The 72,089-nt window shown below is 42.2% G+C and overlaps 2 protein-coding genes across 5 annotated transcripts in view; one reads left to right on the top strand and one right to left on the bottom strand.

The window, feature by feature from the left end:
• Window positions 1-6,781, top strand: part of LOC122210734 (cytochrome P450 7A1) — an 8,208-nt gene extending 1,427 nt beyond the window's left edge. The window contains exons 2-6 of the mRNA XM_042923613.1: window positions 757-997; window positions 1,887-2,464; window positions 3,956-4,086; window positions 5,441-5,616; window positions 6,208-6,781. Of these exons, the coding sequence (XP_042779547.1) occupies window positions 757-997; window positions 1,887-2,464; window positions 3,956-4,086; window positions 5,441-5,616; window positions 6,208-6,507 (1,426 nt within the window). The 3' untranslated portion in view covers window positions 6,508-6,781. The remainder of the gene's footprint in view (window positions 1-756; window positions 998-1,886; window positions 2,465-3,955; window positions 4,087-5,440; window positions 5,617-6,207) is intronic.
• Window positions 6,782-36,103: 29,322 nt separating this feature from the next.
• On the bottom strand, window positions 36,104-64,426 carry UBXN2B (UBX domain protein 2B). 4 transcript variants are annotated; one of them, XM_042923318.1, is made up of 9 exons: window positions 64,324-64,426; window positions 59,796-59,899; window positions 53,984-54,134; window positions 51,125-51,208; window positions 50,222-50,331; window positions 46,747-46,884; window positions 41,443-41,604; window positions 39,436-39,612; window positions 37,077-37,162 (listed from the first exon to the last, which is right to left on the bottom strand). In XM_042923318.1, the coding sequence occupies exons 1-8, from the start codon at window positions 64,402-64,404 to the stop codon at window positions 39,477-39,479; spliced, it is 966 nt and encodes a 321-aa protein (XP_042779252.1). In that variant the 5' UTR covers window positions 64,405-64,426; the 3' UTR covers window positions 37,077-37,162; window positions 39,436-39,476. The 4 variants fall into 4 exon arrangements, with proteins under 4 accessions (XP_042779248.1, XP_042779252.1, XP_042779251.1 ...); XM_042923314.1 differs by lacking the exon at window positions 39,436-39,612 and having other exon boundaries at window positions 36,104-37,162; XM_042923317.1 differs by lacking the exon at window positions 37,077-37,162 and having other exon boundaries at window positions 38,399-39,612.
• Between the last annotated feature and the right edge of the window lie 7,663 nt (window positions 64,427-72,089).

Below are 72,089 nucleotides of genomic sequence, written 5' to 3'. Positions count from 1 at the left end.
TCTCTGTCCCTCCCCCGTTCATGCTCTGTCTCTCTCTGTCCCAAAAAATAAAAAAATAAACGTTGAAAAAAAAATTAAAAAAAAAAAATTTCATATATTAAAAAATAAAAGACTGTGTGTCAACTATACTTGAAAAAAGATGCAAAAAAAGAGCATGAGTGTTGAATCACTATTGATGATCCTGTCAACACTTACATAATTTCATCTTATAATAACCTAATTTTTTAAATGAGATTCTTATAGTCAAATATCACTATAGAATGATATCTTTAAGTTATGAAGATTCTGAACACTTCAATTTTGCCATCTTCTCTGCAATTCAGTATTCTATATCTTTAAGGGTAACAATAAAAGAAAACATTCTGAGATACGCAGGCCAATGATGCTTAGAAAAAATATAAACACTAGAATGTAGGTGGTTTCATCTGTACTGAGAGCAAGAATCTTGTTGGCCTTGTTGATTCTTTTATCCTCATCACTGGGAAAAATGACTATCATTTAGTAGACAACAAGTTTTGTGGAATGCATGCACGGATGGATGGATGGATGGATGGATGGATATAGCAATCATTTTCATGTTACTAAGTTAATACAACCCATTATTTTAGTAAAAGATGAGGGCCCCAGGGACAAAAAAACTATCTAGAACTGTAGAGAGCTTGGAAGCTGAAAGTCAGTAGTAAAAGTTTAAAAACCAGGTGTAAATAAAAAACAATGTGTAATGTCTCATATCTATTATGTATTTGTGTCTTACAGACAGATGGGTGAACCACCTCTGGAGAATGGGTTGATTCCGTACCTGGGATGTGCTTTGCAATTTGGGGCGAATCCTCTTGAGTTCCTGAGAGCAAGTCAAAAGAAACATGGTCCTGTTTTCACCTGCAGATTGATGGGAAACTATGTCCACTTTCTCACGAATCCCTTGTCATACCAGAAAGTGTTGTGCCATGGAAAATACTTGGATTGGAAAAAGTTCCACTTCACTACTTCTGCAAAGGTAACCCGTTTCCCGTGTGTATAGCATTCTGCTTGTGTGTCTTCTACTTCTGAACTTGTCAGTTTACTTAGCATTTTGATGTACTTAGACTTAAAAAATAGAGATGGTGAAGAGGGTTACCCTTACACGGAGATTCTTAGAAATATAATAGATCCAATTAGATATAACCTCTTGGTACTAATCATTTCAAAAGTCAAAATAGGTATAGATTTGTCATTTCTTAACTACCTAGACTGAGAGAAAAATGAAATATTTTGCTGAGCCACATGGCACTGTACCAGTTAGACAGCTACAAACTCACTCTTGTCAACTATGTCTGCATGACTCCCAGAGCACATGGGGTGGGAACTTACCCCTGAACAACTGTTTTGCCACACTCTATGCCACACCAGTTGTTCAATTTTGTTAAGCAACTGATCAGATATTTTGGTATCGCTTAGCTATAATCTAAGAGGCTCCTTAAGAGAGAAAGGAGTTAGCCAATATTTAGTGAGTCTCTGCAAGGAAGTATTAGACACAGTCTCTGCTCTAAGCAGATTAAAGTCTGGTAAAGTACATCTACAAAAAAATATAGAAGAGAACTGATGACTAAGACAAATATAGATTAGCACCAAATTAACCTTCCATTAGATGCAATAGCATAAGAAAAGTAAGAAATAGGCAACTTGGGTGGGTTGAGGGATATTCCACCAAAGAACTGGAATTTCAACTTGGCTTTTCAGGAAGCCATGTATTTGAAAAGTTCTCTGTATGTGGAAAGGCCAATTTCCCTCCTTCCCTTTTTTTTTAACAAGTAGAAGATTATGAAAGCATCTCATCTGTTTTTCAGCCACTTTCTAGCACTGCATGAGGTTTAATCTCTTTTCTCACACATTTCATCTATTGTCAGGTATTTGGGCACAGAAGCATTGACCCAAGTGATGGAAATACCACTGAAAACATAAACAAAACTTTCATCAAAACCCTGCAGGGCGATGCCTTGAATTCCCTCACAGAAACCATGATGGAGAACCTCCAACTTGTCATGAGACGTCCACTGGTAGCTAAATCAAACACGCCTGCCTGGGTGACAGAAGGGATGTATTCCTTCTGCTACCGAGTGATGTTTGAAGCTGGGTATTTAACCCTCTTTGGCAAAGATCTTACAGGGCAAGATGCACAAAAAGCACTTATTCTAAATAACCTTGACCACTTCAAGCAGTTTGACAAAATCTTTCCGGCTCTGGTAGCAGGCCTCCCCATTCATGTGTTCAAGACCGCGCACCATGCTCGGGAAAAACTGGCAGAGGGCTTGCGACACGAGAACCTCGGAAAGAGAGACCACATCTCAGAACTGGTCAGGTTTCTGAACGATATGCTTTACACCTTAGATGACATGGAGAAGGCCAAGACACACCTCGCTGTCCTCTGGGCGTCACAAGCAAACACCATTCCGGCGACTTTCTGGAGCTTATTTCAAATGATTAGGTAACGAGCCACGTACCCGTTGGTTTCTTTATTTGAATAGAGCCAAGAAAATCTACTATTTTCACTTAAAAAAAAAAAAAGAGTCATCGTACTTTGTCATGCTGTCAATCAAGAGTGTGACATTTACGTTGTAAGTGCTTAACAGGTATCAGCTCATCCAATCCGCATAAAAACATAAGCAAATGTGACTGGTAAAATGCATCTTGTAGAAGCGGAGACCTTCCTAGGGGAAAAGAACACAATATGTAGGGTCAGTTCAGGCCACCTGGGCCCAGAGCCCTGGCTTTCAACCTCAAGCTGTTCCTCATGATGCCTCCTTAAGTTGATGAATTCTGTCTTCATAATCACAAAAATATATTTAAGCGCTTCTGACTTCTGGACAGTAAGAGGGCAGTACCTACGCCTTATTCATTTGTGCATCAATAGTTTGTTTTTTTCGCTCCCTTATGACTTCTTAGAGTTTATCTCACCAACTATGATAGCTGTGGATCAGTCATATTATTATTAATCCTTACTGATGGGATTTAGCTAGATTTTGCCTTTTAAGTGTATGTAACGAAAACACCGTATGTGATATACACTTTACATAACATGATTTTCTTCCCAAGTGTTTTTAGAAATTTGCCATTCAAATCATTTACTGAATTATCCCAGTTAAGTTGAGTGTTTCGTGTCACACGTATACAAAACTACGATTCTGTACCATTGGGAAAGCCAAATTTCCACTGATGGTTGACTATGCTATGCCTTTAATATAAAAAATATCTAGAAACAATTTCAGATATAAAACCCCATTACAAATCTGCCTCAGATGTTAAACGGCTTCCAAAGTTTTTACTTGAGAAAGCTCTATCCAGAATAAATTTATATATTTACCGTAAGGTTACAACATCAACGTAACATCATCAGGGTAATAGTAGCCATTTTATGATAGCCACGCATATACTTATGAGACTCAATTTACTGCAATCGTGTTCTATAGATCCCTTCCCATGACATCTACTAAATGTCCATGCACTGAAATGAAGTGCCATTCATTTTACAAGTCAACACGCTAGAACAATAACTTATAACATGCATGGAAGAGCTATTGTTCTACCTGAAATCGCGGTATGGATTTTAAGAGTAAATTCAGATTTCCATTTGCACTCTATAATTGTTATCTTAGAGGCAATTTTCCTCCTCCATTGCTATGTGTGTGACTGATTTGGCCAGGTACTCCTTATTAGAATCATTTATTTATAGAAGTATGCCCCAAGTTTTACTTCTATGTCGCAAGGCCTCGTAAGGCAACGATTCTTGCGAATATCCAAGGACTTAAACACAAGTGCAAAACGGAGTAACAAGTAACTGCGAATGCCCCTTCCCCACCTTCTCTGGTGTCTTGGCCGCCTCCTTAAAAGAAGGGGAAAACTCCTATTTGTTGGCAGCTCCTTTGGTATAGACACGATTTATTTTCTGCACATCTTTTCTTTTCTCAACGTTTGATAGGAGCCCTGAAGCACTGAAAGCAGCCACTGAAGAAGTGAAAAAGACCCTAGAGAGTGCTGGCCAAAAAATCAGCTTTGAAGGCAGTCTTATTTGTCTGAATCAAAGGCAACTGAATGAGACACCAGTGCTAGGTACGTTTACTATGTTACATTTCATTGACTGTGTGCCACAAACGGTAATCGTCAACGTGCATTACGTACTTACTTTGTAAGCATGAAGCTAAGTATTTCATGTGTGTTGTCCTGTTTGAGCCTCACAGCAATCCTATGACTGGGGACTAGTTTCTATATAACCAGAGAGGAAATTGATATTTAAAGGTTAAGTTCTGAGCTGGGATAGAACGGTGGACCCAGAGACAGTGTTTACGTGGGACTCCTGACCCTACATTTCTCAACTGTGTCTCTGCCCTGCCCGACTCTTACCACTCATGTTACGATTACTGGGAGCATATTACTCATTTTCATGGAACAGAGAGGAAAAAGTACCATCAAGAAACCACAATTAGCTGCATGGGGGGACTGATGGGATTGAAGGTTGTTTTACTTTTCTTATCTTTGCTTCTCCGTGTTTTACAGAAATACAAAAGTATTCTATGTGTGTAGTGATAAAGAGTTTTCTTCTTGTTTTTGTTCCTTTTCTCTTGAGGAAAGAAACCAGTGTATGCAATTAGGGGCAGCAGGCCTTAGTGGAGGTGACCATGAGGCAAGAAGCATAGATCCTATGTTGGGCTGTGCCCACCATGGATGACCCCCAGACATGTCGCTTCATTTTGGGGGGCCTTGCTTTTCTCATTTGTAAAATAAAGCTGCTAACACGCTATGATTTTATATACAATCATGTGATGAGCACCTAAAACACGAGAGTTAAGAGGACAGAGGCTAGAGGATCAGGCTGGACCTTCGCATGAGATCTTCATATTTTAGCTACTTTCAGGGTGGTTCTTTCTGCCCCTTTACATCATACAACATCAGAGTGTAGTGATGAAAATGGGTTCTTGGAAACACTCAACGGAAGCTGCGTTAAACATCTGGGAAAATGTTTCCATATAAAAAGGTTAGCAGTATATTCAATCTCAAAAGTAATTAACTTTGATTCACGTGAAAGTGATTCACTGATTTTTCAGTTGTATTGGATGTCTAGTGTCAGATAGAAATAAGATGATTTTAGCTATAAAATTATGGAAGTCTAGTTCCCATTGGTGTCCAAGAAGATTATATCTTGATCAAATGATTATTTCAAACTCAGATTATCAGATTAAAAAGCACATTCAGACACAAGTGAATCACTGGTTATAGCACAGGGGCAACAGAATAAAGTTTGGGAAGGTTTTATCTGGCCGGCTGTCCCGAGTTTGTTCAACTTTGTGTAATAGGTTGCTATCAGTATTTCAGACTCCATATTATGAGGCCTTTGAATACATGACTTGTTCTCCCATTCATCCTTCTTTCCCTCCTTCTCCTTCTTGCTTCCTTTAACAATATTTAGATAGTATCATCAAGGAGTCTCTGAGGCTTTCCAGTGCCTCCCTGAACATCCGGACGGCTAAAGAGGATTTCACTTTGCACCTCCTGGACGGTTCCTATAACATCCGCAAAGATGACATCATAGCTCTTTATCCGCAGTTGATGCATTTAGATCCAGAAATCTACCCAGACCCTCTGGTAAGTGACTGTTAATCCCAGTTCGATACCCAGGGGAGGCCTACCCAGATGGAAATAAAGAGGAAATTTATCACTGCAGAATTGATTTAACCATTGAAACCATAGATGGGCATTGCCTCCTGAATTATGTCCAGTATTCATATATGTTGGAAAACCTGGAGGCTGGCCTGAATTTTAAAATTCCTGGTATTTGTCATCACATCATCTTTGCCTGACTTTGTTTGCCGTCATGATAAGAGAGTTGCTGGCTTCCTTTTTCCTTAACAAGTACTGCTCCCGAATCCAGGAAATTAGACGCTAATATATATATTGGCTCTTCTAGTTTCTAATCTGAACTTGTCCTTCTTGTCCTGCCTAATAGAGGAACTAGTCACCCAGGCAGGATGGAAGGTATTATAAAGCTTTTTCTGTTCCCATCGGTTCCTGTTAAACTGTTCCCTATTACTTTCTGAGTCAAGGTGGGGAATTGGCGAAATTACCCACAGATTGGATTAAAAACGAAAATGACTCGTTGGAGCCTCCAGGTCAAGCAAGAGACAGATTCCTTTAAAACTAGCCGATAGATTTATTTTCTTTGTATTTTTATTGCAGACTTTTAAATACGATCGATATCTTGATGAAAATGGGAAGACGAAGACCACCTTCTACAGCAACGGAATCAAGCTGAAGTATTACTACATGCCCTTTGGGTCAGGAGCGACCATATGTCCGGGAAGACTATTTGCTGTGCAGGAAATCAAACAGTTTTTGATTCTGATGCTTTCCTATTTTGAACTAGAGCTTGTGGACAGTCACGTTAAATGTCCCCCTCTGGACCAGTCCCGCGCAGGCTTGGGCGTTTTGCCGCCACTAAATGATATCGAGTTTAAGTATAAATTCAAACATTTGTGAACACACGGTTGGCAAAAGAGGACGAGAGATCACGTGACTGGCCTGCATCACACCATCACGTATCAGTCCCTCTGGACAGTCACATTTGGCCGTGGTGGCACTGATTCACAGGTCAACGTGCTTGTAAATCTTAACATTTTGGTGACAGTTCCCAGATGCTATCGCAGACTGTGCTAGCGAAAAAAACTAGCTTCTAGAAGCACAATACTTTGTTTTCATTTGAGTAAGTCAGTGAATGTTCATAGAGCCAGGGACTGAAGTTCATTATTTTCAAAAAAAAAAAAAAAAAGTCTTTCCTCTCCCCCACCCCCAGAATGAAGATATTCCGATTGGCAAATGGTTTTATTTTTTTTTTTCCTAAGGAAATGATTTCATTTTTATAAAAACCACCCAACAATCATGTAGAAGGTACAGATTCACGTTTTAGTGAAACAACATGATGTTTTGAGTAGATATGGGATATCTGGTTGTTTTGTTTTTTGTTTTTTGTTTTTTGTTTTTAGAGTATAACCCTTTCATTGTCCAGCATCTGTGACAGATTCATGTCATTCTAAAGGATACAGGAAGTTTAGAGCATGATTAGCCCTTTTAAAGGAAAAGGAGGGGGTAGGCACACCCAGAAGTTAGCAAATATCTTAACACATGGTAAATGTGCTGCTCGTACAACCAAGCCCACACCTGACATGCTCCCACCATAGTCAAATGTAGATGCATATTATAAAGATATTTCAAATGGTTTTATCATGCTTCTTAATCAAAATAAAATGTTTTTTTTTTTTCAGTGTTCCCTATAGTATTCAGGGCTTTTAAAATGATGACCTTGAGATCCTAAACACATTAGAGATGGTTTTAATATTCTCTATGGTTCAATGTACTTTTGCTGGAAACTAATGTCTACATCAGGTTTCAACTATTTTATCTATGTCTTCATCAGATTTCATGTGAATGAGAAGACTGTTTTCAGAGAAGGCAGTTTTTTCTGGTATTACTAAACATCCATCAATGAAGAGAATGTAGCTCTCATGTGATATCTTTTAAAATAAAAACTGGATGAAAATGACTGCTTAAAACAACTTTGGATATAAAACATGCAAAGAGTTCATTAACTATAGCTCGACATTGGGTTTTATTTAAATATGTTTTATCTTTAAGTGGCTTGTAGCTGAAGGAAAAGTAATTGTGGGCTATATGGTAGTCTTTAACTCCTGTATACAACAGTGCCTTGGTAAAATATTTGAAACATTGGAGTTTTCAGCTGTACTATTTTTATTGATATTTCTGTATGTATATATATGTAAATATAATTTACTTTTTTCTTGTACTACAAATTCTAAGAAAATCTGTTACATTTGAAAATTTTGAAATGATTGACCTTTCAGAAATAAACGTGTGAACGTGTGCGTATGTTAAATTCTTTTTTTTTTTTTAATTTTTTTTTTAACGTTTATGTATTTTTGAGACAGAGAGAGACAGAGCATGAATGGGGGAGGGTCAGAGAGAGAGAGGGAGACACAGAATCCGAAACAAGCTCCGGGCTCTGAGCTGTCAGCACAGGGGCCCGACACGGGGCTCGAACTCACGGACCGCGAGATCGTGACCTGAGCCGAAGTCGGCGCTCAACTGACTGAGCCACCCAGGCACCCCTAAGTTCTTAATATTGCGAATGCTTCAAACATTCACCTAGTGACAGGCTGTGATAATTTTGCTTATTATTCATCTCTTAGAAAAAACAAAATATTCCTTCACTCAAAAATCTCCTCCATACTTCATACAAGTCGTTGAAGATTTTTAATCTTGCTATTTAATATTACTATGGAATTATCTCTTGTGCGGGTTATTTTACATATTAAGAAAATTAAACTCATTTCTATATGGTTCAAGATGGACAAAATTCTGTTTTTATAGCAAATTGTTTTATCTATTTACTTATTGTTTACTTATAATGTTTACTTATTTTGAGAGAGAGAGAGAGAGAGACAGAGAGTGAGGAGGGGAGGGGCAGAGAGAGAGGGAGACACAGAATCCCAAGCAGGCTCCAGGCTCTGAGCTGTCGGCACAGGGCCCGATGCAGGGCTTGAACCCACGAACCCTGATATCGGGACTTGAGCTGAAATCAAGGGCCAGACACTTAACCGACTAAGCCACCCAGGCGCCCCTATGGCAAACTGTTTTACGCTAAATTTCTAATTGTGGCTCCCTGATATATTTTACAGCTTGGAGAACGTGTCTATACATCTTTCCACGTCTTGACTCTCGTAGAGTAAGGGCTGGCCGCGGATACAACTGTGGGCCAAAGGTACCTCTCCACCTGTTTTTGCATAGGTTGAAAGCTAAGAATGATGCGTACAGCTTTCAACGGGTGCAAGAAAGTCGAAAGGCTATTTCGTGACGTCTGAAAATTACACGAACTTCAGATCTCCGCATCCATAAGTGAGGTCTTACTCAGGGACACAAGCAAATCCACTTGTGTTCGTGTCTCGGCTGCTCTTGTAATGCCGCTGCGGGGCTGAGTAGTTGGCACAGAGAACATGCGGTTATAAAGCTTCACAGATTTATTAGGTTGTAAAGCCTAAAAGCCTACTAACGGGTCCATGTATTCAGGGTGAGGCAGTCCGGGTCCAAGCCTGAACACTCACTTCACTTGCTTCACTTATGTCATTTGATCCTCCTAAGAGTCCTTGGAGGTGCTCGTTACTCTTACCCCTGTGTGAGAGAGGAGAGACAGAGGGAACTCCAGAAAGGTCAAGTCACGGACTCGAGGTTACAGCGCTGGCCAGGGGCAGCGTATTGGAATCCGGGCTGTTCCCTCTCGAGAGCCAACTTTTTCCACCTCGTGGCAAGTCAGAGTGACAGGCTGTGTCTCTGAACTCAGGTCGTCGAAGGTAGGCCACAGTTAACAGAATCCGTAGTGTCATTTCTCTCCTAAAATCTCGACCGTGGGGGAGCATCGTCTGGCCACGCTCAGCTGGTCCAGGGTTGCCAGGGTGCTGGCGGTGGGACTCCAACCACGCGTGTGCGAGGAGCTGCTGTGTAATCACATACAAAGTCGCTACGTTCAACTGTGGTCCCTTTCGCGGGGAAGGCAGTCCTCTGCCTCACCGATAGCTCGGACTTGTTTGTGGAGTCTCCGTCTGTCCCTCTCAGGATCAGTGTTAGACATTTTTGGGGCGGCTGGGTTTCAGGCTCCAGCCTCCATCTCATTGATAGATAACCGAATGCCAATGTCATACTCACCAGCCCCTTCTCTACATCGCCTCGACCGATCCCAATTCAGAGGCTTGGACACCCGAGGCACCCGAGGCATTCAAGTTTCGCAGAGCATCACAGATTATTCAGATTCTTCTAGTCTAAGCTCTCCTTTTAGTTAGAAACTGGTATCTGATGAGAGAGAAGCGATTTTGCTAAAAAGGTTGCACAGCAAGGTCCAGGACAGGCCCGAATCTAGAAATCTCCAGCAGACAACGGTAGTCGCTGAACGAGTCGGTATATATTTAACATTAAGGACCTTGCTCTCCAAACCAGAGGCATTAGCTGTTTTTTTTTTTTCATAGACTCCACCAAGTTCATTTCTTTATCTATAAAGATATACATGAAAAAAATAGAAAAATTACAAGTATTCATAAACTTTAATACTACGATATTTTTTTTTAATTTTTTTTAACGTTTTATTTATTTTTGAGACAGAGAGAGACAGAGCATGAACGGGGGAGGGGCAGAGAGAGAGGGAGACACAGAATCGGAAGCAGGCTCCAGGCTCCGAGCCATCAGCCCAGAGCCCGACGCGGGGCTCGAACTCACGGACCGCGAGATCGTGACCTGAGCCGAAGTCGGACGCCCAACCGACTGAGCCACCCAGGCGCCCCAATACTACGATATTTTTATAGAATTCCAGCCTTTATTTGAAAAAAAGCAATACACAACAATGTCTGGTATCCTTAACCCCATTTGCTAAAAACCACTTCCCAGTCAGCGAAAGTTACCCCAAATCTGCTGTTAAGTTAATCAGAATGTAGATGGACCCGTTGGGAGTTCTAGAGCCAATTTATCACGGAGTAAATGAATGATAATTTTGAGAATGTTCAGAGTTTGTGTGAGACAGGTTTTGACACAAGGGAGAGCTTACAGGAGAAAGAACGATCTCCCTGACGTGCTATTTTGCAAAACTTCAAACTCTGAGAAGAGGTTAGAGAACACAGTGAAAACGCCCCCCACTCCCATCCAGATCGGCCACGTTCACACTTCGCCACGTCTGCTTTTACCAAGAAAGATGGCTTGACGAGTGATTTTCGCTAGGGTTTTCATTTGTAATTATCTTCCTTTTAAGTTTCCAATTTGGCGTTTTTGTCTCTGGTTCCTCTGAACCTTCTGGGAGGAAAAAGGGATGAGGGAACCAGGTGGTAAGTGAGGTATGGATTCTCTTCCCCACTGTCACCGGTGCTCCATCAATACATAATCTTGTTTTACTTTTCTGGCAGGAAAAAAAGAGAGATTCACTTCAACTCCCTGGGAAACAGAAATTGTTTTTCTTTTTGTTTAATTTTTTTTAACGCTTATTTATTATATTATTGAGAGAGAGAGAGAGAGACAGACAGAGCATGAGTGGGGGAGGGGCAGAGAGAGAGGGAGACACAGAATCCGAAACAGGCTCCAGGCTCTGAAATGTCAGCACAGAACCCCACTCGGGGCTTGAACCCATGACCCCTGAGATCATGACCTGAGCCGAAGTCGGACGCTTCACCGACTGAGCCACCAGGCGTCCCTGTTTTTGTTTTTGTCTTTTTTTTAAACAAACAGAGAGACCCCTGGGTGGCTCAGGTGGTGAAGCATCCGACTCTTGATTTCAGCTCAGGTCATGATCTCAGGGTTCATGAGATCGAGCCCTGCATCGGGCTCTGTGCTGATGGTGTGGAGCCTTCTTGGGACTCTCTCTCTCTATTCTCTCTCTCTGCCCCTCCTCCACGCTTGAGCTTTGTTTCTCTCCAAATAAATAAATAAACTTAAAAAAAACCATGTGTATATATATATATATATATATATATATATATACACATACATGTAGGGAAATACATCCAGGAAACTATTTTTGTTCAGAATTTTTCTTTGAGTGTGTTGGTGAGTATACGGCCAGGGAGAAGGTAGGTCCAGGGATTTAGGGAAGCCTTCGGTGCTCCAAGTAACGTGTGTCGGTCAAGGGCTGCCCTTGAGAAGCGAGGGCAGGTGTCCCGGGGGTGTTTTGGCGTGAACACAGGACAATTAGGCAGACTCAGCAGTTAGTTTCTCAGAAATATGGACCTTAGTTCCTTTACTTCATCACTTCTTTGGAGTGATTCCAGGGCAAGCCGGTTCCACAGGAGGCTAACTGTATTTTATTCCCCTCCACTGCTCGCCAGTGCTCCGGACTGGGGTTCTACCTACAGCAGGAGTTCCGATGTCTGAACACAGCTCCAAAGGAAATGAATGATGCGTGTGGAGGCGCTCCGTGCTCTGGGGTGGGGGTGTGGGGGTCCCCTGTTTTGCCTTAGTCCAGGCTCCACAAGTTGCAAATGCTTTATTTGGCTGCTTTGTTGGCAGACCTTTTTCCTTCTATTGATTTCTCACTCTATTAAACTATTGGGAAAGAGTTACACACAGAATTGAGAACACAGCTCAGCACCCGATTGCGTGATGAGGTGGGTTCACTATTTGCGAAGAGAAAGCCGAAGTGGACAGCGTCTCAGCCCCTCGCCCGGCTGAGCAGTCGGCCCACGGGTCCCCGAGGCAGACAGGTGGCCTGGTCAGCGGTGACAGAGGCAGAACATGCAGCAGAGACCGGGCAAGAGAGCCAACAGAACCCTTCAGGGTGCATTCATTTACGGAAAACCTCATGTTTATACCGTACTTTGTCATTAACTGAAGTTGCGGAAATGGTCATAATCAGGCCTTCGCTTGTGGCACAGTGAGGTAACTCGTTCGCTGTGTAGTTTCCTATGGAGCTGTAAGGCCAGCCACCTTTTGGATTTCCACTCATGTTAGAATTGGCTCAGGCTGCTCGTCTCATAATAACGAAGGCTTATCGCCAAAGAAATAGCGTCTAGATATGTGACTTCTTTCAATTCAACCGTGTTTATTAGACAGTCCCAACTCCTATGTAGTAATTTCCGAAGATGCACTTGTGAATAGAATATCGGGGACTCAGAACATATTGTATGGACGAAACTACATTATAAATGGGGTTTGAATTCTCAGAGAAACCAACAAAAGCTGATTTAATCCCTAACGTCACGCGGGTCATTCTGTTTTGAGTAATTTTGCAATGCAAAAGAAAAGGGGGGGGGGGAACGCTGTTGAAATATGAATATTTTAAGTCAGTTAAGGAACAGGTTGATTTACCTCGAAAATATGTCTTAGAGGAGGATGGGAGATGGAATATGAAGCCCGAAGAGTCATCTGGGTACTTCGAAGGAGGTAATTTTACAGGAGGCGGTTTAGAATCATAGTCTCTAAGGGAAGGATACTCCCTGATTTTATAGCTGAGGATAACAAGAGGCAGAAAGCTATTTCTAATTTTACCTCAAAGCATATCCGTTCGATTTACTTCTCATTCAGCCGTGTCAGCAGTGGTGTGGGGGTGTTAGGGAGAAGGCTAAGAGCACGTAAAGGAGAATTGGGGGAAATGGGACAGGTCAGTGCATTCGTTTCCTAGAGCCGCCATCACAAAATACCACGGACTGGGTGGCTTCCAAGTTCTGGAGGCCAGAAACTCAAGATCCAGGTGTTGGTAGGTTTGGTTTCTCCGCAGGCCTCTTTCCCTGGCTTGTAGGTGACCATCTTCTTACTATGTCCTCACACAGGCTTTCTTCTTTGCATGCACATCCCTGGTGTCTTGGCATAGCTTTCCAAGGAACCGGCCGTATGGGATTAGGGCCCACCCATGTGACCTCATTTAACCTTAATTATCTCCGTAAACTCACTGTCTTCAGACAGTCACATTCTGAAGCATTGTGGGGTAGAGCTTCAACATGCAAATTGGGGCGGGGGGGGACACAATTCAGTCCATACCAGTAGGGAAGGTGAGAGAGATCAAGAAATGAGTTGAGGAGTTAGGCGTTACCAACGTGACAAGTGAACGGGGCAGGGCACACAGAGTGGTGATTGGGAAGAAGCCAGTGGTCGGCTAGTTGCTTCTGCATGAGGACAGGGAGTGGGGTACGGGGCCCCTGAACCAGCCGGTGTGTATGTGTGTGTGTGTTGGGGGGGGGGGGGGACTAAGGCACCTCAATTCTCATCCCCATGAATCTGACTTTTTCCTAAAGAGCAATGCCATCACACACAGTCTCCATGAAGACTTATAACCCATCTTAAACTCCTTCAACAGAGAGCTGGCTGAGATGGCTGTGCGGCCTCCAATGAAGGCATCCTTCCCAGTACCCACGTCAGACATGACAGATAACATTGGCCAAGGGATTCCCTCTCGGACAGTGTGATCCAACACTAATCAAGGAGCTTCCCTTCACGTTAGAAGGCCTTCACAGTGTCTGGCCTGGGAATTTCAGAATGGCTGTAGAACATTGACCGCTGTATGTCTCCCACTCTTTCCTATTCTAAAGGGGAGTGTTTTCTTGCACTTATCCGACCCCTACTCAACCCTGGTTCATCAGTCCAAGGTGTGCCTTTTTAGTTCATAGATGCCCAGATCAAGAGGAGGCATCTCTGACTTGATGGGCCTTCTGCTGGAGACCCTAGACTTTTAGCTGGAATGGGGCTGACAGTCCCCCTAAGGAGCTCCCCTTGGGTCGGGGTCAGTGTGTTCCATGAATGAGAAGAACAGTGGGATTGTTAGAGGTGCTCAGAGGGTGGGTTGCTATAGAGACAATGTTATGGGTCTTCAGATTCTATCTCCTCATTCTCTTCCTAGGTACATGGGATACTACCTGTCCTGGCTTCTCTTGTAGTGAGTTTGGGGCCAGATGTCTGGGTTCTGGTGAACAGGATGAGTTCACCAGAGCTGTTGGTTGCCCCCAACCCGGCCTTTAGGAACCCTCTCTGAGATCAGCCACTTCTCTTTTCCCTCACCGTGGTGACTGCAGATAACATGTTGGAGGCCAGCACGTGATGGACAAGGGCCACCTGACTCACATGCTGGGTGTTGCATCAGTGAGAAATAAATCTGCTTATTATGTGTATGCCACCAAAAAACAGGCATGTCCCAGGCGTTTCTAAAACTGAAATTGCCTCGCTGTTGTATGCTTTCCTCCTTTCCCATGTCCCTCGACCCTTGCTTTCATAAAGACTTCTTATCTCAAATTCCAGCCAGTCCCACGTGCTAACTCATTCCAAATAGTCCCCCCACATACCTTGTTCTCCAAAAATTTAGAGCAACCTCACAAAAGGCTGTTCTGAGGTTTTGTTTCTCAGCTCTCAGCCTGCTCCTCTGTGCTGTACTCTAGCCCCCCTCGGAATCGGAATCAAACGAAGGGGTGGGTCAGCTGGGCAGCTGCCCTCAGAGCCAACCCATGAGAGGCGACGGAAATGCAATAGAGCGAAGGGAATTGTATTTGCCAGAATTCCTCTCAGAATCCTTTGATCAGCTGTTTGTGGGGGGTGGGGCAGAAGGGAGACCCCCGCAAGGGGCACATTCCAGTAATGGCTGGCGTCTGCTCAATTGCTTTCTAGGGAAAGAGACCGATGTGCACCCCTGTGACCAGCTGATTGCTCGTGATGGGGAAGGAGACGCGAAGAACCACTACCAACAGCCCTTCCTCAGCCCTTTCCCCCACTCAGTGCTCAGCCCTCCTCTGAGAACGTACGTAACGGCTTGATTTGGTCTGATGATGACTCTTGTTGCTTTATGGTCAACTTGTCCGTATGTTTACTGCAACCCAAGAGTAAGAAGGGCAGCATAAGTATCTACACATAGTGGGGCCCCTTCTCACTCCTGTTTTCCTCTGGGTAAGCAGGTAATTGTAGGACTAATAGGGCCACAGAGCAAATCTCAGCCTCATTTGGGACCTTGTATTTACCTGCAGGCAGTGGGTCCTTTTGCAGCTAGAGATAACAAATATTGAACTGCCCAGAGCCTATAGCATTTCTGCAGCGAGAATGACCCCCGGTGACTCACCCAACATGATTTTAGCCTGAGACTTGAGAACAAGGCAAGGTGCAATTATGAAGTGAGCCTTACTCTCTGGCGGTCCCTTCCTCATCTCCCAGTACCCATCTTTCATTCATGAAAGAGTTAGGAGTTGCCGAATGCCCAGACATGGTGCCGGGATTGGTAATTCATAGAGATGAAAAGACCCAATCCTGCCCTCCAAGAGTCCAGAGTTGAGTTCAATTGTTTTAGGAGCCCAGACAGATGAAATTCCAACAGCATGTATACCTAAGGGTGGATTTAAAATAACATGATACCTTTGGGGCGGGGGCAGGTATTTAAAGTGTAACTTCTAACTTCAGAACAAACAGACCCCATCCTATATCAGAGGATGTCAAGTGGCAGACGGGTGAAGCTGTCTTCCTAAGGTCCTGCAGTCAGGCCTGGAGACAATTGCTCTTTGGAGGCTGGCCCTGTTTTAGGGACACAGTGGTCGCCTCTTCTATCTGACTGCTCACTTACAAAACAAGCCTTTTGCTTTATTCATCAAAATTGCTCGGCCGTTATCAACCCTTGTGCACCGTATGAGTCTTGCAGAGCAACCCTGGCCTCAGTGCTCCAAACTAATAACCCTCTTTGGATGTCTTCCAGTGCTGTCTCATGGTGTTTGAAATTTTGGCAGGAGATCTAGGGTCAACAGTTGTTTGCAAAGTATTCAGCTTGGTTACTTTGGGTGAAATGATGTAACCATCGCTATATCTTCGGTAAATCAGCGTTTGAATCTAAAGTCACTTAAGGGCAGTGGCAAGGCTGATGGGTAAGAATGCAAAAAACCGCAGGCCTGCCCAAATACGGCCGGTCAACACACACACACGCACACACACACACACACACACACACACACACTTTAAGTAACCTTTTGCAACTTATATTCAAAAAGAACAAGGAAAAAGTATTTGCAAATAATAAAACATCTCCAGACTAGATGGCAGGCTAAACACGATCCAAACCAAAGGACTTTGCGGAGAAACAAGAGAACAACACAAACAAACAAAGAAAACATAAAGTAGCCCCTTGGTAGTCAGAGATGTATTTTTAAGACCACCCAAACCCCCAAGCACCACTGCTGTTCAAGCGTCTATTCACCAGGTAAGTGACTTACTCCTGCACACAAATATCACAGATTACTAAATGCTAAGGATGGTGGGGGGACCCTCCTGAATGTCCCAAACTGTGATGGTAAATCTTCAAAGGAAGGGACCCTCTCATGATTATGGGGATAAGACCAAAGGAACAAAGGCTAGTGACTCACCGATTACGTACATCCTTGGCCTCTATTGATAAATATGTTAAAGAGGTTCTGAGCTCAAATTTATTAATAAAATGTACAAATTAGATGCACAAGACCACATTGCAGTTCCTCATCGTTTCTAAGCGACACCGATAAATATTGAAACAATTTAATTCACCTGAATGAAAATAATTTCATAATTTTGTAAGAATCTAGGGAAAAGCTTCTGGCCAGAATATGTTCACTTGTGCCAGAGGAGAAGATCACAAGCAGATTTCCTGTACACACACACACACACACACACACACAGATGCACTCATACTCACACAGAGATGAAGAAAAAAAAAAAAAAGAAAGACAGAAGAGGGTGTAAGAAAGACACTGAAAGGGGCGCCTGGGTGGCGCAGTCGGTTAAGCGTCCGACTTCAGCCAGGTCACGATCTCGCGGTCCGTGAGTTCGAGCCCCGCGTCAGGCTCTGGGCTGATGGCTCGGAGCCTGGAGCCTGTTTCCGATTCTGTGTCTCCCTCTCTCTCTGCCCCTCCCCCGTTCATGCTCTGTCTCTCTCTGTCCCAAAAATAAATAAAAAACGTTGAAAAAAAATAAAATTAAAAAAAAAAAGAAAGACACTGAAAGCACCAGATGGGGAAGGTAAGTTGGGTCACCACCTAGGGGTGATTCTTCACACTGCCCAAGCTCATGGAGCTTCCATCATATGACATGATCACGTCTCATTAACCAGAAGTTGACCACATAATTCCAGGAAGGTAGGCATGGCAAATGGATTTCTTTGAGGGAGGCATCAGATTAACAGGATGCAGTGGACACATTTAGAATTTCAGAAAGTCTTCGATAAGTTTCACAAAATCCATCATGAAATTGTTATAGAAATAGTTCTCATTGTATATGCATAAAAGAACTTGCTCGGAGTAAGCAATCAACACAGGCACCACAAACAGCCAAGTGCCCTCGCTAACTATAGGCTTTGTTAAGAAACGCAAGTTCTCGTTGTAATATCTCGTATGGTTTAAAACAAACAAAAAACCGAGCAGTATTGTTTAGCGGTTGTATTATTGCTGTATGGCAAAATACCCCCAGATTTAGTAGCTTAAAACAACGATAAATATTAACTCACGATTTCTACGGGCCAGACGTCCAGACCTCTTAGCTGGGTGCCCGATGCTCAAGGTCTTTCCTGAGACTGTAGTCATTCAAGGCCGGATCGGGGCTGAGGAATCCGGTGCCAGGCTCTCTCATGTAGCTGTTGGCAGACCTGAGAAATTTGTATCCAGTTTACTTGTGTGGGTTTACTTATGTGGGCTGCTTCGTGCCATGGCAGCTGGCGTTCCCCACGGAGAGTCACCCAAGAGATAGCAAGAGGCCCCAAATGGACCCTACAGTCTTTTTATGACCTGACCTCAGAAGTAATATCCCATCACTTCTGCCGTCTTCTAATTGTTAGAAGCAAGTCAAAATTTTTAGCTCCCAAACAAGGCATGAATCCCAGAAGGCAGGGATCACTGGGGCCATCTTTGGGGCTGTATAGCACAGTGGCTAGGAGTCTGATTCTGGAATCATAATACCTGCGGTCATGTCTCAGATTTTCCACTTACTAGCCTCATGATCTTGATCTCTCGGTGCTTGAATTTCCTTACATTTAAAAAGGGGATAATAAAGCACCCACCTCACAGAGCTGTTATGAGTAGTCAGTGAGTCCTTAAAACACCGCCTAGCACTAAGTAAGCCTTCCAGAAGCTTTGGTGATTATTACAAGGGATTGCTTGGTACTCTGGGTTTCAAAATGTTCTGGGGCTAAAAATGAGAACTTTCTGTATTGGGTTACGTAGGAGGTAATATATTTGTTACGCGCATTACCCACAGGGAGGTAGTACTGAAGGAAAAATAAAATGGCAAAAGTATAAATGGCTGCCCGAGTGGAGCACTGCCAGAGTTCCCATCTCATGGCAAGAGGGCCTTGGGTGGAGAGGGAGATGTTGATGGGAAGAACCAAAAGTCTCATCAGGGAAGTCCAAATTCTCAGAACCTGAGGACCAGCAGCCTTCTGTTTCTTTCTTTTAAAAAAATTTGTTTTTAATGTTTTTATTTATTTTTGAGACAGAGAGAGACAGAGCCTGAGCAGGGGAGGAGCAGAGAGAGAGGGAGACACAGAATCTGAAGCAGGCTCCAGGCTCCGAGCTGTCAGCACAGAGCCCAACACGGGGCTCGAACTCATGGACTGTGAGATCATGACCTGAGCTGAAGTCGGACGCTCAACCGACTGAGCCACCCAGGCGCCCCTACCGTCTTCTGTTTCTGGTGGCTCCCTATCTCTATTTTACTCGTAAGAAGAGGATAGGGGATGGAGAACCTCTTGACTTTGCCCTTCAGAAAAAATATATTTGAGAACTGCCCAAGGTTACAGAATTCCAATAGAGCTAAAGTCAAAGTAAACATATCTTTGCAAATCTTATTGACCTCAGAGTACAGCTATGCCTCCCCACCAGACCTAAAAGCCTTGCAATTGCCAGTAAAGAAAACACTCTCATGATTCACCTGTCAGGCTGCAAAGTGTAGGATCAAGGGAAGTCAGAGGCCAACCTCCAACTTCAGGATAAGAATTCCAAAGATTTTCCGACCCTTCAACTCCACCCCCAACCGATGTGTATATCCCGGGGAATGGGTAAATAAATCACCTAGAAGAAGAAATTTACTGATGGGAAGTGACATAGGCATTCTGTTGAGATTTTCACATATCAGACTTCTTGATTTATTAAAGCTGCTTGAAATCCCAAGTATCTAATTCCATCCAATATTTTGGACTGAGACTGCTAGTAATAGTAAATGTTCTACATGCTTATTATGAGGTTGACACTGCACTGGGGGCTCTCGTGGATTGCCTCAATCACCCTATGAGGGTTATACCATTACTGGCTCTTTTTCCGGATGAGGGAACTGAGATTTACAGAAGCTAAGTGACTCATGGCCAAGAATGATCTGTACCCCGAAGGCCCCAGTGCAAAGACCTTCCGCTGCTATCGGCAAGAAGGGAAAGGCAGAAGGTGTTTAGTAACAAACCGTTGGTTGTGGGATGGGAGTATGCTGGGGTGCACTATGAATGTTGGACGGCCCAGCAGGGCCAGATCACTACAGACCCGCACTAACACGGTAAGAATGTTGGGAAACCTCAAGCTGTATCTCAACTCACTAGTCACTGATTAGAGGGTAAAGGAACTCTTTGTGAGGAAAGAAAGATCTGAGGCAGGCCAGCTGGGTTTGACAAAACAGGTAAGGGTAGACAGGGCGGAACGTCACTCTTGCTACGGTCCCAGCCCTTCATGAGCAAAAGTGGGGAAGGAGGACCGGGGATGGAGGTGGGGACAAAGGAGTCAGACACACAGAGCTGTATCATCAGAGACACCTTGAGAAGATGAGACCACGGAGTGGCCCTGCTCGCGTCACGTTCTAGATGGGAATGTGGTAAAGCAAAGCTTGGTGACTGCAACAAAAACCACCACTTGGAAAAAGAAGAAACACAGCAGTCACTGCTTCTCTGCGAAGACGGAATCTCGCCAGGGCAGGGACCATAAGGATTCTGTGCCTGGAAGTGTGTGTGTAGCGCCTTAAGTAGACCTCGATCATGTTCCCTTGTCTGTGTTCTCCAGGCCCTGGGATCCTCCCTCTGGCAGGGTGTTCACTGGCCTCATGGTCACGTCTGAAGTGGGCTCTCGGGAATCTGGGCTCCTCGAAGGCTGCTAAAGCCAGTCAGTTGCTAAAGCCAGTCAACTGTTAACGGTTCGGTTAGGTTCTGAAGTTGTTATATTTTCTGCCAGGTGAAGGCCAGGATGCGTAGAGAGAGAAGAATGAGGCTGACAGACAAGAGAGAGGTAGATACAAGGGAGAAGGTCTTGATGTCATTTGAGTTCTGGGTCCAGCTGTTCTTATACCTCAAATAAGTCATTCTCTTTTCCTCCCTTCCTTCCTTCCTTCTCTTTCTTTCTTTCTTTCTTTCTTTCTTTTCTTTCTCTCTTTTCCTTCCTTCCTTCCTTCCTTTTCCTTTCTTTCTTTCTTTCTTTCTTTCTTTCTTTCTTTCTTTCTTTCTTTCTTTTCTTTCTTTCTTTTCCTTCCTTCCTTCCTTCCTTCCTTCCTTTTCCTTCCTTCCTTCCTTCCTTCCTTTCTTTTCCTTCCTTCCTTCCTTCCTTCCTTCCTTCCTTCCTTCTCCTTCCTTCCTTCCTTCCTTCCTTCCTTCCCTCCCTCCCTCCCTCCCTCCCTCCTTTCTTTCTTCAGAGAGAGAGTAAAGGGTGGGGGGATGGGGGTGGGGGGAAGGTTGGTAGGGGTAGAGGGAGAGAGAGGAGAGGGAGAATCTTAAGCAGGCTTGTGGAGCCAGATGCAGAGCTGGATCTCATGATCCTGAGATCATGACCTGAGTCAAAATCAAGAGTCGGATGCTTAACCGACTGAGCCACCCAGGCGCCCCAGTCCTTCCCTTTCTACTCCTTAGATTCTCTTTAGATTTTGCGAGATGCCCTCGAGGCCTTGGCAACCAGGAGTCCTCACTAACACAATCCTGTAATGAATCCAGCCATCAAAGGTATTTCATTCAATGTCATAGACAGTCAAGTGCTTTGACCTGGACTAGAGTTCTAATAATTTTTGCTCTATTTATATTACGTAACATCCGTTACACATTACCAAGGCAAAAACAGAAACAACCCCCCAACACCCCTGCCCCCAAATATTGTGGTTGACCTATGGCAGATGCATTTGTTTACAAGGGATAATAAATGAAAATGAATCACAATGCAATGGCTTCTAGATGCCCTGATCAGGCTCCAGAAGTAAGTCTGTTATCAATAATAAAAACATGCGTAAAATATCAGTGGGTTAAACAAAACGTGGCAGTTGCACACAATGGAATATTATTCAGCTTTTAAAAGGAAGGAAATTCTGACACACGCTACCACACACGTGAACCTTGAGGACATTATGCTAAGTGAAACGAGCCAGTCACCAGAAGACATACACAGCACAATACCCCTTACATGAGGTGCTTAGAGGAGTCAAATGCATGGAGGCAGAAAAGAGAATGGTGATTTCCAGGGGCTAGAGGGAGGGAGCCATAGGGAGTTGTTGTTTAAGGGGGTAGAATTATAATTTTACAACAGGAAAAGAGTTCTGGAGATTGGTTGCCTAACAGTGTGAAGGAACTTAACACTCCTGAGTTGTGCACGTAAACATGGTTACGGTGGTAAATTTCATGTTATGTGTATTTTACCACGGTTCCAAAAAAATCAGCCGGTGAGATCAGTGTTCTAGAATCTTGCCATTGTGAGCAAACAAAGATATTTGTCGAGGGGCACCTGGGTAGCTCAGTCGGTTGAGCGTCCGGCTTCGGCTCAGGTCATGATCTCGCGGTCCGTGAGTTTGAGCCCTGCGTCGGGCTCTGTGCTGACAGCTCAGAGCCTGGAGCCTGTTTCGGATTCTGTGTCTCCCTCTCTCTCTGCCCCTCCCCTGTTCATGCTCTGTCTCTCTCTGTCTCAAAAATAAATAAACGTTAAAAAAAAAAAAAAGATATTTGTCGATAAATTAGTCCGGGTTTTAGGCTAGATGACCTTCCAACCTGGGTAGTTAAAAATTTGATGATAGCTATTCCTTGGGTGGGTGGGTGGCTCTTCATTTTTTTCCCTCAACAGGGTACACATAGAGACATTGTTCTACTTCAGGCACATGGGGGTAACTGGAAAGGTCTGCTTGAAGCCGGAGGTCATCGGTCGGGGGACTGTAGCCGTCCCGGCACCCAGCCAGCTTGCCAAGTGCTGACTGTCAGTGCACTCAGTCACCTATTCACGGCACACCTGTTCATGGCTCAATCCCATCAGCAGGGTCGCTTCGCACGATGATGACCTCTGTCAAGGGCTAGATTCCAAAGCCGACAAATTAAATGTGTATAACCTGTAGCTCTGAACAGATGGAGTGGTTTTACTCCGGCTGTTGTTTTGTATCCTGCTGATTTTATCGGCAAAGCCTTGACCATCAAGACGATGTGTACTTAAAAGCGGCTGATTGATTAGCTGCTAGTAGCTGGTCCTCAGATGCTACACGAGATTGACAATAAGAATGAGCATTAGTTGGTTATTCAAGTAGATAGAGCACAACTACCAGACCCTGGGACATTAGTGTTCACATTCACTATGACTTTTGGATATAAACATAAGTATGCATTCCTTTTGAAAGATTTCTTCTCCCTAGCCAACCACCCACAACTGTAATGAAATAACTTATCTTAACCCAGAGTGGGTATTTTCTGAAGTCATGTAACAAGGAAAATGGATCCCCCAAAGAGGGCATCTGCATTGTACTATATCACCACACATTACATCACATTAGGGTACACTTAACTCCAAAATAAAGGAGGAACGTCTCTGTATCTTAGATCAAATACTGTGCCTGTGTTACTCTTAGAATCAATCATGGCTTTTTGAAATGTCATTTTAGGAAAAAATGTTTGGGAGTGATGTTTCTGGAAAATGAACTTGTGGCAGACTAAAGATGACAGTCCTCTCTTTGAGAGGCGGGGTCAGTTCCCTCTGCCCTTGAGTCTGGGTGGGCTGTGGCTGGTTTGACCAGAAGTGATGCTGCCTTATAAAATGCCAGGCTAGAAGAAGCGTTACCCTCATAGAAATCCTGCTTTATGCGTACAGCGGGTTAAGTCTATCTTTGAGCTTGGATGTGCCCAAACAGTTCTAAGGTAAATCATCCAAAGAAAAATTCAAATAATACCTAACTAAGGCTATAACTGACTAATATGTTGCCTCTATATTTGTTTTCTCTTCTGGTCTGGTCACAATCCTCAAGAAATCTTCCAACCATTCCAAGGTTGAAAGAATCTTCAGAAACGGTGATCTATGTTGATTTCCTATTTGGGGAGAAATACATGCAAATAGACTTCTAAGTCAGCATGTTATTATTATGACCAAATGTTGAGAAAAGTTTTGGGGGATGACTGAAAGATCATGACAGCTATCAACAGAGTAACTTTATTTTTCATCAAATGTCAAGTTATTTCAAATGTACTAGACTCCTTAAGATGTAAACAAATTTTAGAAAAACTAAAACTAAAAAGGACGATCTCTATTTCACAGACAGTGGTCAGCAAAGCAAGGAAGGCCTTAAATCAATAGATGACAGATACATAATGACTTCTTATGTTGTGGAACACTTTAGAGAGGTGAAGTGATTTGCCTAATGTCCCATTGATGGTAAGTGGTGGAATAAAGACAAGACTTCAGTTTATATAGTCATTGTCTTCCTCCTGCCAAGCCATGACGTGTCCATAAACCATATTGCTTTTGCAGAAATCCACATGAGACATGAACATTCGAGAAATACAAAACTTTAAACATGTAACCCAGTGAGCTCATTGCCATGGTGCTGATCTACCGAAACTTAATTGAAAAATTGGTCCAAGCACTGATGTCATGGGACATGCTGTTTTTGTTGGTTGCTTAACGGAAGTTCAAAGAAAGAAAGCAAGAACTTACCCCGCACTCCAGCCTCCAGTTTGCGTTGGGTTCATCTGATACTGGCCACACATTAGGTGCTATAAGTGTTTTGAAAATCTCCCTCTAATCAAGCAGGAGGACCCAAAGTTGGTTCTATTGACATGTGTTATTTGAATATTTGATATTATTTCCCTCTCCCTGTTCTGTTCACCTTGAAATAGCATACTTTTCAAAGCTTATAAACAATTGGCTTGCACAAAAAGGTAAACTGATAACTCTATCTCTTAGGACAAAGAAATATCAGTAGAGGTAACAGTGTGTATTTGTGTGTATATTAGAAAGTTTGGAAATAGCAAGCATTTTGTCACTGAAGAGCTATAAAGCTTCCAATGTCAACATAAGCCAGTAGGTTATATACATGGCCTGTTCAACTCTGGACCCAATAGCCAAGATCAAGGCCATTTACTGATAAGAATAGACCTTGAACAGTACTTATCAAGGTCTTTTTTTTTTTTTTTTTTGGCCCCCCTACAGGTATTTGGGAAGGCTGAAACCAAACTGTATTTGCATGTAGCCTTGATCCTGTGTGTGTTGTACTTCTTATGTTTACTCTGAGGTAGTTCTTTATTCTTAGGCCTATAAACTCTAGGTCAACGGCATTTAAAACAAAACAAAACAAAACAACTGTGATACCACAGCCACATTTTCGTTAAGAACCAAGCCATTATGTAATGGATGGTGAAAATGCCATATACAGCTACTAAGGAAGACATCTCCACCCTTTTCTGCTGAGGACCTCAATTGGTTTGGTGAAGAGGCTAAGTTTATGATTATAGACAGAAAAGAGGGAATTGGCTTTACTTAGAAAATCTGGAGTTTTAGGGAGCATTAACTTCCTAGCAGAGAGCATAAAGTCGGCACGGTGGCATAAGCCTGGAGGTGCAGCACAGAACAAGGTGGCCAAAGAAAAATCCCCAGGAATAGACAGTGGTAGGGCTGGAATGTTCTACTGAAGTTGTTTGTCTTGCTGTAATATTTCTTTCCGCTTCCTCTGCAACTTTTATTAAAGTTGGCTGCCCAAAGAAAGACCCTGTAGGCAGAGTGTTGTTTTTGCTGGGCTTTTGGGGGAGGACAGGATGGGTGATGTCCAGGTTCGACATCTGCATCAATGTCGTGCAGAATAGGAACGGGGCGGTGGGATGGGGCAGCGGCATGGCGGTTCACAAATTGCACTAATTCGTTAGAAACAAGGAGCTCAGAATAAAGATGCTCATGAAAACAAGACGAATGTGGAGCAATGCTGGGGAGGGCTTTTGACTTCCGCAGGACGTGGAAGGGAAGTCAGAGCCGGTCTCATGTAGAAATTAGAAGGATGAGAAAGCATAGCCGCTCTGGGTAGAAGTAATTCCATGTTTCTCCTGCTCACCTTTTCCCTCTCTGGAAGGGGGTGGTTAACAAATACACAAGTATCTTTACAGAACTTTTCCTTATCTTGCCTTTAGGAGGTACTATGAGCTTCTTTTTGATTTTACAGAAGAAGATATTAGAGCTCTGGGCTGCTTTTCCAGGGACACTAATGAACAGTGGGAGAGTGAGGGATTACGCTGAGACCTGACCCCAGGATGATGTTTAGGGCACATGGACGCAACGTGGACCCGCCCCCTCTCCCCCCCCAGAGTGACTGAAAAGCATACTTCCCTACACTGGGGGCAGGGAGGATCTCTGGTGGCTTGTGATCTAACCAACTCACTTTGCCACATATTAGTGAGACTAACGATATATTGACGTATATATTCAGATCCCTAAAGGAAAAAGTAGGAGATTTTAAAGGAATGAATGACATTTGCCATATCATCATTTTCATTTAATCTCTTAACACTGGTTCTTCAGCAGTCTGTTTTCTTGGGGGAATTTGCTGCAGAAAACACACTGTTTCTGCTCTTTGCACAGAAATTGCAGGGACTGCAAAGTAAGTATGATCAAAATAGGGAAACCATGTGCAAATGAGGGACAGGTGGGAGAGAATGACAAGTAGCTGTAATCAAATGAGAGCGTTAAAGACATTACTGGAAAAGTAAGAAAGCCAGTTCTAGGTAAATTAAGACAGACTGATCACAATTACCAGTGGCTGAAAAGTCCGAAAGTTAAAGATCACCACGAAGATTTTGGATTTAGTTAAGAAAGAGGTTGGGATGCCTAGGTGGCTCGTTGGACTCTTGATTTCGGCTCAGGTCATGATCTCATGGTTTGTGAGATCTAGCCTTGCCTCAGGCTCTGCATCAACAATGTGGACGCTGCTTGGGATTCTCTCTCCCTGCCTCTCTCTCTGCCCCTCCCCTGCTCACTCTCTCTCAAAATAAATAAAGAAACGTTAAAAAAAAAAAGAAGAAGAAGAAGAGGTTAAGGAAGACCTTATCATGGCTGTTTCTGATAATTGAGGGCAACAAAAGTCAGAGCCCAAACTGGGGAGAGAATTGGAGAGTGGACAGCGAGGCAGTTCAAGCCAAGTGGGTTCGGACTCAAGCCACAAGCCAAGTGGGTTCAGACTCCACTGAGGAGCAAGACAAAGGAAATAGAAAGACATGAGAAGTAGACACTGTCAAGCAGAAAAACTATTCTCCCTTATATGAGAGAAAATCTGGCTCTCTTTAATGACACAGAAAGAGACTGAATGAGAGAGAGGGAGAGAGGGAGAGAGAGGGAGAGGAAAAAAGAGAGATTGAACGATCGCAAATAAAGTACGCAGGACACTTGTGTTGAGCGCTGGGCGTTGTATGTAAGTGGTGAGTTACTGAATTCTATTCCTGAAACCAATATTACACTCTATGTTAACTAAAATTAAAGAAAAAAAAAAGAATTGGGAACCAAAATAAAGCAGGCAGGACTATTCTAGAAAATAGAGGGCTGAAGGAGATTAGGAAGTCAGTAAGAAAAAAGGTATTGTCCTAAATGAACTGTCACCAAGTGACACAGCAGCAGGGATTGTTGAATTCTTTAGTGACAAAAAGATCTAAGAGAAGTGAATGATTATGTATAATCAGAGTACTCAGCGGCACGGAGATAACAATGGATAATTTCACCCCGAGTCCTCACAGCACAGAGAGAATAGAAGAATATTGAGTGGAAATAAGGATGAAATCTAGTGAAAGCTTAAAACAGGAACAGAGAGATTTAGAAAAAAAAAATTGTAATAGAAAATAGGTCAACCATCAGGAGGTTAATGGGAAAGTGCCATAGACAGTTGTTAAACTATATATTATCTTGTACAATTCCCATTACCTATAAGGTAGGCATAGCATAACGAGGTAACTAAGGCATAGAGTTAACATGCCTTGACCCGCTGGTCGATGATGAAGTCAGGGGTCAAAGTCAGACCTGTCTCCAAAGCCTATACACTCCACCACCATTAACATTTTTGTCATTAATGAGCATTAACATTTTTGGAATACTTTAATATGCGTTGACCACTTTTTTCTACATAGCTGAAAATATTAACCACGCTTCACAAGATCAATCATAATTTTCAATATTCCCCGACCGTATTTCACAAGTTGCCCTCAAAATATCATTTAGAGTTTGTCTCTCCGGATCAGGATCTAGTTCAATGCACACTAATCCAGTTGTGTTCCTTATCCCTCCCTGAATCTAGAAGAGTCTCCTCTTTTCATGACATAGATCTGTCCTGTAAAATGTTTCACCTTCTGGATTTGTCTGATCAGTTCTGGTTGACCTTCAAATTATTCTTCTATATATTTCCTATGAAGTGCAACTTTCATCTAAGGCTGACAGATTCAAGTTACAGTTCTAGTAGAGAGTTATCTGGCAAGTTCTACGCGTATGCCACAGGCAACCCACTGGGAGATGTGCAGTGCCTGGCTGTTTCACCACCGGGGATGCTAAGTGCGGTCGCTGAATTAGGGTGTTGCTGAAATCAGCCATTTTTTTTTTGAAGGAATTCTGGTTACTTTCGGTGAGGAATAATATTAGAGACTGACACTTGGGCTAGAAATGGTAAGAAGTTTGTTTGCTTTGTTCTCCCTAAGTAAACTGTCATCCTACGGTAAACCTTTACTTTTTCTTAAAAAAAAATTTTTTTTAATACTTATTTTTGAGACAGAAAGAGACAGAGCATGCGCAGGGGAGAGGCAGAGAGAGAAGGAGACACAGAATCTGAAGCGGGCTCCAAGCTGTCAGCACAGAGCCCGACGCGGGGCTTGAACCCAGAAACCCTGAGACCATGACCTGAGCCGAAGTCGGACGCCTGACCGACTGAGCCACGCAGCTGCCCCTATGGTAAACCTTTTCTAACATGACTTTGTTTTTAGCATGAATTTTTTCATATTATTAAATATTCTGCATTTAAAAGATGACTGAATAGTATTTTATACAGACACCATACGTTTTGTTGATTAGATCTGCACAGTTAGACACTAACAATTTTTTTTTAAGTTCTCAAACAATGAGAAAAATTGTATTGACCTGTAAAATTGTCTTTTTAAAAAGTGTTTATTTTTGAGAGAGAGAGAACATGAGCAGAGGGAAAGGGAGAGAGAGAGGCGGGCGGGAGAGAGAGACAGAATCCCAAGCAGGCTCTGCACTGTCAGTGTGGAGCTGGACACGGGGCTTGAACTCACAAACCGAGAGATCAGGACCTGGGCTGCAGTCAGGAGCCAGACGCTTAACCACCTGAGCCATGCAGGCGCCCCAACCTGTAAAACTGTCTTTAACCTATTCGTTAATGCTATAATTTACCAGCTATTTACTATACTAAAAACGCTTTTGACAAGATTCCTCAAATTCTTTTACCAGTAGAACAGCGCCAGAAAACCCACCTACAAGGAAGAGAATAAACAACACAAGGTATAGTTTCTGTGGATTTACTTATTGGCCATTTTTACCTCCATCACACCACCTTTAGGCACGTTATGTTGGTCAGTGCTTAATTTTGTGGAAAGAATCAGAATGAAGAGCTGAAGGACCGTGTTCGAATGTCCTTGTTCCGGACAGAAGAAGACCAGGGACTGGCAGAGCTGGTGGTAGAGGCATGTTGAGCAGTTTAGGACACCCAGCTCTTATGCCAGTCTTCTCCGTTTCCACCTGCCAACCTGCCAATTTTGTCTTTATTAGAGGGCCCGGCGAGCATACGGTTTGCACACACAATTTGGAAGAACCGGCCACTGCAAGAATCGAATCTGAGTAATCAGAATCTAGCCAAAGAAAACAGCACGGAATATGATATGGGTAAAAGGAAAAAAAAAAAAAAAAAAAAGGACAGAGCCTTTATAGCAGTGCCTTAAAATGGAAAATGCATTATTTAAAAAAAAATTTTTTTAACGTTTATTCAGTTTTGAGAGACAGAACAGAGCGTGAGCAGGGGAGGGGCAGAGAGAGAGGGAGACAGAATCCAAAACAGGTTCCAGGCTCTGAGCCGTCAGCACGGAGCCCGATGCGGGGCTTGAACTCACAAGCCGTGAGCTCATGACCTGAGCCGAAGTCGGACGCTCAGCCGACTGAGCCACCCAGGCGCCCCCTGGCAAGTGCATTAGTGAGGGAGTTGAGACATTTGGGGCGTAAGAGTTGGATGCTCTCCAGAGAGAATGGCCCGTGGACAATGTGCCCAAGTGATAAACATCTGAGCAATGACACCACACCGAAAAATCCCTAAGGACTAGTACACGACACTGTCAACAGTTTCACAATTTACTGTCACATTTCTGACAACGCACGTTGTGTTCAGCCTCGTATTCCTTAGGCATCGCACAGGTCAGAAAACACGGGGCGAATGATGTCGAGGTCTGGGTCACTCCCAGCTCTTATTTTAACCAGTAGGTTCCATCCTCTCCCTACACTTGATTCAAACAGCTAAGGGAGAGACAACGATGCAAATTCTATCCCAGGGCCTCCTCACTGTCTGCTGGAGACAGTACTCAGGAGCCGAACTGGCACATACTGATGTCCCAGCACTAACTTGTCAAAGGCACTAACAGGATTCTGTCTTGTTAACAGCAGCACCTCGATCCTTGTGAAGATCAGCGGGGCCGGTGGCCTTCGATGTTTACTACCGGATGATGACATATGAAAAAAGAAATTCTTCACTCACTGCCCTACCTCCCCTGGCTCCTCCTCCAGACACAGGCATTGGTGGGCGAAAATGTCGGCCTTCCACTTTCCACCCGGGTTGTTTTATAAGATTGGAGTCATTTTGTGAAAGAAGTTAACCGGTAATCAACAAGAGCATGTCTGATATTGTTAATTGCTGCCCGGCAGTGATAACTGTTACGGTAAGCTCAATTCTTTTCTTACATTGAAGATAACCACCGGCCAGCCTCCATCCACCGCCATGTTGTAGCACACAGGATTTTTCAAAGGCTGTACGAAGAATTTTTCAGATTCCTAGGCTTATTAACATTTTGGTTTTCAAGATATTCCGGTTTAAAGTTGAGCAAGAATACCAGATTCATGCGCTAGATCAATGTAAAAAGAATTCGACATTCACTGCTCCGATTAAAAAAAAAAAAAGACTTAGAGGACTAGTGCCTGATTCCTTCCAATACTGTTTTTTTTTTTTTTTTTCTGCCTCATTATTCTTGGTGTAATAAAATTGCTAGGGAAACCGCAAACACTGAGGAAAAATATAACAAAACCTTGAACCATATTTGAATACTCCACACAAGAAGTTACAGAGCACCAAAGTGACCAAATCATCATGGAGTAAGATTGTATTTGAGGATGGCTTTGGTGGTAAGGTTAAGACTTGCCATATTTGCTGAGTATGTTTTAGCATATTATTTAACCTTTTATCGACAGTCTGTAAAATGAGTGTCCCGATATCTCTGTACGTTCGCTGTAGATGATTAATCAGAAATGAGGACAATGTTTGTTGCCCGACCCTCCTGGAAACCAAAGCACACCGAGAGGCAGGAGTCGCTGACTTCATCTCTGCTCACAACGTGATTCTTCCCCAGTCATTTCACTTTTTCTCCCATAAAGACAATGGGGATAACATTGATGCTGCTGGTCTCCCAGGGCTCTCGTGAAGGCTCGCCTCACCCCGTCTTCCCTACACGCGGCCCTTCTCCCTCCACATTTGAGGATGAAGAACTGATTCTTCCATGGGAAGCTCCCAGCCAGTCAACAAGTTTGGGAAGTAATATTTAACAGCATAGGGAGAAAAGGGAGAAAAGACAACCTGACAAGAGAAAGGCAGGGGAAACGAGAATGGAAACGAACGTTTGTGTGTTGGTGGGAAAACGCATCACCACCACCGCTCCCAGCCTCCCACATACCTATAGGATGAAGATTTTTAGATATTTTGGTAGACCCTATGGGTCAAAGTAGGCACTAACTATTGTTTATAACAGGAAGAATAATGAGGGAAATAACCAAAAATATGTTTACATATATCTAAATGCAATTATTTGAGTAAAAGTCTTAGCCTTGATTGGAGAACCATCCAGAAGTGGATTTAAGGGACTTCTTTGCAGGTATGAAATGAAAAGCTTAAGTCATAAAATTGAAAACTTCTAAAACCGCGAACAGTTTTTATAGTTGTTTTCACTGATGGGTTACGGTAGATCCTCTTATTAAAAAAAAAAACATTTAGAGAAAGAAAAGATAAATACAGTTTGTGAATCACCCAGTGGTCCTTGTCTGAGGAGACAAGATCAAATGAGATATACCACACACTCAATGAGTCATGCGTGCGCCTTGGAATCGAATGTAGCCTCTCTTGAAATTTTCATTACATCTCAAACAAAATGATTAGGATGCCTTGGGACATAATTCTATGTTAAAAGTCATTTATTTCATGGGCTGCACATAGGGAACCCCTGATCATTTACAGCTATGAGCTTTAGTGCCATTTTGAGTGTCAAATATACTTAATATTTGTATTTATTTACAGTATGTTAAAAATCTATGCAAATTAAATAAGTACTAGGTGTTTTAACATAAAGACATAAAGGGTGCTATTAAAGAATATCAAAATTGGGGCACATAGGTGGCTCAGTCAGTCAAGCATCTGACTCTTGGTTTTGGCTCAGGTCATGATCTCACAGTTTATGCGTTCGAGCCCCACATCGGCTTCCACACTGACCATGCAGAGCCTATTTGGGACTCTCCTCTTTCCCTACCTCTCCCCCACTCACACATTCTCTCTCTCTCTCAAAAATAAACATTTAAAGAATATCAAAATTAAGAGAATTTTTTTTTAACATTTATTTATTTTTGAGAGACAGAGCATGAGCAGGCGAAGGGCAGAGAGAGAGGGAGACAGAATCCGAGGCAGGCTCCAAGCTCCGAGCTGTCAGCACGGAGCCCGACACAGGGCTCGAACTCACGAATTGTGAGATCATGACCTAGGCTGAAGTCGGATGCTTGACCGACTGAGCCACCCAGGTGCCCCCAAATTAAGAGAATTTTAAGCATTATTTTCTCTCTGAAAAATAATTTCAAGAACATTGAAACTCACACCTGTTTGCTGATATCCTTGTCTGTTTATAAAGGTTATTTGGAAATCCGTAACTCCAGGTCATTTCTGCTTTCTTTGCTTGCGTGGAAGATTGGGCAATGGGAGTTAATTTAGAGAACAAGAACGATATAAAGTGACTAGTGAGAATTTTATCAGTTCGGCCAAAGTGAGAGTCGAGCCAAAGTCAACAAACAGTTCCTCACACTAATTTCATTTCAAAGGCACAAGCGATGTGCCAGCAAAGTCTCTAGTATCATCTGACTTTCTGCAGCTTTTCAGTTGATGAGAGTTGCCATAAACTGCGGCACACTCCCAGTTAAATAAATTTCAAGTAAATTTCAAGTAAATTTCATTAAAATCAACTTTCGCATTTTTGAGGTATCAGTATTAAAGTTAACAGATAAACGATGACGAGGCATCACATTCTACCGTAAAACATCAACGGCTAACATTTTACGTGAAAGGGAGCAAGTTAAGTAATAGCTACTGAGAGGCTAGTGGTATTTTAACTCTGAAGTAAGGATAGAATCCATAAGAGAAATCAGACTAGAAGCAATTAGATTACACGACAGGTGGGCAGCATACCTTTCTGAATAATCAAGTAGAACGTAAGGAGTTGAGGGTCTCAACCACGCCTACAGAACAAAGTTCCTCCTCATTCTTGAACTTGTGGAATCACAGCACCTACCACTGGGATCCAGACAATGTCGGGTGTTTCTCTTACTGTTGGCTTCTCAGGAGGGCGTTATTCTTCAGCTCTCTTTATCCCAGTTCTACCCCGGGAAATGCCGGGGCCATCCACTTAGAGTTATAGGTGGCACCGCTCCTGGAAATGAATCAAGCTTCCCACCTGTACAATACTTTGTTCCTCTTCCTTTAAAACCCAAACATCTGGACAAATGTTTTCTGTCACCGGTGTCAGTTCTGTTAGCACCTCTGAATCTCTGTTTCAAAATATGTATATACACATTCTTCCAACATTCGGAGGGTCCCATTCTTAATTCACTGGTTGGTGACTTATTAACCACTTAGGACTTTTATTTACATTTAAGGTACTGTTCTAAGCTCCAAGCGATGTCCCCAGCAGTGGATAGCACGGGCTATCTGGGGCGATAAAGTGAGTTCATATATTGGGATCCACAAAATGTAGGATGCCCCCGGGGTCTGGCCCGCGTCACAAATTTAAACCCAAGCTTGCTCTTATGGGAAATGCCCTTCAAGGAAACCTAGCACACACCAATCATAATCCTCTGTCTCAGCTTTAGCTAGCTTACCTTTCTCTGGAAAACAGGCCCTGCCAGTCTTGTAAGGAACCAACCCCCCCCCCCCCGCCCCCAAGCCAATCATTCGTGTCTCTCAGTTGCCTCTTGTACCATCTACAAGGCTCACTCTTGCCCCAAATCCCTTGGGGTCAGTGCTCCAGGGCTTGTGAGGCTGTGTATTCCCCGCTCCACCCTCCCACCCCCCACCCAACCCACGGATTGTTTTCCCTTAGGTAAAGGACATCAAGCTGTTGCTAAATAGTTTTACTTTCGTCACTTGAAAGGGGGGACAGGGTACAGGAAAGACCGTCTCCATGTTAGATGTTGGTAAAAGCCAAACAAGTTAACGAGAAAATATCAGGTATTGCTAATACCTATAGTAAACAGGGTAGTGTGACAGAGACAAGGGCGTGATTTTAGACTGAGGCCTCACGAAAGGTCTCTCTGAAGTCACATTTACACTGAGATCAGGGTGACAGAGAGGGATGTTGACCATGAGTGACATCTGCCTATCGAATATGGGACCCTGCTCTTCCTAAGCCCTCAATCAATGTTCAACCCAAGTACTTATTTATCTATAGGCCTTATTGCAAATGAATCACGCACAAGCTTAATTAAAGAATATAAAGTCAGGGGCGCCTGACTGGCTCAGTCAGTTAGGCATCCGACTCTTGATTTCAGCTCAGGTCACGATCTCGCAGCTTGTGGGTTCAAGCCCCCCATCAGGCTCTGTGCTGCCAGTGTGGAGCCTGCTTGGGATTCTCTCTCTGCCCCTATCCTGCTCACTCTTTCTCTTAAAATAAATAAATAAATAAATATTAAAAAAAAAAAAAGAATATAAAGTCAGATTAGTTTGAATTGCCATAGAATACCTATGTACACACAACGTTTCAGTGACATCTGCTAACATTATGGACATTTACAGTGTGTTTTCAAATTTTTTTTTTTAACGTTTATTTATTTTTGAGACAGAGAGAGACAGTGCATGAATGGGGGAGGGTCAGAGAGAGAGGGAGACACAGAATCCGAAACAGGCTCCAGGCTCTGAGCAGTCAGCACAGAGCCTGAAGCGGGGCTTGAACTCACGGACCGCGAGATCACGACCTGAGCCGAAGTCGGCCGCTTAACCGACTGAGCCACCCAGGCGCCCCTACAGTGTGTTTTCAAGGGGGAAAAAAGACCCAGCCTTCATGTTATCATATATTTTATGATATGCGTATCTAAACCATTTATTTGCATGTAATTTTACAATGTTAATAAAAATTATCACCTCATGTCAGGGACTGTTAAATCCACGCTGAGGATGAACGTTTCTTCCTATAAGGTGCTACTCTACCCTACTACCTTCTACGCTCAGAAGCCCAGACCTGGCTAAAAAGTCCAGGCTGCTGGGAGCAAGACCTCCACTCGGATTCAACTATGTTCATGCGTTCACGTTCAAGCCTACTGATGTTCTGAGTATTTCCAGTATTTGTAGTTGCTACTTTTTAATCAACACAGATTCTGATGGGACACTAAAAATTACACGTTTACCATTCCCAATCCTAGGACAAAAATGACAAAATCTGCTAACATTAGAAGAAACAAGCCTTTCCCACACAGACAAAAATGAACATAACGGGAAAGATGTTAAACGTGGAAACTCCGGCCTGACACGCCGTATAATTAACCATGTTCTACAAGGTACGTGGAAAGGTGCACTCTGCAGAGATGGGAAATATGAACCAAAAAGCAACTGTGAAGGCATAAAACAACACGTGCTCATTTTAAACAATCTTCCATCACGAAGGTCAAAGCAGGAAAAGGCGTTGCCTTAAACATGATTATGTTGCTATCTATACTAACCGTTAATTTTTGGGTGCTACGCTTGTGCACGTGCACACACACACACACACACACACACACAGTTACACATGTGCATTGGGGCTCCTTTTATAAATCACTTCTTTGGAGTTAAAAGATACTTAAAATTAATACAGAGAATTATACAGACTTATACAAAATCATACAGAAAATTTTGCACCTTTATTTTGATGGAATAAAAACAACAACGGTAACGGGAAATTGAGATACCGTAGCTACAATTCAGTTCTTCTCTGTCAATCATGAAGGTACACTACAGGAAATTAAAGCACAGGCAAGGCTATTCATGCTTTAATCTATGTCACTCAAATAAACCTGCAAATCAAGGAGATTTTGAAAAGGATTTTCAATGACTTTCAGTGAAAACATTCTTTATTGGTAAAGCGGACACTTAAACTCTTTGATTACATATGTCATGCAAACCAACTGCCCTCACACGTGGTTGTCTAACAGCTCGATGTAATGGCATCTTTTTGGGGGGTGATGATAGATCTTACAGGTCACGGCGACTCCAGTAGTAAAAAGAATTCGGGGAAACGACTCTAATGCAGCAAAACGCCACGTAGTACGTGTGAAAGCGTTGTTCTGAATGCCCAGTTCTCCCTCCTAACTTCTACATTGTCCAAGACTATCATATATAAAGATGGCAGTGGCTTTTGTACGTGCGTCTACAGGCACGCGACCTACGCGATAAAAAGGAACTACAGGAATAGCATTTCAAACAATTTTACAGGGTTTTGTGAATCCAAAACATGGCAACGCCCTTTAGTATAAAATGTCCATTTGTTCCAACAGATGACTTCCTAAGGAAGATGATTTTGCTCCTGTGACACCATAGCTCGTTCCTGGTAAGCGTTTTAGCCTGCCATCTGTTCCCAGACCCTCCAAGCGGTTAGCAGTCAGTGGAGAGGAGCATGGCTTCCGTCGCTCGGAGAAGACTCAGGAATGACGTCACACCGCCTCGTGACACTGAGAACGAGCTTCTCCGTGGAGGTGAGATAACACTTCTCTCCGTGGAACTTCTGCCAGCCCTGCCAGGGGGAAGACCTCTGCCACGGGTCAGTTCACCTCCTTGAAAACGACCAGAGCACCCGAGGCAGGTGGATCCCAGGTCTCCTATTGGCGCATTCACGTCACGTGGCAGTGAGTAGGCATAGTGCTTTCCCAGACACCTGGAAACGGGGCGCCGCTGGAACAAATACCTAGAAATGAGGACGCAGCTTGGCAATCGGGCAGTGGGTAGAGGCTGGAAGAGCTTTCAGGAGCACGACAGAAAGAGGCAAGATGGCCCCGAGTGCCGCCAGCGAGCGGATCTACGCATGTTAACACTCGTGAGGGCAGGAAGGAGGTAAAGGGCAGGGCAGAGAACACCCAAACTGCCATGGAGATTACGTAAACCGTCATAAACAGACTGTTAGAGGAAATAAGGGCATTAAAGGTGCTGCCAATGAGGGCTCCTGGGAGATGAGGAACATGCTGTTGGAAACCGAAGGAAAAGATTCTGGTTCCAGAGTGGCAAAAAGCTTAGCAACACGGGGTCAGCAGCTGTGTGGAAAGCATTAGTTGTAAGGGATACACCGAAGACATTTGTTTGGTTGAAGAGATTTCCGAGCAGAGTGGGCCAGATGCGGCCTGCTTTCTTCTTGCCAGTTACAGTGAGAGGTGAGAGGAGCCAGATAAATTGAGGAAATACCTGTTAAAGAAAACAGGACTCAACAATGACTTGCAGATTCTCAGTCTACCGAAATGACAGAGGACCTTAAGAGATTCCCTGTCGGGAAAGCCTGCTCAGGGGAAAGAGAGGAGGGTGCAGCTATGGAACCTTTCGCTAATACCTGAGGAAGGCCTGAATTTTTTTTGTCACACTATAGGTTCTTTGAAGAGATTAAGGGTGTGACTCATGGATCCTCTCGGCTTTCTCACAAAAAGCCACAAAGGGAGACGCGATCAGCTAGGAATGCTCTGTGCAGGGGCCTCCGGTCTACTGGACCGAACCCTCGTAACACGCACGCAAGATCCCCAAGTTTCTTCGGATGTTATACGGGCAGCTACTGCTCTCTTACGTTGAAATGGATGGGGATGGTACGAAGTGAAAGACGGTCAGACTTCCCACAATTCCACAGGTAAGAAACAAGCCGATGAAACTGCTCAGGTGCCACCTTTCACAAGAAAGGAAAGACGGCTCTGCGAGGACACCAGGAGCCTAGATGGTGCTGTGGGCCACAGAAGGCTGTACCCGGGATTTGAGACCTGATGGCGTGCGCATGGCTCACTTCTAAATTGCTTGGCATGGGTGGCTCTTTTTCTCGTTTGTCTGTCTGAACAGGAATGATGCCTATAAACCCTATTGTCTGCCTGTCCCACCATTCTATTTGGGAGCAGATAACTGTTTTTCTAGGCTCACAGGTGCACAGGTGGAGAGGACTGCGTCCCAGGAATCATGCCCAGACCCTCACTCACACTTGCTTTAGAGGATTTTAAATGAGGCGTGGGACTTCTGAACCGGTGGGATCCAGGTAAGACTTTGCAGTCTAAGTCGATGCTGGAATGGGCTGACACTTTCGAGCATCTTTGGATGGGGTGACTTTCTGTGGGATGCATATGGATCCTTGAAGCAGGAATGGGCTGTGGTAGTCAGGACGGCCCCCAAAACGTCCCTGTTCCCATCACCGTACCTATAAATGTGTTACCTTACGTGGGAAAAGGATTTTTGCAGAGGTGGTTAAGTTAAGCAACTCGAGATGAGACTTTTCTGGTAATTATGCTAGGTAAACCAAAGGTAGTCACAAGGGTCCTTGTAAGAGGAAAAGAGGAGAAATAAAGTCGGTAGTAAAGGACTAAGGACAGAAGCAGGCATTGGCGGGACGCAGCCAGAGTGAGGGATGCCAGCAGCCTCGGAAGAGGCAGAGAACAGACTCGCCCCTGGAGCCCCTGGAGCCTCCAGAGGGAAGCTGTGATGTGCCACTTCGTGTGGGAAAAGGGACTTTTTAAAGATGCGGCTAAGGTTACCACAGACCTTACAAAGGGGGAGATAATCCGGAATTATCTGGTGGGCCCAATCCAATCACATGAGTCCTTAAAAGCAGAGAACCCTTCCCGTTGTTGTTAACGAGGTGTAATTAACGACAGAGAAGGGTCAGAGAGGCAGTATTCCTGGCTCTGAAGATGTAAAAAGGGGGCCATAGGCCAAGGAAGGCAGGTGGCCTCTAGAAGCCGGAAACATAAGGAAAAGGGTCTCCTTTGGAGCCTCTCAAAAGGAACACAGCCTTGTCAATGCCTTATTTTAGCCAGTGAGACCCATGGTGGACATCCAACCTACAGAATTACAAGATCATAAATTTGTGCTGTTTGAAGCCACTAAGTCTGTAGTCATTTGTTACAGCAGCCACAGAAAACGAACCAGGAGTGGTGACCAAAGATGAAATGGTATCTGGGAAGAAGAAAAAGCTTTTCTATCATTCCTGATGTAGCCTACCTCATTCGGGAAGCAGCTGGCTTTGGCAGAAATGCAAATATTTATGCTGGTAGTTCTTTAGATCCAGTCTGGCTGACGGAATTTACATTTCTGAATTTGTACACTCGTTGTGCCCGGGAGTAGAATACATTCTGGGTTGAACACTTAGAACAGTGTTCAGTATATATAGTGGGTCCCCTAGAAAAATGTGTTGAATAAATAAATGAATGCGATCAAGACAGGCTCTGGGAGGGATTGTAATTACTCTAAAGTGCTCTTTAACAGATCTTCTCAAGAACTGCTGGCCTTTATGTCTTTGCTTCTGGTTTATGATGGTCATAGTTCTGTAAAATACAAGGCCAAACTGTATTTTTTGACACAGTAATATAGCTAAATCAGTAAAAAGGATGCGTACAATCTTAATAGGAGGAATAATTATACGATCAACGTATTTCAAAATCAGAACACAGATACTTTTCAGTACATGACACAGAAAAAATTTCAAACTATTTGATCACAAGATTTCTTGATGGCTGTTGCTCAATGCAGCAACTTTAGTGCAAATTTTACCAAACGCATTTATCAAAATTGGGATTTTGTTCATTTTCTCTGCAAACAAATGTTGTTACATTAACACAGAGCATGTAACAAATTGGTTTGCCTGGACATTTACAGGCTATCAACATAAGCCAGCCCTGCAACTAAAACCTCAAACATATTTCTCTCAAAAATCTATTCCTCGTCCAAATTCATCTATTCTAAGGCTGGAAGACAGAATGAGAATAAAACCAAAATTTATCTGTATAAATAATAAAAATAGTTTGTTTTCTTAATGCTATACGCATTTTCCTTATTATTATGGCACATTATCTTTCCTACATGCTATTGCATGGGTAGGAGCAATGTTATTTTAGCTGCTGGAGTATCACAGTGTTAAGAATATCTGCTTCTTGTAGTGTCAGGCTTTCATCTGTTAGCTCTTTGTTTGGAAATGAAGTCACAAGAATAAAGTCAAGAGTTGCAAATTCAGGACGGGACTGTATAATAAAGTCCCGGACATCCAGGATCCTGAAGAAATAAGATAAAAATGATTTGTGATATTAAAAGTTTTATTTTAATGTAAGCTTTTAGCTAAAATTAGACGATGATAAGTCCTAACCCTTATTTAAATGTGTTGTAGCTTTTAAAAACGTACATTATTTCAATGGATGGATTTATCTTGGACTATAGATAAAACATGAGCATTCACTCTGAGTGTAGCTAATGCTTCCTTTAACTGTAAACAGAGATAATCTTTAGGTGTTTTATACATAAAATAAATGTCAACAATGTTATTAACACTTTTTTCAGAGTATAAAATATCTTAGCAGCAGACAGCCCAGAAAAAGGTACTTTGAGTGGCCTGGGTCAAGGTGAGTTTATAACTACCAAAGGTGTAAGTCATAAGGATCATTTTAAAAAATGACTTTCACATATCCCTGGTAACTCAACTAAGATTATAAATATATCCCTTAGAGGGAATCAATGAACAAATAAAAATGGTACCTTAATGAGTACAACAAAAGTACAAATGAATGTTAAAATGACATTGAAAAGTTTATTGACAGTGCTGGTCAACAGCACAATTATACTTTATCTACACCACAAATTTATATTATGAAGAATCTGCTAAGTAGAAAGTTAACTCCAATCAGAATTATAATTTTTAAATGAGTAAAGTCCAAATAAAGTTTTACTATATATACTATATTAAACCAAATTTGATCCCACTTACATGGTTTTAGCAACAGTGCAAAACTGCAACTTTTAACAATTTCATTTTGGAGAGATACCTGAATTTGCATTAGTCTGTGAGCAGTTCACAGAGGATGTTCTAACACTGACCTTTCACACAGCTATGACCCTTTTATTTTCCTTCTGTCAAAAACATACTTAAAAAGTGTATCTAATGAATTTCCTATTCCTCTGCTCACGTCGCATAGTTTTATTTGGATGAGGAACCACGTGTAAAACTGCGATCGAGCTCACCTGTGTGTACTATTGAATCTTTGTATCAAACGACTCCCATCTGCTAATCTGATCTGAATTTTTGTCGTTGGCACTGAATCATCAATGAGAACAACGGCGTTAAGTATGGACTTATCCTCCTCTTCAGGAGACGAAGGGGTACTGACTATTTCAGGTGTAAGGCTGAGAAGGAAGAATTGAAGAATTAGAACACAAGTCTGAATACCTAAGACGTGAAACAGTGAAGACAGTGGAATAATGACTCACATCCACAGCTGACTCTCAAGTTTTCCCGCCTGGGATCTGGACCAGCAAGAGTACGGCTTCCTTTGGGTCTCCCATAATTCCTCCAACTTCTTTCATTATACTAAAATTATTGTGTATCCTAGGATTCTATTTTTTTTTTTTAATTTTTTTTTTCAACGTTTTTTATTTATTTTTGGGACAGAGAGAGACAGAGCATGAACGGGGGAGGGGCAGAGAGAGAGGGAGACACAGAATCGGAAACAGGCTCCAGGCTCCGAGCCATCAGCCCAGAGCCTGACGCGGGGCTCGAACTCACGGACCGCGAGATCGTGACCTGGCTGAAGTCGGACGCTTAACCGACTGCGCCACCCAGGCGCCCCATCTAATTTATGGTTTATCCAATCTCTTTCAACAGCTTAACTCTGTGGGGCGCCTGGGTGGCTCAGCTGGTTGAGCGTCCAACTCTTGATTTCAGCTCAGGTCATGATCTCACGGCTTGTGGGATCGAGCCCTGTGTCAGCACAGAGTCGGCTTGGGATGCTGTATCTGTACTTTAATGCTTTCTGTTTAAAATAGATTCTGGGGGCGCTTGGGTGGCTCAGTCAGTTAAGCGTCTGACTTCGACTCAGGTCATGATCTCACACTTCGTGGGTTCAAGACCCATGTCGGGCTCCGTGCTGATAGCTCGGAGCCTGGAGCCTGCTTCGGGTTCTGTGTCTCCCTCTCTCTCTGCCCCTCCACAGCTTGCACTCTGTCTCTCTCTCCCTCAAAAATAAATTAAAACATTCAAAAATAATAAATAAATACATACATACATACATACATACATACATAAAAACCAAAAAAACAGATTCGACCGGGGTGCCTGGGTGGCTCACTCGGTTGGGCGTCTGACTTCAGCTCAGGTCATGATCTCACGGTTCATGGGTTCGAGCCTGGCGTCCAGCACTGTGCTGACAGCTCAGAGCCCGGAGCCTATTTCTGATTCTGTGTCTCCTTCTCTCTCTGTCCTTCCTCCCCTTGCCTCCCTCCACACCCCCCACCCCCGCCGCTCTCACTCTGTCTCTCCGTTTCTCAAAAATAAAACAGGTTAAAAGAATTTTTTTTTAAAACAGATTCTGACCAGATAAGCTTCTTCTCAAAATATAAAAAGAAAGTACCAGGTGGGGAAACTAGGTAAGGAAAGCTGTTCAATGCATTTCTTTATAAGATGTGTGTATGTCAAAATGAATTTATGTGGAATAATAACATTTGAGAACAGGAATGGATTTACAAGAAGGTTTAGGCCAACCATATCACTTTATAGGAAAAAAACAGAGTCACAGAGATTGAAAGACATTTTCAAAGCCACGAAAGATAGTTAGCTGAGTAAGCTGGTTAGTAAGGTATAAAAACACATTTTAAAAAGTTGTGGCAACTTTAATATTTAGCCTTCAAAGTTATACCTTTTTATTACTTATTAAAACATTCTCCTTATCATTCAACTGATCAAAATAGAATGACATTTTTGATACAATGTTTGTATGTTTCAAGTATTACGTTAAAAAGAAAATGAAGAGAAAGAGGGAAGTTAATTGATAAAACAAACTCTCCAGGCAAACTGGAGGAAAGGACGGAGGTTGTCTGGAAGGAGAGTGAGTCTCTTGGTCAGGTAGAGAAGCATCTTCTAACTTAAGAGAGGGCGGTAAGGATGGATTTCCTGAACTTGGAGGCTAAGAGGAATATATTAAGAAAGTTAATTCCGGTCAGGCTCCGTTTTCTCAGGGAAGCTGGAAGCAAAAAAAGTCTGCCGAGGGCAGGAAACGTTTGGGATGAGCCCTCTGAGAGTGGGAGAGGGCAGCTTGCCCGTCCGGCATGGGGGCGCCTGGCATGCGGGTGCGAACATCCCCAACAGTACTGGGCTGCACAGGGGCAGACAAATCCACAGGCTGCACAGCAAGGCAAGGGGCTGCAGAATTGCTGAGATAAGAAAAGGAAGAAAAGGCAGGAAGGGAAGGATTGTTAGATTTTAGAGGAGAGAGCCCTTAGGGTCCAGGGGTCGACATGAAGTCAAAACTCAGAACAGGTGAGTGGCAGGTGGGTTCTTTTGCACTGCACAGTATGAGAACAGGCAGCCACTGTTCTTAAGCAGAGAGATTTGCTTCAAATCATGATTTGCATCATCATACACACAAGCTCACAAACCTACAGCGACGGTCTACTTACTAGCCCTGCTTATCAGAAACGATTCTGTGATTTCCTGGGGCTTGTTGGGTTCTACTCCAGCTCACGAAGCTAATTTTTATGCAGGAATACAGTTTATTCTGCCACTGTACATTTGTAGCTTCAAACCTATGATCTGCTTGCTCCTACGATACTACACGAAGGAACTAGGTAATATTTTTATTGCATTTAGGTTTTCCTCATAATTATTTGTCATATCACAGTAAAAAATTAAGTTAGCTTCCACCTGTGTAATGTTCTTATATTATATGTATTTTTAAGTTTATTTATTTTAAGAGAGAAAGAGGGAGAGAGAATCCAAAGCAGGATCCGTGTTGTCAGCACGGAGCCCGACACGGGGCTTGAACTCACAACCGTGGGATCCCGACCTGAGCTGAAATCAAGAATCGGTAGCTCCACCGACCGAGGCTCCCTATCTTGTGTAACGTTCTGTCTGCAATTCGACTGACGGCTATGGAAAACAATGGACTTATTTCCATTTCTGTTTTGTTTGCCTCTGTTTTGTGATTTCTGTTCAGTCGTTATCTGGAATTCTTAGGAAACGAGCCATTTTAGAAAGTTGCTTTCTGAATCTGTAAAGGTGTACTGTTAGAGAACCTTTATATTTTAACAGACTTCTTAACGTAAAGCCTTCTAAAATGTCCTAGGTAGTTCTTCACTTTCTGAGAACGTAACATATACTCTACTACTCTACATTTCGATTCATGTGCATCCGAGAGGCTCACACCACCATGTTAATCTCCTAGTGTCGTTTCCTACACAGAAGCTGAAAATTCTGAAGACTACATTTCTCAGACGCCCTTGCAGCGAGAATTTTATATAATCCCACCCTTCTGCCGAGCGACAGATACACGCTTGCATGGTGAACGTAAGCACTACGAGGCCAACGTTTTGCAGCTCTTCTGGTCCCCCAGGTCTTGGAGGCATTTGATTCTTCTACAGCAGCCATGACAGAATGTTCCAGTGTCTGGTCCCTAGCTTCCATGGGCACTGAGCAGCTGAGGGGGACACAGGAAGTCTTCACTGTAGAAAGTTCTCTGTTGCGTTTGTTGCTTCCAGGAAAGCTTGATTTGCTATTTCCAGAAATTCTATAAACTATCCAGGGTTCTGTCAGAAGCCCCTTTTTAAGCTAGTAAGTGGATTCTGTTTTCTACACTCAGAAACCCTGACCAACATGGCTAATGATTAACGACACAGCATTCTCACCACTTATTTTTGTCATTTTGTCAGGTATTTTTTGTCATATATTTTGTCATCATTACCTCCTTTCTTTGGGGGGGTCATGTTCTCTAGCTAATTGCCTTATGAGAAGAAAGACTGGTCTTTGTAAGATACAACAATGAGATAACACCCTTATTTTTATGAGTTGAAACTGTCGATTGTAATCACTGGCTCGTCTCAGCTATCTTCCCTTTATGCTACTTTCTTCATTTTCAGTTCTAGATTTACTGTTCCACTAACCAAGGTGTGCATTGTAACATTAATTCTTGGTCATAAATTTAAATAAAAAAGAAAGACTATGTACAAAGCAGAGAGATGGCTGGGCATTTTACCTGTGTTCTAAATTAAAAATCATAATCTGACTAAACATTCAGAAATGAGGAGTGCTACATCTGGAGGTCATAGTTATAAAAACAAAAGAGAAGAAGAAAACCGTCAGGAGAAAGCTGACCCGTGTTAGTGGTAAGGAGAGGTAAGGGAGAAAATTTCCAAACAGATCTGAGTGGGCACTGAAGGCTTTGGGTCCTAAGAAAAGCCGGGGCCACACATGTCCCTGTATTCCCTACCTGTCTCAGAAGTCAGTGTCTGTCAGGAGAAAAGGATACAGAAAGGGAGACTCGAGGTATGAGAGATGAGCGTAAAGAACTGACGTGAATTCTTCCCTATTTTGAGAAACGCGAGGGGGATAGCGAACCAGTGTGCACGAGGCAAGGGAAAAGAACCTGGATGGGAAGGAATCACGTGGAAAGGAACAAAGGACGCACTGAAAAGGCTATGATGGAAACAAGGCCCGTGTTACTATTTTACGTGTTACTCGTAATACGTGGACAAAGACAGGGTAACTTTTACCAACAAAGTTCGCAAGATTTCTGAAAATTCTCTTAAGCCACGGCTATCATAAAGGAGTCCGCTCACACACACATGATGCCACGCACATTGGTTTCTGAACTGTATTCGCCAAAGTCCTAGGGGCTCTTTAGAAACATCTCCAGAGCAATGCCTTCCTTCTGCAGTCCAAGCTCAGGTCGTGTGAAATGTTTTCCGTGCTGGGTTTCCCTAACTTGAAGAAAGGGTTTGGTGGCTTTAAATGTGCTGAACACAAACCAACCTCAGCACACAGCTCCTGCTGCGAGAGCTTAGCAGTGCCTTATGGCGGACAGGCAAGCTCACAGCTGAGACCTAAGATGCCGACTGTCTCATCTAATCAACAACCCTTTACGATCTCCCCTTGTGCGCCCGTGTAATCAGAAAGAGGCAGGACCGTACAGGGGTCAAAAGCACCAGCTCGCGCCAGAGTGTGGGGTCTGAATCCCACAGAGCAACCACTTCCCAGACCCGTCGCCTTGGGCAGACTGCCGCGGCAGCAGATGAAGTCATCACAGGATCTATATCCAAGAGTTGTGAAGATTAAGTGACTTCATGTATTTTAAAGTGTTTCCTGGGCCAGGGATGTGGTGACTGCTATCTAAGTATGAGCTACCAATATTATCACTAGATTTGCATATGTAATTCTACCGGCAAGGCCTTCGCGGTTCATGTTTTAGTTTTTACTTTCTAGGTTATTTTGCTTTTGTTATTCTTGAAGAAAACTCGTGCTGGACAAAGACAAGTATTTTTCTCATTTTAGGATTTTACCTTCCAAGTTTTTGTCCTTCTCCACTGAAAGCCTTGAACCTCAGTCTAGGTTTTATGTATTCTTGATCCCGGCGGTCCTCCATATCCAAATTCACATGGCCACCGTGAACCAGCCGCTGAAGCTCCAGGGGAATCTCTCTTTTAAAAAGGGAAAAGGTTTTAGTTCACTTAAAAAAAAAAACCTAATCTACACCGTTGACATGATTATAATCAAGTTGTGAGCTACTCTGGGAAACAGTTATAATACAGAAATTCCCACGATGATGGATTAGTCCCTGTAGATCTTTTCTTCTTCAAGCTGCCTCACATTATGATGCCTCCAGCTTTGCTTTTCTATTTCAAAATTGCTTTGGCTATTCGGGGTCTTTTGTGGTTCCATTTACATTTCAGGATTGCTTGTTCTGGTTCTGTGAAAAACAGTATTTTAACAGGGATCGTGTTAAATGTATGGTTTGCTTTGGGTAGTACAGGCATTTTAACGGTATTTGCTCTTTCAATCCATGAGCCTGGAAGGTCTTCCCAGTTCTTTGTGTCATCTTCCAATTCTTTCACAATGAGGTATTTCACCTCACACCTGTCAGAATGGCTCAAATAAAAAAACACAAGAAACAATAGGTGTTGGCCAGGATGTGGCAAAAAGGGAACTCTCTTGCACTGCTGGTGGGAATGCAAACTGGTGCGGGCCGCTCTGGAAAACAGTGTGGAGGTTCCTCAAAACATTAAAAATAGAACTACCCTGTGACCCAGCAACTGCACTACTGGGTATTTATGCAAAGAATATAAGAACACCAATTCTAAAGGATACACCCACCCCTGTATTTATAGCAGCATTATTTACAGTAGCCAAAACACGGAAGTAGCCCAAGTGTCCACTGACAGATGAATGGATAAAGATGTGCTATATATACCCAACGGAATATTAGTCAGCCAAAAAAAAAAAAAAAAAAAAAAAAGGAATGAAGTCTCGCCGTTCGCGATGATGTGGAAGAAGCCAGAGTATTACGCTAAGTGAAATACTCAAAGACAAATACCATTAGGACTTCACTCATATGTAGAATTTAAGAAACAAAACAAACAACCAAAGGAAAAGTGAGAGATAAACCAAGAAACAGACGGCTAGCTACAGAGAACACACGGATGGTTATCAGAGGGGAGCTGGTGGGGTATGGGTGAAACAGGTGAGGAGGCTAAGGACTGTACTTGTGCTGAGCACTGGGTGACGTGGGAATTGTTGGATCGTTACATCGTACACCTGAAATGCATGTAACACTGTATGATAACGGTACCGGAATCAGAATTTGTAAAAAAGCTGTATCACATTATTCCTTAGTGGTTCTCAATACAGGGACTTTTTGTCATCAGTGATCCTGGAGTGCTTCTAACATTTAGAAAGCCAAACTGTAAGATGGCAATTTATCCCTAAATAAACGCTAGCAAATTCCTGTGAGGACATAAGAGTTAATATAGATATTTACTTCTAAACTCTCTGGAAGAAGGTGAAGTTTAAAAATCGATAGGTGTCTTTGACTGTCGAGTGATTCGCGAGTGCTGCCGTTCAGGGTCGGGACCCAGGTATGAGATGGTCTGCCACAGGGATTCAGTTTGCCGAATCAAGTCTTGTCTCGGGTTCCACAGAATCACTGAATGCCCTGCCTGAGACTCACATGGATGACAACACTGTCTGTAACGTCTGAGTCTAGAACTTCAGGCTTTGGGTCTGTCTTAGAAAAAAGCAAGACACATTTTGGGGGGCGGGGAGCATTGTATTAATGTACTTCGAAAATTTCAGGAATATGTGTATCATATAAACAGAGAAGACTGCACTTTGGTTTGCTTGGAGCTTTACCAAGTCCCTGACTTCAACGCCACTGATGGTAATTATGTTGCCAAACTCACACACCTCATCATTCCGCGTTTATGTTTGTCACATTTTCTTTGAGAGGTGTAAGACTGCACATAGGTGCGAATTATCTGACTACTATTATTTTGTCTTCTGGTGTGGTCAGATGAAGCAGTTATAAATTAAAATATGTACAATTTTATGATAAATTATTTTCCTTTATTTCAATACATTTAAAGTAAATTTTAGATCATTTTTTCGGGAAATAATATGCAGGGGCGATTATGTCATCTGCGAGTTCTTCTTTGAGGACAGTGAAGGTGGTGGCACAAAATATTTGTCATAAAAAGAGGACAGTGATTCTACAGTTGCCAACTACTATCTGACATCAAATCACTGTTTTCAAGGAGTCTTTTTAAAAACTGTTCTTGATCATAATTTTACTTCAAATTAAAACTCCTTAAAAAAACTCTTTTAGGATACCATGACTGCTTGAATATTAGTCCATAAAGTTTGTGGATTATTTTCATTTAAGAATAAATGAGTTTTGGTCTACATTATAGGACATCCAACATCAGCATGGTCTTGTCTTCCGCCATCTTGAAACAAGCATCAATTTCAATAGCAATGTTGATTTTCCCTTAGCAGATCTTCACTTTCCCTAACCAGCTGCTCCCAGCTCTTCCCAGTGACTGCAGGTCTCCTGGTCCACAGCACTGTCTTAAACTATTATTTCCTCGTATTTACCCTCGCCACATACTGCCTTCTAGGACAGCTTCCCCACCTTTCTCAAGGACGTCAGCATATCGCCTACAGCACTTTTTGGTATCCAAACATTATCTTTGTAGAATTCAAATTCAAAATTCATGCTGATTAGTGTTCTAAAAATAGAGGTTCTCGACTCCCTCAACGCCAATGAGTTTCACCTCTACTCCACTTCAGCCACTCTCCTTGGACATACTTACATCGCTTGGAAAAGCTCCAGCTTCAGTTCCTGGATGGAGCGTAAGCTCCTACTCCAGCCTCTTCCCTGCTACTTAAATCTCCCACTTACTCACCAACCTTCTCTGTTTAGTTGTGTTTCTACTTAGGAACGATCACACTGATGCAGAAAAGCTTTCATAATCATAGCAAAATCACCTGATTCCTCATCCTTTAGCAAGGAGGGCTGGTGAGCTATGATGTTCGTTAGATGGGTCAGAGCATTGTATAGATGGTTTACTTTCACGAACCACTACTCCAACTAACCTTTTGAAATCTTCTGCCAGCAGTAATGTCACCTTAAAAATTTTAATATAAGTTGCTGAATTTCAGGTACACATACAATGAGAGTCATCCTGTTAATGGTAAGCAGGAGAGTGGCTTAGTGGATGGACAGCTACATGCTAATCAATGCACTGACTTATTACATTAAGAGGTTTCTTCCTGGAACTGGGACCATAGCTTGATCAGATTTTGGAAAGGGCCAATGTCTACTGTCCCTCCCCACCAAGTTAAGAACCAGAGACTTACAGATAGCAATATACCCTTTAGATATTTACAGATACCCTTCCCTCAGCAACCACTTACATAATACATCCCAGTATCGTGAAAAAGTCCCACCCTAAGTGACAAACAGAACACAATACATCTTACCCTTTTTTAACAGACTCCAGAAATTGAGCATTTGGTGGGTCGTGATAAGGTCTCAGTTCTCCATCATCTAAACTGAAACCATTGCTCCACAGTTTAAGCAAAATCTGAACCTTGTGAGCATAGGAAAAAAGACAAAGGCATATAAGAATCCATCTTACTGAACAATCTTAAGCTTCCAATGTGATATTTCACAACATATTAAGCCACCCACTTTATTTAAAACATGGGAGTTATTATTTTTTATTCACAGTTAAAATAAAGACATAAATGAAAGCATGTGTTTGCCAGGCAGATTTGTATGTAGCTTAACAAATCAACAATGGCTGAAATACCAAAGGTCCCACAGCTAGACCCTGGCCTTGAAGTACAATTATTCTGGGTCACTGAGAAAATGAAAGGATGGAGAGCATACAGCTGTCACTCCACACCCACCCTTCTCATTCATCTGTGCCCATACTCTTGTCTGCTACAGGGCTTAAACAGTTATGTCAAGGGGCAAGAGAGAATTTCCAATGACCCTCCAAGGCTAAACTATACATGTTTAAATGAAATTGTAACTCCAAATTTTAAAAGGCAAAAACAAAGAATGACCGTTTACAACTCAGCTATTTCTATATTCTGACAGTCTACCACTAAGGGTAATTATTATTGTATGTACGTAAAGCTCATTTTGATAGTGAATCATACGTTCTTTCAACGTATAGAAAATATTTACAATCTAAGTACAAGGCATAATGGAGATACAAAATATAAAATTTGAGACTAAAAGCTTTCACATCGATCCTTTAAAATCCATGTTCCAAAAAATAACAGAAAAGAGATTATATTATCAACCCTTAAATTTAAAACAGCAGGAACTAGAGGCAAATATCTACAATTTTTCATTTTGGCTACTGTACCTACATCTTGCAGTTGGTTTTCTCCATAGATGTATTCAGACCGCTTACAAAAGGAATTGCCCAATCTATATCCTCCACCTGTAAATGACTAAAATACACCGCAAATGAGCGAAAAATTCACTAAGGTTTATAGTGAAAAACGTTATGATAATGTATGATACATATTTTAAAACTAGATTAGTTATAATTAGCCCAACTGGTTTACACTTTCGAGGAAAAATTTTTATTTAAATGAAGCTCTTATGTTACAGAGAAGTATACTCAAGTAAGATACTATGTTTCTTCCCTAAAAACATTAGTGACTTGAGTTGAAATAATTTAGACCAATTTTAAATTTAAAAATGCATTTACAGGGGCACCTGGGTGGCTCAGTCGGTTGGGCGGCCGACTTCGGCTCAGGTCATGATCTTGCCGTCTGTGGGTTCAGCCCCGCGTCGGGCTCTGTGCCGGCAGCTCAGAGCCTGGAGCCTGTTTTGGATTCTGTGTCTCCCTCTCTCTCTGCCCCTCCCCTGCTTGCTCTCTATCTCTTTCTCAAATAATAAACATTAAAAAAAAGTTTTGTTAATGTATTTACATACTGAAATATCTAATTTCAAGTATAAACAGATTTTTAAAAGCCACCATTAGTATTTTATGTCTTATCATAAAAATTATGTTTAAATCATATTTCACAAAGTAAATAACAGTTTCACAGAGTTAAGGAAGGATTTTATAAATGGGTATAAATTACTCTGAAGAAAGGCTGCATATTTATTTTATAAGCTGCTTTTATTTAACTGTTGCAGTCAACTATGATTGTACTTTTTGTTTTATTACACTGATCACAAGGTCTTCTATTTTTCAGGGAGGAAGGCTTATGAAGTAAAAATACCATTCCTTTTAATCACTTTCCATATCATAAATACGCTTTTAATGATCACATTCCTTTCTTTTCTATAGACTAAATAATCCATAAAAAGAAAAAGATACATTGGACTTTGTCAAAACTAAAAACTTCTGTTCTGTGACAAGCCCTGATAAGAGGATGAAAAGACCCGACTACCATCTGGAAGAAAATATCTGTGATCCAGGGGCACCTGGGTGGCTCAGTCAGGTGTCCAATTCGATTTCAGTTCAGGACATGATCTCATGGTGTCATGAGTTTGAGCACCGCATGGGGCTCTGTGCTGGCAGCAAGGAGCCTGCTTGGGATTTTCCCTCTCTCTTCTGCCCCTGCCCAGCTTATGTTGTCTTAGTCTTTCTTCAAATACATATATATACACACATACACATATACACACACATGTATGGATATATATATGCATATAGGTTTATAAATGTATATAAGTACGTATAAGTATAAATATATATGTAAATACATATACATATGTATGTAAATATATAAACATATATGTATATTTGCAATGCATATATTTGACAAAGGACTCATACCTATTGAAATCTCTAAAGAACTTTCAAAACTCAACAGTAACAATCCAATTTGAAAAGAGGCCAAAGTCATTTTGCAGTGGGGGAGAGTAAAGATAATGGCAAATAAACACATGAAAAGATGTCTCACATCACTAGCCATCAGGAGAACGCAAACTGACATCGCTGGCCGTTAGGAAAGTGCCAACGAAAACGACAATGAGTTATAACCACACGCTTATCACAATGTCTAAAATCTGAAATAGCGACAATACCAAAAGCTGGCAAGAATGGAGAAACTGGATCTGCCATTCACCGTGAAGAGTTCGGCAGTTTCTAAGAAACTAAACATACACTTCCCTTATGACCCAGCAACTGGACTCCTGGGCATTCATCCCACAGAAAGGAAAACTGACATCCACACGAGAATGTGGACACGACTGCTCACAGCAGCTTTATCTGTAATTGTCCCCAACTGGAAACACCTCAAACGTCCCTCAGTAAGCAAAAGGTTCGACCGACTGTGGCACATCGATACCATGAAGTGCTACTCTGGACTCAGGAGAACAAGGTACTGAGACACTCAGTAACTCCGATGATCTCCAGGGCATGGAGCGGAGTGAAGGAAAGCTAATCCCGAAAGGTCACATACTATTACTGTATCATCCCACTCGTATAACGTTCTCAACGTTACGACGTTATGGAGGTGGAGAACAGGGTTAGGTGGCAAGAGGTTAGGGATGGGAAGAGGGTGTGACCACGGCGGGGTCCGCCATGAGGGAGATCCTCGTGATGACAGAGCGCTACCTTGACTGGGCTGACAATTACACAAATCTACACATGTGAGAAAACGACACAGAACTATATATGGACATGGTACCAGCGTCGGATCTTGGCTTTTGATTCTGTACTACAATTATGTAAGATATAACCACTGGAGGAAACTGGGTGAAAGGCACATAGAACCTCTCTGTGTTCTTTTTGCATATTCATGTGAATCTATAATTATTTTTTAAGGAAGGGTAAACAGGCAAGTTTCACAGAAACGTAAAAACTTGCTGTGACTTTCAATCATTAATGGATTATAATCTTATAACAATAGAGCAATTGTTTAAAACAGAAACATGTAGGGGCGCCTGGGTGGCTCAGTCGGTGAAGCGTCCGACTTCAGCTCAGGTCACGATCTCGCGGTCCGTGGGTTCGAGCCCCACGTCGGGCTCTGGGCTGACGGCTCAGAGCCTGGAGCCTGTTTCTGATTCTGTGTCTCCCTCTCTCTCTGCCCCTCCCCCGTTCATGCTCTGTCTCTCTCTGTCTCAAAAATAAATAAACGTTAAAAAAAAAAAAATTTTAAAACAGAAACATGTAGTCAGAAAACAATGCTTCCAAATAAGATAAAAACCTATAGGTGAGATCAAATATATAAACAGTGTGTTTCAGTTTTAAATTTAGCACTCACCTTAGATTTGTTATCACCTGAAGCTCTTGTGGCTTCATTCAGAGGGACAGCCCCATGTTCTCTTGCCTCTTTGAAAAGTTCACTCACAATCTTCCCAGTTGAAGGTTGAACTATATGTAATCCACTGTATTCACGTTCACTTGAATAGAACCTTTCGACATTAAAGTTCATGAAGAAAAACTCAGAATACAAACATAAACTCCTTTGAAGTAAAAAGCTACGGAGTCTTAGGACATGACCTTTGTTTAAGAAGAACCATTTCTATGACTTCTGTGGAAATACTTAATTTGAAAAATGGGATTAAGGAATGAAATAGTAAATGGTTCATACACTTTCTCCTGATGGGGTTTGTGGCAGTCAAATTCACATCCTACACGAGAACTGGCTTGTCAATTCTTCCATCCCCTTTCTGTAAGTGCTTAGCAAACGCATCTCTCGCACAACGTGGGCACTCTTGGTGTGGTGGGCAAAGCAGCGTTGACAGTCAGAATTAAGTCTCTTCCCCTGACGAATCCACATTCAGTAGGGACCTACTTAGTGAAGGGACCTACTCCCACACAGGGAATTTATTCCTCAGAGACTTTTGGATTCAAAAATTGTAATTCCCTGTATCAAAGGTACATAATGTAGACCACAATTTTTCCAGTGTATTAGCTACATAGTGACTAATTTCTATTCTGAGTCCAACTTCACAATGGTCCTAGGGAACATAAAATTCACATCATGTTTTACATAAGATTTTATCTATTTTATCTTTCAAGATTTTTTTTCAGTCAAGAGTATCAGAAAATATAACCAGCGAAATATCAACATGGAGACACCCAGAATAAGATAACAAAGCTCATATGTTCAGTTCTAAATCTGTCCTGAACTGACTCACAAAACAAAGAGGGGAAATTACATCAATACTGGAGGCTAAGAATAGCCTTTCTATAAGACTTTCTGCAAAATTAGTATATGGAAAACGGGACAGAAAAGACAGAATGGCAGAACGGCTCTTAATTCACTGTAAGCGAAGGAAAAATCCACCTGGAGAACAGGTGGGCACCATCAGAACCCTGCGAACACAAGACCAGCTCATGATTGCTGAGGACAGGGGTGCGGTGGGCTGGACCCCATCCTGCTAGGGCACTAGGCAAGCACAGAGGTGAGTCTGCCCAGAGCAGCAGACAATGGAAGCCTTAGGGGCCAACCTTATCCTCAGAGGGCCCGGTAGATCAGGCAAGGCCGAACAATGCCATAGCTGGCTCTTAAGGCGAGTGGTGGTACAAGGTGGGTAGCAGAGGATTTAAGGCAGCTGTGAGGAAGGAAAGGAAGAGGAAGGAGGAAAGGAAAACAAAAAGAAAAGCTGCCTGTTGCAGCTATTTCCTGTTGTAGCTCCTTCCCATGTCTCTATTCTGGAAAGCACAACTATATATTTCATCTCAGTCCTGGTTACAAAGACCTTACGGGAAAAATGTGACACGGGAAAGGATTTACTAGTTCCTTTATGGTTAATGATTTTCTTTCCTGTTTAAGAAACCTTTGCCTACCTGAAGGTCACGGAGATATCCCACTTTCTTCCAGAAGTCTTATTTTATTTTTCTTATTATATGTTATTTTCCTATTTATATTTCCTTTTATGTTTAGATCACAATCCATCCGTTTCTCCTCTTTCATAATTAAGTATGCCTATATCCCTGACTCTTGTCCTCAAACGTAAACTCCTCTGATCAAAACATTTGTGCACTTCCCTAGGTAACGACCTCTTCTACAGGCGATTCTCAAATATGTTTTTAGCCTCCTGTGACTTACGGGGTCCAGGGCTGAACTTAAAAGCACCTACTGAATCGAATTCATCTCTCCAAAACCAAAACTAAACCTGTATTCCCCACACAAATCTTCTCATGAACAGTCACATTTTTTTCCTGTACAGCCTGTAGGTCTCTTTCCTACTCAGTTGCTCCCTATATCCCACGTTACCATGTTTCTACAGTAAATTCTTTGGAAGTATCCCACGCTGATTTTACTCTTTCTCCTCCATTCCACTGACGCCACTTGAGTCCAAATTTTTATTGCCACATTTCTTAGATTACCGTCATTGTTTTCTTCTTAATTTCTCTCCTTATCTTGTTCTCCCCATTACTATTAATTTTACACTGTACCGCCAGTCCTATTTTTCTAAAATATATAACAATAGCTAACACTTATCAAGGAGTAACTATGTGCTCATTTAATCCTCGTAACAGTGGTATTATCTCTGATTTACAGAGAAAACTAAAGCTTAGGGAGTTTCAAAAACTTGTCCATTGGCAAAACCTTATTAAAACAGAGAGGAAAAAAAATTAGAACTGAGGTGTATCTGTCTCTAGAAACAAAGCTTTTCTCACTGTGTTACAGTTTTTAGCATAAAATTTACATTAAAAAACATACGCTGGCTTTCCATTGTCTTCGACACAAGTACAAGCAAGCCCCTTTGGCATTCAAGGCTATCTGCCCATAATGTGGCTCTATCCAGGACTGGCTATGTAATTTGCGGGGCTCAGTGCCAAATGAAAAGGAGTCTCTCTGCTCAAAATTTGTTAGGAATTTCAATATGCAAGGGCACAACACTAACCCCAGCACGGGGCCTTTCGCAGCATGGGGCTCTGTGTGAATGCACAGGTCACACGGCCAGGAAGCACACCCTGCCAGCACTCTAGCTAGCCAACCTTATCTGCAGCTGGTCTACTAAAGTTCTGCTGGCTCCTATTCGGATCCCCCTCATCATACGTATCATTTTCTCCTCTGTGCCCTTTTGTTTAGGAACCCTGTCCCTTGTCTTTTGTGGTACCTGTATCCTAATAATCTTTTAAGGTCCAGCTAGGTTCCAACACTGTGCTAGTCATCTTAAACACTTATCTCATTTAATTCTCAAAATAAAACTACTGCCTGATGACGCAAAAGAACTTTTTTTTTTTAAGTTCTCAAATTTTTGAATAAGTCCAATTTCATAGTCGTTCAGTGTGAACAAGGAGGCACATTGTTTTTAGGTTCTGTTAGATGACAACTTTTGCAGATGAATATGTTAAAGCTGGTGTCAGGCTATCTTCTGAGTTCTGTAGATTCTATCCCTCCTCTCCTAAATTACAAACATAGACCACATTATGTGCAGAGTTCCAGACAGTGAAAATATACTGGATTTAAAAATGACAATGAGCAGAGAAATAATTTGATATGCAATACTGCCCAAGAAAGTGAACCATGAAAATAAGCAGGTCTTCTGTACCAAATAAAGCAGCAGAAATGCAATGAAATTGAGTATATGTCAATGTGGAGGATGGAATCAAAAGAATTATATACTTAGTATTAGAAAATAGCATACTGAGTTAAAAAAAAAAAAAAGATCGCCAATAACTTGCTTCATTGTATTCTAAGCAGACTAAACACAGCTTAAGCCTCAGTCAATATCTTTTAGGGCAGCTCCTCCTTTTGGGTATGTAAATATTTCCAGAGATCAAATCTGAGGCACAAAGTTCTTCAAAATGGCATTACCAAATTGCAACTATTAATGGCAACACTGCTTCAGACAGGACAAAACAAAAGAGAAAAAAACCATTCATTAAAATATCTTAAAGATCCAGGTGCCTGGGTAGCTCAACTGGTTTTGCATCTGACTTCCGCTCAGGTCATGATCTCACAGTTCGAGCTCCACATCAGGCTCGCTGCTGTCCAGCCTGGAGCCTGTTTGGAACCACTGCCTCCCACTCTCAGCCCCTACCCTGCTTGTGCTCTCTCAAAAATAAATAAACATTAAAAAAAAAATCTTGGGGCGCTCGGGTGGCTTAGTCGGTTAAGCATCCGACTTCCGCTCAGGTCATGATCTCAGAGTCCATGAGTTCAAGTCCGGTGTCCAGCTCTGTGCTGACAGTTCAGAGTCTGGAGCCCGTTTTCAGATTCTGTGTCTCCCTCTCTCTCTGCCCCTCCCCTGCTCGTGCTCTGTCTCTCAAAAATAAGTGTTAAAAAAATTAAAAAAAAAAAAACAACTTAATGATTATATTTGAATAGCAAGGAAAACATTAATACACTAACCTTATTATAAGTAGTCAACTATTTTGTTGTACCGTAAACAAATTAAGTTGTTCAAAATACGCTCAAATTGGCGAAACAATGGTCAAACAGTTAATGAATAAAACTTTGGTACATAAATATTTTAAGTATTTTCAAAACTTTGGAGAATGTGTAAGTCAAGAAGTTAAAATATATTGTATATATATTTTACATATATATGTACACACACACATACGTGTCAAAAATGAAAAAGACAGGATATTCAAACAGTGCCAAGATACCAAGCTGCCGATGTACAAAAGAAAAACCGTATCTTACAATGGAATGATGTGGTGATCGGCCCCTTTATCAAGTGAACATATCACCAACAGTGAGAAAATCTGAAATTACATATGGCTCCTGATGTGATATAATACAGGGTAGGCAGTATCACTTACTAGTATCCTCGACAAATATGTTTAACAAGAATCTAATGGCGAAGACACAATGACCTTGAATGTCAATGTAATGAATTTTGGATTATACAGCTGAGCTAAGAGCAAACAGCGAACAGATGAGGAGAATGCTCTGGATTCAGATTCGAAACCGGCACAATCAAGTGGATGGCACGGCCATTGGTTAGATCCTAAATCCAAAAAGGGCTTGAAGAGATATTTATGGACTAGACATTACAGGATTTCAGGAAATTACTGTTCATGTTCTCAGCTGTGATACGTTACCAGGTGATAAAGGTGTTTGTGCCTCTTCTTAGTGGATAGTCTATTGAAGTGTCTAATGAAACGTTATGATGGCTGCAATTTGCTTCCAAGTAGTTGAGTAACAGAGTGTTTTTACAGATGTAATGCTGTAACATGTTAACAACCGGGGAATATAGGGAAAGCATATACAGCATACATTCATTGTACTAATCTTGTGATTACCTATGGGTTTGAAAATTCATAAAATAAAAAGTTTGGGGACAAATTTTCTTTCTTCTCATTCATGTCCAAAAAAGGTACATCATTTTTATCTCCCCTACAGAAAAAAGGATGTGGAGTAGTGACAAACAAAAAAGAAAGGATAATTTCTAGTGAAGTCTTAAATTTCTGGTAAAATGACAGACTTTCTGTGAATGAGATATAATGGAAAAATTCCAAGTTTCTCCACAGTGATGAAATTCGCAGTATTAAAAAGACATTAATGAAAACATTGCTAGAAACAGGAAAACTCATGGTAACGAAGTGTACCTGGCTCTCATCTCTTAAATCTAGTGGTTCTCCTTCTAGTTCAGGGGTTTAACAATAGCAAATACTGTCTAAGAGATCACTTATTCGATGGGTCATCATCCGTGAAAGCACAGACAGGTTCCTGAAGTTCTAGGTTCTTAAATGGAGGATAGAAGGCATATAGGGACTCCATGAGTGGGTTTTCAGAAACACAAATCCTTAAAAACAATTAATAAAATTGTGCGTAAATGCTATTTTGTGGGGAGATGGGCTATAGCTTTTGTCATATCCTCAGTGTATCCTATGACTCAAAAAGGACCGCAGTGTCCAACAAAAATACTATTGGGTGTGTATTTCTTTATGATATCTACCAAAGTATCAGGACTTTAAGACAATTTTTCCATAAGTATGTTTTAGCCTTCTACTATTGTTCTAGGAATACTACCTAAATAATATGTACTTTAGAAATCATAGTTTTAGAAAAAATTCCCAAGGCCATTTAAAATAAGAGGATTGGTGAAATAAAAAGACATGCAATGTTTGAAACCAAAACAAGACAAAAACAGAACAAAACTTACCTCTGAGGTGGTGTTCGCGGGCTTTTAAAGACTGCAGCGTTAGGTCTATCAGATTTGGAAGATTTGCATTTCACTTCATCTTCATATAATTCCGCCAAGGCCAACTATAAAACAACAGATTTGTTATGAAGTATAACCCTAGGAATGAACTTTTACAGACAAGTAGAAATGAAGAGTAGAATATTAACTTGTGATTGAGCCGTAAATTTTTTTTAAGTTTATTTATTTATTTTTGAGAGAGAGACAGAGAGAGAGAGAGAGACACAGAGACAGAGAGAGAGAGAGAGAGAGAGAGCGCACGAGCGATCAAGGGAGGGACAGAAAAAGAGAGAGAAAGAGAGAGAAAGAGGGAATCCCAAGCAGGCTTTGCACTGTCAGCGCAGAGCCCCATTTGGGGCTTGATCCCAGGAACCGTGAGATCATGACCTGAGCTGAAATCAAGAGTGGGTCGCTTAACTGAGTGAGCCACCCAGCTGCCCCTGAGTTGTAAAAGTTTTAATGAAAAATAAAGGCTGCTGCTTCAGATGACCTCCTTCCAAAATAAAACCAAAGTATCTCTCACTTGATAAAACTAATCAAAATGCCACATATACTAGAATAAATTAAAGTTACAATAACTGCTTAATTGTTTTCAATTAACTATTCACCTGTTTCAAAAACTGCATTTGATAATGTTTTCAAAGTTGGGTGTATAATTTTCCTATAATTAAAAAAAAATACTTGAAGATGTTTTACACTCATGTCCGTCTGCTCTGATAAAAATTATTTCATTTAGCTGTTTAAGTTTTCAAAATCCAAGCACATAAAATAATTTCAAAATTATTCTATTTAAAACTTTAACAGACATCTGAATTTCATCAAGTTAACACAAATGAACTTTTAAAAATATAAGATAATAAACTGTACATATGGTTTATATAACTTTTAGAAAACAGTATTACCAAATAATGTGTTATAGATACATGGCTGGGTACCTTCAAAATGGAAAGAAAAATCCAACATAGTTCTTGAAATTGGAATTTTAAAAAGTTATTCATAAAATTTCAGCATTAAGTTATTTTGTTGCCACTTCTGACAACTTGAACAATTCAAAAATTTCCCTTAATGTCCCCCGAATAGGCACGATCATCTCTGGAAAATCTTTTGGGAAAAAAGTAACCAAAAATGATATTTAGAGGGAATGAATGCTGGGATTCATGATGTCCCTGCAGCATCATATGGTGTAAGTTCATTCGTAAAAAGTTCCACGGGCTAAACAATGAGATTATGAAGCTATTTCAATTGCACAGAGGGAATAAAGCACATAAGCACTGATCATCTTTTCTCTAGAATTTAAAATGTGAAGAGCATGACGCGAAACCTGAAGGAAAAGTAACTGAGAATGAGAATAATCAAGTAGACAGCAAAAGATGAAAACTCCTGGAATTCTCAGCCTTAGAGTGACAACTGCCAGAAGGTATAGTTTTTATACAGAAGAAGAACATCACCATTACTGGGGAAGCTTTGAAAATGCACATACTCCGGCCCCACCCTGACCCAGTGAGTGAAAAACTCTTGGGGTGGGGGGAGGAGCCTGCAATCTGTGCTATCAAGCCTTCTAGATGATTCTGACACGCACTAAATTGAGAACCAATGATACGGAATACTGATAGCCATCAGGATTAGGATACTTGTGGCAACTGTAACACAGGACCAGACGTTCTTATTCTTTTGCCCACTTACAGAACTCCACTATTTCCCCCAACCCGTCCTAACTCTCGTAAGTACTGAAGTGATCTCTAATCACCCCCGACTCCAATCTATAGGGAAACACAGCACTGAGAACAGAAACCTTTTTTCTTTTGATACGATTCTGGAGGAAAACTGGGACAGAAGCATACAATTAAATATGTTAACCACGTGTTAAACGCATGTGCGTGTGGATTGATTGAGGGGAACCAGAAGAGAGAAAAGTCTCTGAAAATGTTCAGAAACTTACGAACACTGAGGTTTTTAGGGTTAGTATTGTCACTAACAATCCCATCCTAAGCCTTCCCACTGAATGTTTCCCACTTTGGGGGTACAGGAAGGGAGCTAAGATCTGCTCTTGGTTTGTTATCCAGAGGAGATTTTTGCGGTAAGTCAGAGGCTCACAGTGCCGGGAGGCTTCCTGGGGGACAGTCGTCCATGTTTCCTCCTGTGCTAAATGAGGAAATCTCTTCTGATTTAGATGCCAACAAACCCTACACTGCCTGGCAGCTAACATATACATACTTAGGGGTATCTTTTGCGTGTTCCAATTAGTAATACATTACTCTTTTCCTCTACAATATTATGACTCGTAGAACGAGCTTTCCAGAAAGAAGTATCTGCTGAAAAGTACACTTAAGAAAGCAGAGCTAGATTAAACAATAACAAGGCAATAAAACAATAATTGATATTAAAGAAACTCATTGGGGAGAAGAACATCATTCTTTTAAACCTACTCTATTTCTTCGTACATCATCATTTTGGTTGTTTTCAGGTTTATTTGCAAGTTTTTCAGATGCTTATTAAATTCTAAAGGAAACATTATCAATACTTAATGTATTTAATATCCACATCACGTTCATAAGATATTAGTTATCCACCTACCAACCTACCAGAAAGTAGATAAGAACAAAAAATCCCTATCCTCTAACTGATGGTGGAGAGGTCGGCATTCTCCAGTGACATTCACCAAAACATCTGTAACCATCAATCATATCAAATCCACTGCATTAGGTCTGTAATCTGCCAAGTATCAGGCAATCATTAACCAAACTTTTCTCATTTTTCACATGAAAAGAAGAAATAGACTGAAGTGAGAGACAGGATATTAAGTTACAGGGTTTTCACTTTAATAGTATTAGAATGGACTAACCAGTTAAAGGTATAGTATTCTCCTCCCTTAAAGAAAAAGGAACCGGGGCGCCTGGGTGGCGCAGTCGGTTAAGCGTCCGACTTCAGCCACGTCACGATCTCGCGGTCCGTGAGTTCAAGCCCCGCGTCAGGCTCTGGGCTGATGGCTCGGAGCCTGGAGCCTGTTTCCGATTCTGTGTCTCCCTCTCTCTCTGCCCCTCCCCCGTTCATGCTCTGTCTCTCTCTGTCCCAAAAATAAAAAAAAAAAAAAAACGTTGAAAAAAAAAAAAAAAGAAAAAGGAACCAAATATTTACCAAGCAAGTATAGAGCCCAAGATACTATGGGAGTGCATGGGCACTTCATAGACATTTCATTCCTGACACCACCTACATCACCCCTAGATTACAAATAAAGACACTGAGAATCAGAGAGATTAAGACATTTCTGACATTCACAAGTCTACTCAGTGGCAGGGCCGGTTTCCCCCACCATCCCATGTTGCTTCTTAATGAGGGTAGTCTACAACAGAAAAGAAGAAGTAGATGGTAACTACCACTGAATTAATTTACGAGCACTGGGACTATTCCCCATCCAGTTTGTCTTCTAACCTGACACTGAGCTGTCCATTCTCCAAATTCTTCATTTTATGTCCTGCTTAACTTGGCATTCAATCATACTCCGCCTTAAAATGCTATGTTCAACATATTCATATGTTATTTCTGCAACAAATAGATAGAAATGCCTTTTCCTCTTCTATCCCCTTCAAGAGTGGCCAGTACCAACTGTGGATTTGATGTCCTACTCGTCTCTTCATTCTGTGGGGTTTAGCAGAACGATGCATGGCAGGTGGTTCAATACTTGTTCAAAGAAGCAGAACTGAAGGTGTAACTGCATCAGAACTTCTCTACCAACGCATGCAGATTCCGTGTCACTTACTTCTAATTACACAGCTTATTATGATTGTTTACTTGTTGAATTTGTATCAATGGTCTCATGAGACAGGGAGAAAAAAAGCCTAAATGAGGACAGTAGGGTTAAGTATCTGATAAAGCGAGATTTGCCCCATTCTTATTTAGCTAACTAATGTCATCATGAAGTTTTAAGCCGCCGTTTCTTATGTGCAATGTTTCACGCACTACAGTTTCTACAACGAGGATGCACAGCCATAGGATGAAATACCTTAGCTCGCCCTTCTAAAAGGGAAAAGCTCCCCGATTAAAAGCAATCATTTTTACACACAAGTAATCCAGACAGAAACAGCCTCCGAGACAAGAAAGATCAAGCCGGCACGTATCATTACTTATAAAGTGACCGCTGATTTTCCCGCGGCCACCGGAAAGCTTTCTTCTACAAGAAGTCTCCCGAAGGCGGCACCAACCATTGAGCCACCCCACACACAATGCCATTTTAAATGTACGGTTGCTTCTTAAATTGCAAATCGGGTGGAGGGGAAAGAGGCGCGGGCACCAGAGCGTTGGGCTGGGGCACCTGTTTCCACGAACACCACTGTCCGCTGCACCGCCCTGGGGAGACCTGCATCGCGGGAGTTACAATTCGGTCCCCAGGCGGGGGCTGGCGAGGGCTCGGCCGCGGCCAGGGGCGGCCTCCGAAACGCACCCCGCCGCGCAGCTCCCGCCGCCGCGCCCCGCCCTCGGCCGCTCGCCGCACCTGCAGATCCCGCGCGCTCGGGGGCCGCGGCCCAGAAGACCTCTCCTGTTCCCCCGGATCGGCGCCACCGCCTTCCGCCATCTTGCACCTGCTCACAGGCGCCTGCGCCGACGCGCGTTCCGCGACTTCCGGGCCGGTTGCCCGGCAACCGCGGGAGGGGCGGTGCCTGCGCGCCGCCACCTCCCCAGAGCGTGGGGCGCGCGTCGCCCTTTTCCGGCGCCGTCCCTCCCGGGCCTTAATCCTCTTTTCCTTAAAGGTAGTGGGCATGGAGACTTTTTTTCCGCAGGGACGCATCTACGTAAGCCGCGCGCTGTCTCCGCCACGCGCCTGGTGGTGTTGTGGGCCGCCCTACAGGGCGGCGTAGACGTGTAGGTTCTGTTAACTCAACAATGGAAACGTCCTCTGGATGCATTGTCTGTTAAAAATCGCAACCTTGCTTTTCTGGTCTTGGTCAAATTAGCCCATCTTCCCCAGCAAAGACTGGGTGGTATGCTCGCCCCCAGTGCGTGAATCGGTGTTGAGGATGAAGAACACAGTGAAAGTTCTTTGCACGCAGAGCTGGAGACTGCAATACCCTCTTCATTCATCTGAGATGTGTTTAAACTCCTCGTGTCTTATTCCAGACACTTTTATGCCCCCGAGGTGCAAAGGTAGAAAAGAGTAGGCCCCAGTCATTCTAAAACTCACAATCTAGTGGGGAAAAGAGAGATGTAAACAGATAATAAAATGCAATTTGCAATAGAGCTTTGCATTGAGTGGGATGTGGGATGTGAAGGAGAGTATTTTGCTGGTACCTGCCCTGTGCACCCTGCTAGGTGCGCTCCGTGTGTAATCCTGTCTGTCTCTCTGTTCGTTAGGTACTGTTATTATCGTGTTGTACCCAAGGAGACCAGACGACAAATAATGGCTGGATTCACCCTGTTGTAAATGGCAGTCCAGGTACCAAATCCGGTATTGGCGGTTCCAGTATTCTTTTTTTCATACAACATCTGCTCTAGAAATCCCTGGCTCTTGGTTATGTTCCATAGAGCCAAGGACATTTTGGCCGAATCTTACAATTGACTACGGACCAAAAGGGATCACAAGGAATGGCATTGGTTTGAGACGCCATGTTCATGTTGATAAAGTACTACTGAAAGGGCGGGCCTATGCCGGCCAACTCCATCTTGTTCTGTGTCCTTCGCCTAGACCACGCCTCCTCCCCTTGAGTAACCTCCCGCTCACCCCTTCAAACTTCCTGATCAAAACACGCCCAGCGACCTGCGGAACAGGACTCCAACTGTTCCCCAGCCAATCAGCTGAGGCCACAGCCATTACCTCCCCAACTGCCCCTAGACCCCTATAAAACCTTTGTGCTTTTGAAACTCGCTCTCTCTCCCCAGTATCTCACTGCTGCATCGGTGCAGGTAGGGGATTGAGCTCGAGCTAGCTCGAATAAAGGCTCTTTTGGTTTTGCATCGGACTCGGCTCCCTGGTGGTCTTTGGGGATCACGAATTCTGGGCATAACACTACATGGTTGAAGCTTAGGGGAAATGACAAAAGATAGAAATGGGTTGGGTGGGGTACAGATCTAGACTGAAGATGTAGGCTTAGCACAGACAGGTTTTGAAAGATCTTGTCTTAGTGAAGACATTGAACCTTACCTCACGGCCAGTGATTCTCAAATGTTGCTGCACATTAGAGCTCACATTAGAACCCCTTTCCCTCCCCCACTTAACCCCAGAAACTCGAATTTAATTCATATGGGGTGGGACTCAAGCTCATATTTTTTTAAGTTGCTTCCCAAGTAGACTTTGCTTCTGGCCATGACTTTGCACCTGGCACTAGACTTGCTCTTGTTGCAGCCACACGACTCCTGAAACAGAATGCTATGGGTACCAGTGACAGTCACAACAAAGTTTATTGCAATGAGAGGCAAGGCAAACCAATCGGTCGGGACCGACACTCTTGACCAGAGTGTGGTCACAAACAGCCGGGGTACTGAGTTTTTATAGCCGACCACATCGTCTTATTATCACCTGGGAACAGAACAAAGGAATAGTTCCCAGGTGGAAACAGTTCAAACAGGCCCTTGCCTCAATCTAATCAAGTGCTAATCCATCCCTTGATTGATAGGATAAGGCTGTTATCTCTTAACCTATAGTGTTAAAAGAAAGCTGTTATCTCTTAAGGCTACAGGTTAGCCCTACTCTTACACTCTCACTCCCAACAATGAAAAAACTTGACAAAGTACATGAAATAACTGTTTTCAGATATTGAATAACAGGCAGTGCAGGTCTGTGATATCCCAGAGAAGAGAAACAAGCAAGATGAGCTGTGTTTGCTCTGACTTTCTGCCTGGAACTCTCACACAGTGCTGGTAGGAATGGAGAATGGCACAGCCCCTTTGGAAGATCATTTCTTCTAAAGTTGAATATTCAGTTATCATAAGGCTTAGCATTTCCACTCCTAAGATTGACCCAAGAGGAATGAAAACATGTTTACAACAATATTTGTACCCAAATGTCCACGGAAGCTGCATTCATAATAGCTCCGAACTGGAAATAATCCAAATGCCCATCAGCAACTGAATGGGTAACATTTTGATAAATTCATACAGTGGAATGTTACTCAGCAGTAAAAAGGGAGAAAGTATGGACTCACACACCATGGGTGAATCTCAAAGACATCTTGAGTAAAAGAAGCCAGATGTGAAAGAGTAAATATTGTGTGATTTAATGTATATGAAATTCTAGACCAGGCGAAAGTAATCTTTACTGGCAGAAAGCTGGTGGTTGCTTAGGGTTGTCCCTTTGGGGAAGATAAGCCCTGGGAAGGTTGTCTGGAAAAGGGCATATGGGAACTTTCTGAGATGATGGAAATGTTTTATATTTTGACTGCTGTGGTAATTACACAGGTATATACATTTGTTAAAAACACACTGAACTGCATACTTAAAATAGGCAGGCCTTATTATACGTAAATCATACATTTATAAACTTGGTTGAAAAAATCTCTCCAGATAATTCTGTTCTGCGACCATGGTTGAGAACCACCGATCTGAGGCAACTGGGGGCCACGAAAGGATTTGTGATTCGAAAGATCACAGAGGCATCAGTGTGTAGGATGAAACATTGTTAGGAAATTAGAAGTTTCCTCAGTGGCAGTGAGCACAGAAAGAAGCAATAGTTGGTAGAGATATTAGGGTCAGACCCAATGATGCTGGAGTTTACACAGGAAATACATGGACGGAAGAATAAAGAATGACATTCCAGGTTTTGGTCAGGTGGTTTGAGAAATGGTGCTACCCGCAAATTACTGAGTAGAAAGGCAGACACAAACTTCGACAGAAAGAAGCCATTCCGTTAAGGACATTTTGAATGTGAAATTCATGCGAAACGATACAGTGAAAATACATCACGGAACAATCGCAACTGTGGATGTGGACTCTAGGCGACCAGGAGAGAACGTTGGCGTGGAGACAGATTTGGTGTTGATTGCAGACTAGTGAGAGCAGAGTAGGTGAGGCTTCCCGTGGCAATGTGAAACACGAGAAGCTATGCGGACTGACAATACACGGAAACACCAACACTGAAGGACACAGTGGAGAAAGGAGAGCATTCAAAGTAAACCTAAGGAATAGTCAGGTAGGATGAAGGCGAGAGACTGGAAAAACTAGTGACAAGGGTGGTTTCAAGGAAGAGACCAACAGTGTCATCTCCTACGGAAAATCAAGTAAGATTAGGACCAGAAAGTGTCTGCTGGATTAAAGGAAGAGGAGATTGGCGTACCAAAGGTCACTACTAACTTCATACAGAGGAAAATCCATATTTTAGTAGTTTGAGAGTGGCAGCCAGGACAGTGAGGTCTATGTTTTCAATGTACTTAAAGTCAATGGTGTGTAAGAAGTGGCTTAGGCTGGCTTGCGAGAGCCTATTGTTAAATTTTCAGGAATTTTACAAGCAGTTGTATAACATAACCATTATTAAAAAGTAAATTACATAAACTTACAATGAAGTCATATTAAAAACCAACGTAATGAATACTCAGAAATCATTGTTGCCTAATTATTTGAATACATTTTATTATTTATGCTGTTGAGGTTATTTATATCTCTTGTATCCATATGGTGGAGATACTATCTAAGCTACTGAACCCCTCTTCCTAACTCTATGCATTCAGCAACAGCATGTGGTGGCTTGAAATTTACCATGATGGGAGTATCACACCTCAGAAATTGGCAAATACCGTAAGGAAGGGTTTGATTTATTGTTTTGTTCGCAGTCCACTCTAGATTTAAATATGTGGTGGAGAGAGGCACCTGGGTGGCTCAGTTAAGGGTATGACTTTGTTTTTTTAATTTTTTAAATGTTTATTCATTTATTTTTGCGAGAGAGATAGCACAAGCGGGGAAGGGGCAGCGAGAGGGGGAGACAGAGAATTCGAAGCAGGCTCCAGGTTCTGAGCTGTCAGCGCAGAGCCCGACGTGGGGCTCGAACCCACAAACTGTGAGATCATGACGTGTGCCGAAGTCTGATGCTTAACTGACTAAGCCACGCAGGTGCCCCTGCAATGAAGTTAAGATTTAAAAGTATGCTGTGTCTATAGCTGTTAATAGTATGAAAAGCAAAAAAAAAAAAAAAAAAAAAAAGAAAAAAGAAAAGACCTTTTATTCCAGTGTTTGTAAATTATTAGCTTATTAGAGGATTCACAAAAGAAGTTGCTCATGTCATGTCATTGAGTTCCTCCATACGTTTGTGTTGTTTCACTCAAATCTTGTTAACTTCAATAAAAATATCAGCTGACATTCACATGGTCACTTGGAACTCCCCTGTCTTTTAGCTTGTGATGAAAACTATAGTATTTCTTTCCATTCTTCTCCAAAGAGTTATGATTACAAATACCTCACTGCCCTCCATCTTTTATTTTATATTCTCAAAGTGGTTGCGGGGGGGGGGGGGTTCAAGAATCATGACATTTATTCTATGATATAAAATCCAGGAGATGCTGTCTCACACTTGCTTCAACATACAATATGTCTTGTTCCTTAGGGTGCTTAAACTAGAAACGTAATTTTATACCTTGTTATACTTCGTTTTTCCTTCCATTAGATGGTAAGATCCTGGAGGCTACAGGCCATTTCTTTATCTCCAGTGCCTTGATGTAGAGCTTGGGACATAATATCAATCTTTAATAAGTGGATGAGTGATTGAGTGAGTGAATGACGGAGGTAGGGATCCATAACTCAAACCGAGATTTGACTCTCTCCAGAGACAGAGCTGCAACTCTGCAAGAAATAACAAGAAATATCAACAGAGATCGTCATGTATGGATAGGAAAGACAATAAAATGCAGTCCTATCCATCACGGACTAATAAACTGCATCTCGCTGCGAACTTCCCAACCTAAGTGAAACGCACACTTGTGTAATTTACTTCTGCTGGAATGTAACAAGATCCGAGGTCATTGTAGTATACGACCCTTTAAAACACGTTAATCTTGACTTTTTTGGTGTTTACAGAATATGGAGAATTTTTAGTTGTTGATTATTTCACGTAAACGACAACAATCTACTGGGTTAGGATTTGTCTTCATTCTACAGAATTAATTAAAGACCAGGGAAATAAGCTGATTTTTTTTTTTTTTTTTTTTTTTTTTTTGTATCACCCAGCTATTAGGTAGCAGAACTAAGTTTTAAATTTAGGTCTATTATGGGCCCCCGGGTGACTCAGTCAGTTAAGTATCTGACTCTTGGTTTCAGCTCAAGTCTTGGTCTCAGGGTTCGTGAGATCGAGCCCTATTGTCGGGCTTTGCATTGATAGTGCCAGGCCTGCTTGGGATTCTCTCTTTTCCTTTTTCTCTAGCCCCTTCCTCATGTGTATGCACACACACACACTCTCTCTCTCTCAAAGTAAATAAATCAACCATCTTTTAAAAATAAATAAATTCAGGTCTATTAGGTCTAAAGACATGCATTTCCTTTATGCCATCTGTGGGTCTCCGGGGAGCTTTCTTATCAGCTCTTGACATTGGGATTGCTCCCTTAATGAAATTTCCTCAGGATACTTCTTGGCACTCTCTGCTTACCTACCTGACCTTTCCTTTTGAGCTTCCCCTAACATTTTGTTTTCCGTCCACCCTCTAAATACTGGCATTCCCTAGAATTCTGTTTTTAGCCTTCTTACTTTCTTGCTGTATATGCTTTCGCTATTCAATGTCTCCCAGTCTCGTACCGACTATTCTACACAGAAAATCCTCATTATTTGCAGTGGTCATGTCTATAACGTTGCCAAGAACATTGAATTAGTGAGTACTGAACCATTGCTCCCAGAGGAAATACAAGGTTAGGGTTCTCCAAGCTTCCGATTATATTTTCATCAACCGATTGATATATAACCTTGTTTTCTGTTCCTGTTAAAAGACATCTTATTTAATATACATCGTCGATTCATTAACACTGAACTCACAGCCAATAGCACCATAACTCACGCCTGAATGAAGATTATCTAACACATACATTTCCTCCATTTCCTACAAGGTGCATTACAGCCTTGTACTTATGAACTTGGATTTCGGAATAGCAGTACCGCATTCCACTTGGGGCCCTTTTCGATGACAAAATCATCAACCAAATGCACAAAAATGTAAAAAATGTGACACTAAATAGACCTTGCAAAGGATTTTTGCATACAGCGAAGATCTGAAACAAGAAGGCAGAGGATTGCCGGCTTTGCCCTCAGCTGGGAACATGCTCCTTGAGTAATTCGAGTATTTTGCTTCTGTGTTTATGTCTGCCAATGACCACAAAAGCCCCATGTATATTGACTTGGGGTCACAAATAAATTTTATCGAGTAGGTGAATTTGCAAATATGGAAATGTGAATAGAGGATTGACTGCATTTAGGATTTCCAAATCTATTTTTGTAATACCTAGCTCTTTCCTCTACTCCAGACCTGCATCTCCAATCGTCTTTTCAACCGTAATTTTCATTTGGATGTCTCAAAAACATCGTGTCTCAAACCAAAAACTCTTTTTTTTCCTCCTATAAACCTTCTTTATTAGTTTCGCGTTTATTCCATCACCATTTAGCAAAAGCTACAAATCAGAGTCATTTTAATTCCTCTTTGTTTTACCCACACCATTTATTGTTTACCAAATCTTTTACGTTTGCCCCCAAAATATCTCTTGAGCATGTCTTCTCTTTTCTACCCTTCCACTGACATGATACAAATTCTTTTTCTTTTGAAAACTGAGGTATAACTGACAAATTGAATTGTAAGATATTTAAAGTGTGCACTGTAATGATTTGTTATATGTATACATTATGAACAGATTCCCCTCACTGACTTAATTAACACCCCCATTACCTCACATTTACACACACACACACACACACACACACACACACACGGCAAGAACATTTAAGTGCTATTTTCCTAGCAAATTTTAATTATACAGTAGAGTGTTATCAGTGGTCACTGTGTTATACATTAGATCCTCAGACCTTATTTATCCTGTAGCTGAAAGTTTGTACCTTTTAACTTCCTATTTCCCCTATGGCAGCCAGTTTTCTACTCTCTGTTTCTGTAAGATTGACTTTTGTTTTCAGATTCCACATATAAGTGGTAGCATGTAATACCCAGCTTATTTTACTTATCATAGTGCCCCCAAGGTCCATCTGTGTTGTTACAAAAGGCAGGATTTCCTTCTTTATTAAGAGTGAAGAACTCCAAGACAAGGCAGTGGAATTCATCCGATCAGGGGAGCAAAAATTAAAAAGAATGA

This window comes from Panthera leo, chromosome F2, assembly GCF_018350215.1.
Source record: "Panthera leo isolate Ple1 chromosome F2, P.leo_Ple1_pat1.1, whole genome shotgun sequence".
In the NCBI taxonomy this organism is placed as follows: domain Eukaryota; kingdom Metazoa; phylum Chordata; class Mammalia; order Carnivora; family Felidae; genus Panthera; species Panthera leo.
The sequence above is the reverse complement of the archived record's forward strand: the minus strand, read 5'-3'. Positions and strand labels throughout refer to the sequence as shown.

Bases quoted from the DNA above. Each gene is read 5' to 3' on its own strand.
- UBXN2B (XM_042923314.1), bottom strand. From the start codon at position 64,404: ATGGCGGAAGGCGGTGGCGCCGATCCGGGGGAACAGGAGAGGTCTTCT. The intron at 54,135-59,795 runs GTAAGTTTTGTT...TAATGTCGAAAG, and splicing joins CCGCGAACACCACCTCAGAG to GTTCTATTCAAGTGAACGTG. The intron at 46,885-50,221 runs GTAAGATGTATT...CCTTTTTAAAAG, and splicing joins CTGGAGTCTGTTAAAAAAGG to AGAGATTCCCCTGGAGCTTC.